At 40.9% G+C, this 72,089-nt stretch overlaps 3 protein-coding genes across 4 annotated transcripts; 2 read left to right on the top strand and 1 right to left on the bottom strand.

Moving 5' to 3' along the window:
- The first annotated feature begins 18,792 nt into the window (after positions 1-18,792).
- Positions 18,793-21,557, top strand: LOC125882257 (uncharacterized). The gene has a single exon (XM_049566045.1). The coding sequence runs from the start codon at positions 19,622-19,624 to the stop codon at positions 20,456-20,458; it is 837 nt and encodes a 278-aa protein (XP_049422002.1). The 5' UTR covers positions 18,793-19,621; the 3' UTR covers positions 20,459-21,557.
- Positions 21,558-31,061: 9,504 nt separating this feature from the next.
- Positions 31,062-43,932, top strand: dpep2 (dipeptidase 2). 2 transcript variants are annotated; one of them, XM_049566036.1, is made up of 11 exons: positions 31,062-31,217; positions 31,735-31,895; positions 32,020-32,146; positions 32,309-32,438; positions 32,840-32,990; positions 35,065-35,134; positions 35,435-35,611; positions 38,430-38,514; positions 40,708-40,783; positions 41,222-41,357; positions 41,825-43,932. In XM_049566036.1, exons 1-11 carry the CDS (start codon positions 31,077-31,079, stop codon positions 42,029-42,031), a joined length of 1,461 nt encoding a protein of 486 aa, XP_049421993.1. In that variant the 5' UTR covers positions 31,062-31,076; the 3' UTR covers positions 42,032-43,932. The 2 variants fall into 2 exon arrangements, with proteins under 2 accessions (XP_049421993.1, XP_049421999.1); XM_049566042.1 differs by having other exon boundaries at positions 31,130-31,213.
- A 137-nt stretch (positions 43,933-44,069) lies between these two features.
- slc12a4 (solute carrier family 12 member 4) lies at positions 44,070-70,536 on the bottom strand. The gene is made up of 24 exons (XM_049565961.1): positions 70,308-70,536; positions 57,603-57,700; positions 57,387-57,518; positions 56,893-57,039; positions 56,448-56,502; positions 56,013-56,143; positions 55,646-55,887; positions 55,044-55,258; positions 54,550-54,714; positions 54,260-54,358; positions 54,082-54,139; positions 53,778-53,952; positions 53,353-53,471; positions 53,071-53,169; positions 51,627-51,746; positions 51,318-51,422; positions 48,922-49,090; positions 48,097-48,292; positions 47,722-47,891; positions 47,302-47,433; positions 46,864-46,971; positions 46,522-46,709; positions 46,210-46,343; positions 44,070-46,093 (listed from the first exon to the last, which is right to left on the bottom strand). Exons 1-24 carry the CDS (start codon positions 70,441-70,443, stop codon positions 46,002-46,004), a joined length of 3,285 nt encoding a protein of 1,094 aa, XP_049421918.1. The 5' UTR covers positions 70,444-70,536; the 3' UTR covers positions 44,070-46,001.
- Positions 70,537-72,089: the final 1,553 nt, after the last annotated feature.

The raw sequence follows: 72,089 nt of genomic DNA, 5'->3' as shown, positions 1-72,089 counted from the left end.
CTGAAACATACGTGAAAATAGAGTCCAATATAATTTATGGAAAGAAAGTCCTGTCTCTAAGGTTTCTGTTTCTTTTTGCTTTTTTTGTGGTGTACAATTCAAAAACCTGTCGAAGCAATCATGTGGGTAACCAGACATGGTGTGGTATTTACACCCAACCCTGATGTTAAGTGAACAGATAGAAATAGCATGTGCAGAGGAGGTGAAGTGTGGTAATTTTTCAGTGCAGTGCACTTCTACAAATATGATGGGATTGAGCCATGGAAAGGGAAAAAAACAAACAAAGAATAGCATTTAGACAAAGAGCAATGTTGAGTGAAGAGATAGCATGAGCAGGATAGGTGGTGGTGGTGGTGGGGGGGGGGGGGGGCTTGGCGATTGTGTTGAACCATCCATGGTGAAAGAGCGAGTGTTTTTGCTGCTCTGAGAGAGGGGAAGAATAGTCGCTGGGCTAGATAGATGGAAGGAAAAAGCGTTGCTGTGGCACTGATAAAGTGACTGAGGACCACTACTGCCACACTTGGACAATTCCAGACACAATCTTCTCCCCTCTTTTCTTCTCTTTCCTCTGCTGCCAACCCCTGTTCTTGCAGGCATAATAATGGCTGTTTCTGTCCCCTCGCTTTCTCTCTCACACACATACATACACACTAAACCTTGTAGTGTCTTTCAAAGATGTGGGGAAAGGTAGGAGGGGAGCCACTTTGGGATATAGTTAAGCCCTGACAACCTTTCATTAAACAGGCCAAATTAGAGGTTTGTAAACCCCCTCCCACCCCAGCACCCCGAGCTCATCCACCTCCACCTCATCCTTTGTAGCCCCAGCCTGCAGATTCTGTATCTCAGGTCTGTCAGAGGAGGGTATCTGTTGAAGCTTGTGAGCTAGAAACAGTTTCTGATCTGCACTTGCACATTATCACTGGGGTGTAAAAATGCCTTCAGTCTGTACACCACAAGCTCAGCTAAAGGGAGGAGAAAAAAAAGACATTAGCACAAAGGTTCACAGTTGACGGCATGCAGATTTGCTGACGCCTGTAATAAAATAAGGCCAGCCGGGTGTGCAAGAGTTGACATTGCATATAGGTGTACAGCCGGGCATCTGCATAAAGAGCCTCCGCTTCTGCCAGCAGCCATCATGGCCTCGACAGATTAGAAATTGTGTGTGTAAGGATTCACCGCAAATAATGAGAAATGAGTTTTAAATTGTAGCTCAGGCACTGTGAAAAAATGGGCCCTGTCAATATGTGGTGCGTGTGATGCAGAGCGAGGGGGGGAAGGAGTGAGAGAGCGTGTTAGAGGATTTAGGGGCGAGAGAGATAGGGGGAGACAGAGACAGAGGGAGAGAGAGAATGAGGGATCAGGGGATGACTTTGTTTTGGTTTACTGCTTATTACCATCATAATCCTTTGTCCTGTTTTCCACTCTGCAGTCCGGGCACACCTCTCGCCTCGTCTCTGCGTTAGACACTGTGATTGCCTTGTATTTAAGAAGCCTTCTGTGAGCCTCTGTTCCGACAAATGCTTTTCCAATACCAATCACAGCTGAGTGCACCTCATTTGAATCTGTGAAAGGGGTTTTGATTCCATCAGCAGAATGCTCCTCCAAGCGCGGCACAGACCATTCAATACTGTGGCAACGTGTGAAAGCCTGAATATTCTCACCTAGTATATGCATACACTGTAAAGGGTTTGGGGCGAGGGCTGCCGAGCCTCTTCAAACCATGTTGTTCATTAATCCCCCTTTTATTCTCTACACAGGGCCTCATTAGCTGTTCTCCTTTGTGGCATTTGGAAATTGTAAGCTGTGCTCCATGCGACTTTCAAACGTGTGATGAAACAGAGGCGTTTCACTGGTCGTAAACTTTGATGAGGAGTGAAAAAGACTAATTGTACACTCAGTTTTAGTGTCTGATAGTGTTTATGCCACCTGGTCAACCACCAATCTGTACATATACATAAGTGTGTCTGTATTTTACAGCGTCTGACTGCGTGTGGTACAGACCAGCTGCTGGTATCTCCGCTGCAGCAGCTTGTTGACCTTCAAACTTATCAGTGCATATCTTTTGTCAGAGCAATTGCCTGCCTTTTGGTCTGTGAGGAGTTTGGATAATGCATCCAAATTAAAATCTTTTGTAAATCCCATTGCTTGATTGCTTGAGAGCCACTGAGAGTTGTTCAACATTAATGGTGAAGGACTTCCTGATTCCCAAAGTCATTTTCTCTTCATTATTCAGGCGTGTATTAGCACCTCTTGTTTTCCACACAGAGATAACACCCTCCTCCTAAACTGCCTCATACAACACAGTTAACTCAGGAGACAGGTCGTGTGCATCCTCTTATCTGCCTCACTGTGTCCCAAGTGTTGGGTTCAAATCTAACTTGAGTCCTTTATGTGTCTGGATTAAATTAAATGCAACTTCCTAGTTATTATCACGTCCTTTTAATATCACAACCAAACATCTTATTTATAAATTCCTTATGTTCCTCAGCTTCGTAGGACAACTTGACTCCGACAGTAGCTGTGGTAAGAGCCAAATCCTGTCAGATATAAGATAAAATAAAGGATAAAATCCAGCACAAACAATTATCACAACTTGAGGTGTTGTGTTAGCCACCTGCTGTGCCGAGATGTAGTGACATGTCAACGTATATCAACAATGGACACACCAGCTGCCTGTCGTCATAGCTGTGTGAGAATATTATATGCGGAAGGGAATAAAAAAGAAAAAAAAGCAAACAATGCAAAAGAAGGTACGTACATGTTACCATATGAGTAGTTACCCGGGGTCACCTCCCTCGGGGGTGGCAAACACAACAGTCAGCATCTGCTATCATGCATTCACATGAAGAAAATTGCTAAAATGGTAAAAAGCCATTTTGCAATGTACTGCACAAACCTACTGAGCAAGAATTGAGGCAGAAGTTGTTTTGTTTTTTTACAAACTGCTGAAGGCTAAAGAGAAGCAGTGTGAAGTGATACTCTCTCAAGGGCTGTGTAACCACAAACTTAACCCACGTAGTTTTCTGAATGAAACTTAATAAAATCAATTTATTTTTAGAAAACTGTCCCACAGACAACCAGAGTATTCTTTGAAGTCCTTTTGATTTTGACTAGGCAGACAAATCCTATATTAAAAATGGACAAGCGTCTACTCCCAGTTGACAGTTTATTAGGTGCACCTACTGTAGCTAAAAATACTGCAGTCTAATACAGCAGTCCTGCCATAAATCCTACCTTCATGAGAGTTCTAATGTTAAGTTTTTGTTGGAACAGTTCAGATCATTTTAAAGGCTGTAAGTGGTGCTGTTAAACTGCATTATACATAGAGATATTTCTGAAATGTAGCCTACCCATAAATGGGAAGGACACTGTTGTATTAGACTACATTAGTTTTAGCTAAGTGTACCTAATAAACTGGTGACAATTTATACGCTTTCAGGCTCTGTGCAAGTGTTCAGAAACAGACCAAAACAAAGGCATCACAAACTTATATTCTGCATAAAAACTAGGGCTGTCAAGCCAATGAAAAATTAATCAAGTTAGTTATATGCTCTGTGATTAACAAATCTGTATTAATCACACACATCAACTTTTGCAGTGGAAGTAGTAAAAAAATGTCAACTCAAATGAATTTTGGCAGTTGTGTTGTAAAGCTGCTGGATTTTGGACACAACTGTACCCCTGTCCTCTACCACCGAAACTGGTCTGCAGTCCGCAGATATCCATTTTGCAAGGGAGTTAGTCAGTCACAGGCAGACTAACTGAAGCCCTTTTTAGATAGGAATTGGGAAATTTGCAGGAAAGCCCAATCAGTCTTTCTTCAGCATTGGCAGTATAAAAACAAAATTGGGGAGTGCAGCAAATTGCCGCCTACCTCCTTTTGTTTATAGAGAATGCGCCTTTTTCAGGGCAATGGGGGGCGTGAGCAAGTAACAAAACGTCTGGCTCAGCATGTGATGTAATCAGTGACGTGGGAGGGAAGCCGCGGCTAGTCAGGCGGCGATAGTCAGGCAGCAACAGTCAGGCGGCAATTCCCTCATAAATCGTCCCGTCATTTGATGGTTAATGGCCTCTTTGTTTGCGAGGACAAAAAGGGTGCGCAATTCCTTGTCTCCCCAGTTGCTCATCTTTACAGTGTCTGTCAGGTTTGTGTTTCCCTCTTGCTACTAGCTGCTCACTAATTCCTGCTATCAGCTGTTTCCTGTTTATCCACCGCCAGTGGCATGCACGTGCGGCGTCATCAACAGCTCCTCCCACAAGTCTTCAACAGCCCCTCCCATTGCGGAGGGCCACCTTGGTCTGTTTAAACTAAAAGGGTTCTGCCAATATGACTACCCTACGAGGCGGAAAATTGGGTGCCTCGGATCAACTTGCCATTTCGCCTCTGTGTGTATAAACGCTCGCAGCTTGCTGGAAAAACAGCCCAACATTCGCGGAAAATCTGGCAGTGTAAAAGGGGCTTGAGTTTCAGTCTGACCGTCTGCTCCAGTGTGGTTTGACAAGACTAACTGCTAGCACGTAGCTTTAGAGGCTGTGCTAGCTCAGACCTCTGGGTTTGCTGCTATATGTTTTGAGTTGAGGAGATATTTCAGGCTTGAAGAACTCCGATGGTAGGAAAATGCCTTACTGCAGAAATTGCAGAGAACAGCGCTCCTATCAACAGTTCAATCTGGGCGTTTCTCAAATGCAAATGTTGTATTCATGGGGCCAAGCAGTGCCATCCCGTCATCCCGGGGGGGGGGTTGAGCCTATCCCAACTGACATTGGCGGAGAGGCGGAGTACACCCAGGACAGGTCGCCGGCCTATTGCAGGGCTAACACATAGAGGCACACAACCATTCACGCTCACATTCACACTGCAGTCACCAATAAACCTGCGTGTCTTTGGACTGTGGGAGGAAGCAGTACCCAGCAAATACCCACGCCGACGCAGGGAGAACATGCAAACTCCACACAGCAGGGCTGCCCTGTCCCTGGGCTCTAACCCCCCACCCTGGGTTCGAACCTGGGACCCTCTTGCTGTGAGGCAACAATGCTAACCACTGCACCACCATGCCACTTGACTGCAATTAATCAGCTGTAATTTTTGTAGTAATTTTTTTTCTGTGATTAATAAATCTGAATAAACAGGCTATTTTGACAGCCCTTATAAAAACATCCCCATTTCTATGCCAGAATACCCATGCTGGGCTGTATCTTATCCTTAAACCAAAAAATAAGTTTTAAAAAATAGAACTGCAAAGTGCCCACTTTACTTTAGACCTATACAGGAAGGCCAGTGTGCATACCAGATGTAGCTGACTCAGTTTGTGGCTACATTTCAGTGCTCACAGCCCACTGTACAGCATGTTACTTTTTCAAGAAACATGTTAATTATCTTCCTTGTAGTTGTATCCATTTATAACTGCTGTAGCACGTTTGCTACACCACTTGTTGGGTCAATACCCTCTTTGTCTGAGTATTGATAATTACGACAAAAAGTTGTACCAAACAGGCCTGAAAAGTCCCAAAGCAACAAACATTGTTTGTAGTATTGAATGGAATGTAAGAAACTCTCTTCAGAAAGTAATGACATTACCAGCTAAGAGCAGGGACAATTGGAAAAGAGATTATGCTGAATTACCAATTCTTTTTGCCCACCTCTTTTTGGCTGGACCGCAGAGGCGAGGCCAGCCCCATAAACGCAAAAAGTCTGAGTGAGTGAGTAAGCGAGTTACACCATTAGTTGGAGTGACTGATGACATGAGTTTTAATGTTTGTAATGTTATGACGCAACCCTTAAATTTATTTAAACGCTATGACTGGTACATATTACAAAGTCAGAGTGGGTGCCGCCACTACTATGAGGAGAAAATGGAATTAAGACACTGGTTGTAACTGAAATGAATATTACATGTTAAAATGTTGGAACGGGTGGCCACCAGAATGACAAAATTGGTACTCAGCACTGAAAGGACATTCAACAAACTGTCGTTATCAGCGAAACTAAGCTCTGATAGTGGTTGATAGGTGCACGGCCTCCAACAGTCACACACAATGACGTACATTTCTGACCGGAGCTGAAGAGGGGAAGGGTGTGTTAAATCAAGCAAAAAGCCCAGAGGACCAGCCCACATTAATTTTGGGCTGGACCACAAAACAAGGGCCTGCTCTGCAAGCAAAAGTCAGGGCAAACTAAAGTCTGGGTATATGCCACCCACTTCCTGTTTCAAATTAAAATTTCTTGTTTGAAATTAAAAGCCTAGCGTTTTATACGCAGCCCAGATATATACTAGGTTTTGACCTAGTCTTGTTATTTTGGAGACAATCTGCAGTTTGACACTTAACTAAGCATTTGAGGCCTTGTTACACATGATGTTAGCCTGTGTGTACAACCAACTTAGAAAATTCCAATTGCAACACTTGAAAAATATGATGTATATTCTACATTTTTTTGGCTGGACCGCAGTAAGGAAAGATCAGCCCTATATATGCAAAATTCTGTCACTGAGGGACTTGTGAGTGATGATGAAGCTACACCGCTGGCCAGTAAAGTGTGTGTACCCATTGGCTGTTACTGTTTCAAAATGAATGGGAGTGACACTAATTCTGCTGGTAATGTCTTCGCCACCATAGCAAAAAGAAAGAAAGTCAGTTGATTGGTCACTAGCGGATGGTCACTGTTGCTCTGAGTAGTGGCTGTTTTTGTAACCACTGTTCATACTGTTGCAAGTTTTACATTAGTAAACTATAACTATAAAAATAAAGGATGTTTAGCTGCCTCTCACAGCAGCTGTAGTCTGAGAATTAAAAAAAAAAAAAAAAAAAAAAACTCAATTCACTGGGCCGCCTTCCGGCAACCTTTAAGGTGGAACATTTACTTGTAATGTTACTAAATATAGAAGTTGACGATGTGAATCCAGTAGCACACCCTAAATTTTAATATGACAACTTTGACCATTCCATTAGTTTTTGTTGTTTCTCTTGGCTGACACAGACTTTAGTAATGAGCGGATCCTCAAGCGTTTAAATAAAAATATGTTGATTTTGTCCGGATTATGCGAACTGCGTATATTGTAATTCTCACCTGGAGGAAAAAAAAAGCATTGTTTAGCGCTGTTCCTGTGGGCTCCAGCCGGTCTGCCTAAGAAGGCCTAAATGCACAAACCCTCTATTTTTAAATATTCCATCAAGAGAGACTCTCACTGCAGCCTGTTCTATTTTGTTGTGAAAATGTTAGGGTGCAACTTTGCACCACGGACAATAATCGAGGTGCCGACTTCCATCTGTGTCACCGGTGATGAGGAAATAGAGCGAATGCTGGACGGAGCAGTGAGTGACAACAACCCCGCCCACATGAATGATTACTGTTTGCGGTGGAGACACTATCGGACCTAGGGTTTAGGTACCATTTCTGAAGGGTTACTTTTGGTTCCAAAGGTACCATATCAACAGTGTCTGGTGGAAACGGGGCTTAAAACGTCTATATCTTCACTGCAGTGAATATTTTAACCTATGATCATCTAATCATGGATCACATTTTTCACCATATCCAGGCACCATCTCACTCCCTTGTCCTCTCCTTGCAGTTCTCGTACTCACACAAATGAAGCTCTGGTGAAAGTTCAGTCAGGAGGATCATACTTCTGTGTGCTAAGACCTGTAATTTATTTCTTATACCATCTGCCATTTACTCCTCACATGCATGCTCACTCACAATTGCTTGCTGCCACTGTCTGGGGCTGTCAATTGAGACATCAGCTGTTCTATCAGCTGATTACATTTAACCAACAGCACACCACCTGTGTGAAGAATAGTAAAAACCCTGTCTAAATATACAGCAAACATATAGTACCACACATTTCATATGCAGATTGTAAATCTAATTTCAGAGATACAATGACTGGCCAGGAGATGAGTATTGCCTGCAATATATCCTTGTCATTGCCCATATGCTAAAACTGCCATGTATACTTAAAAAAAGAAAAAAAAAATAACAGGAACACATCCAACTTGGGAGGCAAAACAATGAAAATCCAGTGAAACAAAATGAAATGTCAGTGCAGTGCAAATACAATATCTGTCAACTGTATTAATTTTCCTGTTATATCAAACACAATTTCATGGTTGACATGGTGAAAGAGGATTAACACCCCATTTATATACCTTTAAAGGAAACACAGACTGCTAATGCTGAAGCTTCTAATCCCCCCCAGCACTCCAGGCATGGATGTGTTCAGTCTGCTAGTTTGACTCCGATTTTGCTACAGTAGCTGGCCTGGATAGCTGATGACTAAAGTAGTGACTGAGGGAGTGCAAAGGCTACAGGGAAATCAAGAGTTGTTGTACCCAGCAGCTAAGAGAGGGACTTGACAGTGTCAAAGGATTATGTACTGTGGGGCTAACAATACTAATGGCACTTCTTTTGCATTATGATAATTGCCAAGACAAAATTGCCACCTAATTTCTCCCTGTTTCTAATTATTGGGCTCTTCAATGCAAGCAGGCAGTGGGAGCAGAGCATTGGCAGGCAATTAAACTCCTGCAATTATGGCTCTATTGTAAAGCACAGCTTTACCAAGGATTTGTAGGGCAGAGAGTGATTGCTCTCCGATGCAATTAAATACAGGATAAATCTGGTGTGGACCTGTGAACGGATCTTTTAAAGCTCACTGCTGTGTTTTCTGACAACCAGTCACCAGCCAGGAAACCTGAACCAAGTCTGTTAAGGAGGTCACTTGCCAAAGGAGCCACACCTGCTGAGCCATAGCCAGACGTCTGTTACAGCACCCCCGCTGGATGCACATGCTTGCAACCAAACCACTCTCTCTGTGGATCCCAAAAAAATAAAAAACAACCATTTGCATAGAGAGCATTTCCAGGGAGGCATGCTGGGTAGGATTAGTGCTCCTCTTCCTCTAGCGTGTCGGAGCGAGCAGTGACCCGATGCAAATGTGTGCGCTAGGAAGTTTAGAGCTATGAACTGTGGGATACAGAGGAGCGTGGCCATCTGGAAACTCAGTGACAGGAAGGTGTTTATGAGAGACTGGGGGGAACAAAGAGCCACAACCTACTTTGTCTCATTTTGTTGTACAGAAGCCACTGATCCAGTGCAGTGTTGTTAAAAGGCTGGTTTGGGACCCAAAGGAGGAAGATATAAATTGGTCAATAAAGTGGTTTGAAAAAAGTTATATTCTACGCTGCAAATGGTATGGTGTCAAGGCTGAAATGAAGGACTAGAAAAATGGTATAAATAAGCTGTTGAACAGTTCAAAATATAATATGTTTTGCTCCAGAAAATCCATTTTCAGATGAAATACAGCAGATTGGAATAAATACTGTACGTTCAAAGCCCATTTTGGTGAGGCAGCAAAAATAACCTGATCTTAGTTTTTAGCCCATATTCTCTTACATGAAGGTCTATTCATTTATTACGTAGGGCTGTGGGCAGGTGCACAAACATTGCCCTCCACTTCTCGTCAGTTACCAATGGCAATATGATAGTTATAGACACAATTAAACTTCAACATCATTAACATGTTCATAAAGCATCTATAAAGAATTGTTCTAAGAAATAAATGCTTCTGGCTGGCTGCATATAGTGCAAGGTTTAGCTTGTTATATTTATCACCCTGTGGTCCCGCCTCCTCACTCTCTGCCGCTAGTTGACTCCTTCGCTGGTCGGAGAGGGGACGGCAGTTCAGTAGACATACCTTCAGTTAACAGCTGTAGCAACTCCAGTTCAGCCAGGGGATTTTTTTCCCCCAGAGGTACACACTGCTCAACCCATTCCTACATAGTTAAGCTATCACAGGGGTCAAAGTTTACCTTAAATATTTCTACTTTGTAGCAATTTGTTAGCTTGCTAACTAGTTTGTTAAGCTACATTTATGTAGAGACAGACAGACACATAGTTAGATGCAATGCTACTGGCACCTGATCAGATCTCATTCAGTGAGCTCCATGGTAATGGTTTTTCATACACAGGACAGAACTTTAAAAGGCACTGTTTAACTTGATGATATGTTGGAGGTGTGCTGGTTCACATAAACAGCAGTAAAAGCGTCTTTTCGGGTGATTCTCATGAACTGTATCACAGTAACATAAAAATATAATTAACCTAATTTGGCAGATTTTTTAACTCTAGTGACTAAAGTAGAATGTGAACTTTTATCTTTTGATAAAAGTTATACAGGAAAACAATTTAATTCAATTTTATTCCAATTTCATACCAGCATGATCCAGAATAATTCTCATTACCGATACGGAGAATGGAGAAAGCAGACCATTAATTAAAAAAAGATTTTTACTGAATTTTTCACATTTACATTAATGAGTACATTGAATCAACAGCACAGTGCATCAATAGTATTGCTTTATATGTTTTTAATCACATTTAAAAAGTAGTAACTCTCATTACCGATATGCTAAAGGTATTTTAGAGCCAAATTTTTGAAATTATTTCTTTGTTAACAAGAAATGATTTCCAGAAAACACATGTGGAGCACAGTCAAGGAACATAATATAATAAATGAACAAATAAATTTCTCTGAAGAATAGAAATATGAAAATATCAGTTTATTTTCATCTGTAACGGTAATGAAATGTCCATTGCGGAGGATGAGATCACATGTTGGGATAATGTGAATGATTTCATTTCATCTAATGGAAAAGGTCAACAGGACATGACATAACTGACATTAATATTTTGGCAATTGAACATGAAAAAGATAAAACTCATCAAAACTCATCAAAACACCATTTCATGCAATTCAGATGTTTTTTGAGTACTTTGCCCAAATTTGAGGCAAGACACAAAAATGACGAGCAGAAGAAGTCGCAGGCAATGGCTGTGGGATGACTTCCTTAATGTACTCCGGGAAGTACCACACTTTGTCCCCTGGTACCTTGACTGTTGGGATGAAGAACCTGTTCGGTCCTGCCCTGTACATTGTGTCCACCTCGTACTGCTCAGCAACAATCTGTATGTTAAACACAAGCATTTCACAGATTTTAATTTTTTCTGTTTTAATATTGTTATTGGAAATGAATTTGTCAGCAGTAATGGCACAATGCATGAACACTTATTAACACAGACATATGTCATTCTATTTAACTACATTTATTTATCTTCCAATCTGAATGCATTGCATGCATTACCACTGTGTGTGAGCTTTGTAATTTGACTTACCTGTGTAACAATGCCTGGAAAAAGGTCTCCGTCGTAGTTCACCAGAACCCATGTCCCAACTTCAATTGCTCTTGTATTTGTATCTCCTCCCTCCTTTTCTGCTCCACTGTTATGCGAACAGGAAAATCTTAATTCTCTTGGAGAGAAGCAGTCACACCAGCTTTTTGCAGAAGCAGGAGTCTCTAACCCTGATGCAGCCTGCTTCCTTTGCAATGAGGCAATTTCTGATCATATCAATTTCAGACTAAAATTAATAACTTCCTGTTTAAGCACCACCCACATCTGAGTTAAGTCCCGCCCATTCCGGGTACGGGTACGGATACATTTTGTTTAGATTAGATTTAGTCGGTTGAACAGATACAGATAATAGTGTACTTGCTCATCCCTATGACATCTCCCCTTACTATAACTAACATATACCTCTTTCCTTTCTCCTGTATTCTTCCAGACGTTCGGGATCCCCGTATAATTTCTCCCTGTGCTTTCTAACCCTAGCTTTCGCTGCAGTCTTCTTGCGCTGGTTGTCTGTCAGTCTTGGCAACAGTCACAAAAAACATTCAACATGATTAGTAAAAAGGGCGTGGAGTATGCTAGCTATTCACGGAGTTAAGTAATTACAATTGAGTAATCGAGTAATAACATAGTTATTACATAGTAATGTAAGAAGTTCATAAAATATGAATTAAAACAACAGTTAACTGTCCATTTATGTATGTTATTTTAAGCTCAAAGGTTAGCATTATGCTAGCATTAGCACTTAACTATGAGCGTCTCATTACCGCAACATAACTTCTCATTACTGATATGAGCCTTAAATGTACGCAGTAATGAGAAACATGAGTAATGGTAATGAGACGCTCTTTGCTAAGTTAGCGTATAGCATGAAATGCTAGCATGCTACACAACTGCTACCTTTGCCACACGTTGAAGTCATAAATTATCTTTACTATTACACAAAAATAATGCAATATATTTTTAAAAGTATAGATTATCACCCCATATCGGTAATGATAATCGACAGTGTAACAGGAGGAAGATTCTAAGACATTTACAAAAATTTCATAATGTGAGAGAACAAAAAACAACTAACCTTGTGTCCATTTTGAACCTTCTGTCTCAAGTGATGCGTCATGGGACTGCTTGTCAATTTAAACGTACAGTACTCTTTTTATAGGCAGATGAAATTGTGTTGCGGTGATGAGGAACTTTTTGTGCGGACACAATCATTTTCAATAAAATAAATATATATTTATTGTTATACACCATAAATATCCCTATTGCTCATAAATATAGACAGTTTTACATAACATTGCATAATTTTTTTTTATTTATACAAAATGGATTTTTTTAGGGAATTAAAAAACCGATACAATAATGGATCTGGACACGTTTCGGTAATGAGAATTCATCGGGATATTATGTTAAATAATTATGAAAATTATATTAAAATTGTAAAAAAAAATTTATCCCTACAGTGTACTTCACCCTCTTTATGGGAAAATCATTAACTAATAATAATTAAGTGTTGTTTTTGTAAAATATGACCTGGACATGTTCACTAAAGCTTCATGAGAATAACCGTTTCATCAGTTCATCTTCAACAGTTTACTGTAAATGTTTCCTCCTGTACCATTCCTTTTTAGTGATATTTAAAAAATATCAACAAGATATAATACAATACAATTATGAGCAGTAATACTGGAGTACATGCATGCATTGTTTACTTTGAGCCCCTTGAGGGTGTGTAGGCAATTTGAATACCAGAGAGGAAAAGCTGACTCTGCCAGAGAGAATGAAAACTACCAGATAAAAAAGATGATTACTAAATGCCCACTGAACGGCTATTGCTTGAAAAATGCCATCTGCATATAATATTAAATACAGTATGATGAAAATCTTAAAGGGATAGTGCACCCAAAAATGAAAATTCAGCCATTATCTACTCACCCATATGCCGACGGAGGCCCTGGTGAAGTTTTAGCGTCCTCACATCCCTTGCAGAGATCGGCGGGCGGAGCGGATAGCACACCTAATGGCATACGGCGCCCCAGACTAACGTCCAAGAACACAAAATTGAATCCACAAAGTATCTCCATACTTCTCATCCATAGTGATCCAAGTGTGCTGCAGCCGTGACATAAGAAGTTGTTTTGAAAAACATCATGTGAACTCTGTTTTTAGCCTCACTGTAGCCTGTAGCTCTGACTGCTTCTCTGTGCTCCGCGTTCATGTGTGTGCGCCTGCGCGAGACCAGCAAAAGCATGAGCTTTGCTCAATGCTCATCCGTGTTTACATCACGTGACACGTGCACCGCCGGGAGAGACAACGGTAGCCACAGTCGCTAAGATCATTTGCACTACGGTCTTTTAGCAAAGGACAGCCCAACATGTCTGAAGACTGTGAAATTGAGGAGGAACAGCATTTCTTTGTTGAGCCGTATTTGTTTGAGCCCGAGTATACGGACGCGGAACTCAGGCTACTGGATGAAGCAGCCGCCACAGCTCATGAACCTCAGCCAGCCGCAGAATACCGGAGTCGAGCACTGGAAACCTGGTGGTGTAGTTGTTTCAAATGCAAAGCAGTGCCAACGGATGAGGAAAGTCTTTGCTGCTCAGACTGGGAATTCGCAATGCCTGCACTTGAGAATCTGGACATCAGTACTGACGAGACTGTTGCTCTTCAGAGACCGTGCATCACCGATCACCCTGAGCGTCCACACGTGAGCGCGGAGCACAGAGAAGCAGTCAGAGCTACAGGCTACAGTGAGGCTAAAAACAGAGTTCATATGACGTTTTTCGAAACAACTTTTTATGTCACGGCTGCAGCACACTTGGATCACTATGGGTGAGCAGTACGGAGATACTTTGTGGATTCAATTTTGTGTTCTTGGACGTTAGTCTGGGGCGCCGTATGCCATTAGGTGTGCTAGCCGCTGCCCCTGCCGATCTCTGCAAGGAATGTGAGGACTCTAAAACTTCACCAGGGTCTCCATCGGCATATGGGTGAGTAGATAATGGCTGAATTTTCATTTTTGGGTGCACTATCCCTTTAAAGGGATACTTGCCAATTTTCAACTAGCTTTGCATCACAACAATGCGGGTAGTATGTGTAAATGAGCACACAGCTCATCAAGCGGAAACTTCAGATTGTACTTCCGCATTTTCGTATGCCCACCACCACAGACACAAAGAGTATACAAGAAGATCAAGAGACTCAGACTAAACTCAGATCAAAGGGTAAAACTAGTCAGTGCTGATCAAATACACGCAAACACTCTCTTACTGTATTGCTATTCCTCGCCAAAAATGTATTGTTTCCTGTGGGAAAATGGCCACAGCTCGCTAAAGTCACCCACCAGCGGGGGCGTTTATTTGTCTGGTGCGGCACAGTGCAAGTATTTGCATCTTTCCACTGAATACACAGTCCAGTTTTACGAAAATGCCATCTTCCCAGCCATGAAATATTAATTTAAAGACTAAAACATACTAATAATATTTGCAATCTAATTGTTACAGTGGCACAAAACCTTAGATTCAGGGTTTCTGAAAAAAATATACCGCAAAATGTGAAGGACCACGCATTTTAGGAAAGTTTCAAGACACAGATGAAAGACAAAGATAGAGGGAAAAAGCTGTTTGGACAGTCAGAAAAATATATTTTAAAAAAGAAGTAAGCAGTGTGTAGTTAATTGGATAATACATGCAAAATCATAGTTGTGGTACTCATATTTTTTAAAATGCACTCAATGTGAAGTAAGACCATGCCTTAAACACTCAACCACATAGCATTGCCATCAGCGGCAGCTCTGTATTTGTTGTCTTGGATATAAATTTTTACTATACAGAAATGCTGTTGTCCTTGTTGTGACACATGAATACTGGTGTGTCTACAAATATACAGTAAGTAGCATTAACTTTCAGAATTGAAAGCTACAGAATTAGCGAACACTTGCTCAGAGGCATTCATTTACTTTTTGCATACGCTTCAACACTGCAAATTAAGTCTTGATATAATTGATCAAAAATGTTCTGTAAAGTTCATTAACTTTTAGCCCGAGGCCTGACAAAACAGAGGCACCAAACACAAATGTGATTATCAACTGCTGCTGCCAATTTAAATTAGAGACAGTGCCGTTAATCAAACTGTGTGCAATAATATACCTAAAAGCATGGATCAACAGGGTCCAGCTCCGCCCACTTCAATTAAATGCTGAACCAAAAAATGCAAATGTTTTTTATATCATGGTGGGACTACACAAATATCAAAACACTTTTTAGGTGGTGTGATACATTTGTAAAACTGTTTAGGTGATGGAGCTAAAGGCATCACTTTCATTGACAGGCCTCATAAATCAAGAGTTGCCATGTCTGATTTTTTTGTCGGCCATATGCTTCCACTTTTTTTATATTCTAATGCTTGGGGTTTCTAAGCGCAGGAAACTTTTTCTTCTCCTTATCACTTCTGGTGGTATTGCATATATCCCCACCACTTCTCTTTCATGCCCTTCCCTCCTCTCTCTCATGTTCCTCTTTCACAAGCATCTTCAGAGAAAGTTTCCTTGCCACTGTGTGAGACACATCTGCATTGCAGTGCCGAGGGGAAAGCAGTGGCTGGAGGAGAGGAGATGTGTGTGAATAGCCTGAGACAGAGATGCAAAAAAGAGAGAACGAGGAAGTCTGACCTGTCATTTGCCAAAATAATGGATGCATGAGCGACAGGAAAACATCATTCACGCATCATTTGGTATATTACACTACTGTTGTTTAATATTTATTTTTTTTGCCTTTGACAGGAAAAACATGCCCATTTAAACGTCCAAAAATCTAATACAAACACAACCATTTGCACCTCAAAGTGCTGTCACAGGGAAATCACAGAGAGGGTCATCCACCCCCACCTCCCTCCGAGCCTCTGAGCCTCCCTGTTATTAATGGCGTCATCATTTTTCCTCTGCTCACTCTATTTCCCTTCTGATAGTGGGGCCTGCTTCATCGTGTTCTGCCATGTTTCTGTAATTGCTCCAACAGCCCGCCTTATGCTGAGCATATAGTTTTTCCGTGTGTGTGTGCCCATCCAGTGGGCTTGTGCGCGTGTCTGTAAGTGTGTGCATATGCACGTGTGTGTGTTGCTCTGTCCCCCCACCAGGGCCGGCTGTGAGTTTGTGGGGCAGAACCAAGCCGCGGGCGAGCTCCACACGGAGCGAAATGACAGCCTCTAGGCCACCATTGGTTGATGACCGTGAAAACACTTGCGGTTAACGTAAAGTGAGCGACCGGCTGTCACTGTGAGGCACGGCGCTTATGTGCAGCCCTGACAACAGCACAACAAGCCCCTCCACGACTAGACTCTGCAGTGCTGCAACAAACAACAAAGGGACAGCCCTACAATTCATAACAACAACCACTCCAGACATCTGAAGTACATAGCAAAGAGGGAGAGGAGCAAGACACAACCTCTACTATTTGTCACAGTCTTTGGGAATAAATGGTTTTTCTTTACTTGAATTCTGGTGGGCAGGAGTGAACGCCGAAGGTGGTTGTTGAGGAAAGACAGGGATGTGAGCGCCCGGGAGAGAATGCCAAGACTGTCACAGATGCCAGCCAAGGTCAGATAAAGTGAGGAGTAAGTGCTTAGAGAGCTACAGGAGCAGAGGCCAGCTCTGTGGAGGAGGTGTGAGGGAGTGAGTGACCAAGCGTGAGCGCCTCCACCCATCATTAAATGAAGCCACTTAAAGGGAAAAAGCTCTGCTCAAAAAGGTCAATACACGGCACTTCTGCAAAGCACTGATGGTTTTATTTAGCCATCTGGAGAATGGTTTTGTCTTTGATGGAGACACAAAAAGTTGTCTGAAGACACTTCGCTCAGAACCCTGCAGTTTTACTCAGAGGCTGAATCACGTTCCCGACAGCTAACAGGTTCCTAAAGTTAAACAGAGAAGCGATAAATGATGTCCCAACATTATGTAGAGAGAAGGGATGATTACAGAGCTGCTTTTATCATCAATTTTAACCTCTCTGTGGTTAAATCAGACTTCTTTAACCCCCTGCCCTCTTGCATTTCTTTCTCGCCTTCTCTCACTCTAACTCCGAACACGAACACACACACACACACACACACACACACACACACACGTGCACACACACAAACACAGTTTATTATGCAGTAACATTACCAGATCCCCTTAGGCAGCTGTGCATCTCTGTATGACTGATGAGGGTAATTTCTCCCAAACAACAGAATGATCACTTTGGTGGTGAGCGCTACAGACCCTCCCTCCTCCCCCCTGTCTTCCCTCTCTCCCGTTTTCTTTTTTAGCTCACAAAAAAAAGCAAGAAAAAAAAAGACAGATATTTGTCACTACGTCTCCTGCAGTGTCTGGAATGGCTCCGGAGATAAATAGCTCTCCCACCCCATACATTCGAATTAAAAAAAAGGAAAAAAAACTTAATCATTCCATGGATCCAATCAATCTATCGACTCTTCAAGGATGATTCCAATTCAGAGTGCTAATAAAAGACTTTCAAATCCAGTTTCCACTTTACCAGTTGGAGCTGAAGGTGTGGGGGCTTTTCCTTATTTTTTCCTTGATTACCATAGGGATCCAATATAATACACATGCCACTGTGAATTAGCCTCACAGTACGGACTGGGCTGAACCACAGTGAGTTTATACTGTCCGTGTACTACTGTGCACCATGGGGTATACTGAGCAGAGAGTAGTTAGGACTGTCTGCCTCTTTCTCTCTCCTGGCCTCATAGGTTCAGCCTCAGTGGGCTGTCTTTACTTATTCTCCCATCTGTCAGTCACACACAAAAACAAATCCACCTGTCGACCGGGAGACTGGGCTGAACAGGGCGATGCTACAGCTGTCTGGGCCTGACTCGGTGCAGAAGGGAGCGAGCCAGCGCCCTCCACTGGTGATGGAAAGCCCATTAAGATGCTTATTACCCCACCTGTCAGCCCCATCTCCTCACCTGCCCAGATATGCCAGGCTAATGAAGACAGTCACTATTAATACAGCACCTTGAACATGGAAGTCATGCCTCTGTGCTTTTTGTGGTCCTTGTGTCCTTGATCACAAGGGCTCTCCAGCCTTGTAACAATATAACAATTCAAGCGTTAAGAGACAGGCATTCTTACCGCGCCACTTGATTGCCTCAACAATGAAGCTATTAATGCTGCATTATGTAAATTGTAATGGTCACAAACATCTAATAGGATAAAGGCTAAGTACAGTGCAATTTAATGCTGCTGACTTTCAGTGGCTCTTTGAAGGATGTTTTCAATTATAACAGAGCTAATTTAATTCATTGTTTCGTGGCTGAAAATGCATTTTTAAAGGTTGACTGAGTCTCTATTTCAGAACTCAGGTTTAATCAGTCATGTACATTGAACACTGGAACGTCCTCTAAAGAGATTGACAAAGTTGCCGGGGATCTGCGTTCTAGGTTTTAAAGCGACACAGTAGCCCTGCCCTCCTCTTTTTCCTCAGATGGCAGGCTTCAGTTGTGGAGGGGAGGGTGTTCATCTAAAAGATGAAAAGACCTGCGCCTTTAAGAGGGCTGTCTCCCCTTTCCCTCATGCTCCCCCTCAACCACACAGACACTCCTCCTGTGAGCATTTGTGAGGCAGCTCCTGTCCCTTATGTCTCTTTGTGGGGAACAGAACAGACTTCCCAGAGCATCACTGGAGACAAGACAGAGCTCTAGGGAGGACACCCCAGGTGCAGACCTCCATGCAACCCTGGCCTCAACTACTGTGGATGCCAAGATGAGCACAGGGAGAGGAGACGCAGACCTACTCAAGCTGGAGTAAAACATCCAGAGGTCCACAACAGGAGGTGGAACTTAACAGCTGGACAACCCAAGAGGTCAATTTTGAGTTGAAGGCGACATGATCAGCAGATCAAAATCAACAGCGCTGGACTGGATCGCTAAGAAAAAGGTGGAGTCTTAATTTGAGCTTTAAGTGTCTCTTTAGAAAAGTTTTGTTAAAGACGAATCGACAAAGTACACCATATCTTTTGCAGCTATTAAGGATAAAAGCACCAAATGAAATATATACAAACGACGGAGAGAGGATAATTTATCTTAGTTTTTCTTCTTCTTTTTTTATCCATCTCCAGAGCTTTTTCCAAATAGTCATTTGTGGTATGAAATTGAGATGTTCTTTAAAGAACATCTTGAATGGTCCCGACAGTGCTCTTAATTCACCAGCCAGGCGTTTATCTTATTTCTCCAGCTCTTTCTGAGAGGAAGCATTAAAGACTTCATTGATAGTGCTCTTGGGGAGTGGGTAATATTTCTTATGTGAAGTCTTGAAACTTTACTGCTGTTGACTGGAGGGAGAGAAAGTGCCACATACATAAGAAAATGATGTTGAGCTGGTTTCCATGTGGGAAAAGTGCGTGTCTGGACTAACATTACGGCGGAGCATTAAAGACAGAAGAAATGTTCACAGGGTGTGGAGTGGTCAGTGGCCAGAACCAGTACCTGATCAGAGACGCTGTCAGGCCCCATCCCGGACTAGAGGTGAACAGAGCAATCCAAATGGAGAATGGGGTTATCCCAGGGACCTGCTCTGTCTACCAGAATCAAACTTACAGCAATGCTGGCCAGCCAGCAGTGGTCAACAGTGTTTCCAGCCCGCTGAAGCCTGCGCCACTGCCAGTCCCTCCCCCTGCACTCAAACTAGGGCAGGAAGGGTTTAAGAAAGTCTGCCGAACTGAGGAGGACAGCCCCTGTCCCTTTCCAGGACTGGCCTCTGGGGTGCTGGAGATGCGTGTGAAAGAGGGAAGTAAGATCCGCAACTTAATGGGATTTGCCATGGCACGGATGCAGGGAGAGAAGGGTGTAAGTGGGGGAGGTGTGAGTGGCGGTGGGCTCAGGCAGGTGGTCTTCACCGGGTCAGGCCGTGCGGTCACAAAGACCATCACTTGTGCTGAGATCATGAAACGAAAAGTGGGCTCTCTGCACCAGCTGACCAAACTGCGGTACAAGGTGGTGAAAGAGGTGTGGGAGAGTAGTGAAGGGGGGACCTCTGAAATGACGGTGCACAGGACGGTGCCCTCCATCAGCATCCTTCTTTCCAAAGACCAACTGGATACCCAGGAACCGGGCTATCAGCCTCCAGAGACTCTCAGTGCATTGTGGGAGGAGAGAGAGGGTGTCGAATCGGCCTCGCAGACAGCATGCAAGAGACCACTTGGACATTTGCCATACAGCAGTTTCCCCCACTGTAAGAGAGTGTGTTTGGGGGAAGGAGTCTCAGTGCACCCTCCTCACTGACTGGCTGAACCGGTGTCAAACAGTGGAGAGGATTGAATCAGAGGAGTTCATTTGGCGCTGCCCTCCACTCAAGCACAATGCTGAGACAATCAGAACACTCACTCAGACAGAACAGTGCTTTCTCAGAAGAACTGAGTACCAATTCCAGCCTCCAGAGGTCAGTTTGACTGGGACCTGAAAGCTTGCCTCTGTACATACAGCATTTAAGGGATGTGTTTCTCGGCACGTCCAACATGGTCTCTCACATCCACATGATTGTGATGTGTGTTACCGTGCTATAAAATCTTTGACAGATTCACATCCCATTTCACACCGACAAAAGAAAAAGCCATGAATTGCACAGGTTCCAGATTCCTGCTTGCAGTAAACTATCTACAGCCCGTGGATTAAATCATTTATAAGCATCATGTTACAATCATCTCTATTTCTCCATACTCTTAAGTGTAGCCTTTAAAAATACACAAGGCAGACCCAAGAATATAAAATGAAAACAGATTTAAGCCATTGATGGTATGACAAATGAAAAACATACCAGTTTTATTTGTCTGATTATTAACTCATGAAAACAAAATTAAATAAATTGGATTTTTTTCCCCAGTGGAATTTTTGTTTTGTATTTCATCTTTCTTACTCACACATCATTGAATTTGCAAAGCTCTGATTGAACAGAAAATCACAGTGTGCTGATCTTTTGATAAGAATAACGGCAGTGAAATTTGTCTGTAGAAAAAGCTGATTTAATGACAAAGCTGTTGATAAGGCGCAGCTCCTAAACCAACCCAGCCTGACAGAAATGCCTAGGGCAGAAATACAGGCACAGATTATCATTAAGATAACAACATAACATCACACAACACAGTGGAGAAAAGGATTAAAACTGGGCTTGACAGAGCTTCACACTACACTGTTCCTGTAAAATATGAAACTAAGGCAACACGCTATACTCCTTCCTCTTTCAGCCAATAGGCCTACCCACCCACCACATCTATTGTATAGTACAGTCTACCTTTTCCGCTGTGTTCTACCTTTTCTCAAGCAAAATCATATGCTGAACAATGAGGTCTTAAAAGAGCCACGTTTTCACAGTAACATTGTGCACTTGTGGTTGACTGACACAATAAATGAAATGGCTGCTGACTTTCTCCAGTTGACAATTTTTTATGCATTGCCTCTCTGCATTTTCACACCATTTAGATACAATTTTAGTTGCAAAAAAAAAAAAGGTACCGCTGAGTGATTGCTGAAGCTTAACTGGTTGCTGCAGACATGTATGGCAATTGGATCAAAATTCAACTCCGAGCAGAATGCACAGTGGTAGGAAAAAAAAAAACAGCTGGCAGCGTACGCATTGAATTTTATGGATTAAAGATTTCTACATATATTTCTTAAAAAGTTGTCCTAAACGAGGCAAACAAAATAAACGTTCCTGAGAATTATTTTATCTGAATATTTAAGAGCTTTTTCCACTTAATCAACCATGTCTTCTGGGGATAATAACTTAGACAAGTGGAACCTTGTCTGAGGCTTTTACTGTTGATCTTAATGAAAATCTGCAAACGCAGATGTCGGCCTCCTAAAGTAAATTAATCAAAGTGACTCCTAACTGGGGAGGCAATTCTGTTACAGCTTGAAAAGAGGAAAAAAGGAGAGTTCACTTCTGTGGAATTAGTGTTCAAATACTTCTTTCAAAGGAATACAAATCATAATATTTCACAGAATGATCAGCCAGCATTTTAACAGTCTATGGTCGGACATAGTGATTAACCTCCCTCTCGATCCCATTAAATGAATCAGAGCACAGCAGAGCACCCAAGGTTGAATAAGAAATGCTGTGACTGCAATACAGCACATATGTAGCAAACTGTGTGTCCTCGAGACTGCTGGAAGGTTATCACTTCAGGTCGTTGTTATCACAGAGTTAACAGCTTTCACCCAAGAGCCTGTGGGACAGTCAGTCTGCGATGCGGGTCAGAAAGATAATGCCACTATAAGTAAATTTCAAATCGACCTGCATCTGTTATCAAGCATTAAGAATTCTGGGCCAAGTGTAAAATGCAGTGGGGGTAATTAGGGATAACGGCATAGCGTACCTGAGTGAGAGAACAGATAAAACACACTGACAAAAGCATTATCCCGGAGCTAAATCCAATGTGGCTGGCACAAAATAGCATGGTGGAGGAGTCAACAAAGTGCATTAGAAGAATGTGGACAAGGTTATTCACAAGCGGAGAGTCCATTTTTGCCAATATTGTTTGTTTTCAAAGATGCAGTCAAGGTGGATTTAGAAGAGATACAGGCCTGGGCCAAAGATACACTACATTTGTGTTTGGTTTACTTTGTACTATAGATATATATATTGGTTTACTTTGTACTATAGATATATATATATATATATATCAGAATGTATATATATATATATCAGTATCTATCAGTATCTTTAAACTGAGTGCACCAACTGCTTCTGATGCCTGCTCTTTCAAGGAAACAGACTAGTTTAAAGAAAAAAGTAGAATCTTGATTAACTTTACCTTCAATCATGACGGTATCCATGACGATTATATGGGTCGGACATGGGTTTTTAAAAGGTGGGTGCAACTCTAGAGACTACTGATACCTATATTTCCCTTCTGAGAATATATGTTGGACAATTTCAGAGAAAGAATACAGTCATTTTGCTTGTGGTTACTGTTATTGATTTTAAGATACATCTAAATGTAGAATGGATGACATTGCTTAAGAACAAATCTGATTTTTTTTTAGTGTTAACTTAAATATGGTAATGCAGAGCAAACTGTATTTTTACTTTACAATATCTCAAATAGTTATTAAGTCATTTAATCCTAATGAAAAACAGCATTATGTTAAGACTGACCGATCATAGCTATCTATAATGGCGGGCACAACAGTGACGTTGTGTTTACCAAAGCCAGTAACTACATGCACTGAATGTGAATAAATTCATTTTGAAGTTAACATAATGAAAGTGTCGGCACTCTATTTTTCCCTTCTCTGCCGCTGCAGCAGATGAGAGTGAGGTCTCTGGGATGGTGTGGGAGTTCGCTATCTCCCAGCCTCCAGATGGCTCCGTCTTCTCTTATCTAGAAGAATGGGTGCTGCCTCAATTTTTCAACTCGCCTTATCTGGGAATCCTTTAAATTGAATATTTACTGGGCCTGTGTTTTCTGCCTGTGTTAGCCCTCTGAAGTCGACATTCCTCTTGCTTGTCGAGACAGGCCAAAAGGTTTTTCTCACTCATACACTCTCTTTGTCTGCCTTGTCAAGTAATGGGACAGTGATTGATTATGTGATTGTCAGGAGAGAATGGAAGGTTAAGCAGTTAAGCAGAGAGCAGTGGAGACATATTAACCGATGGCCATAGAGGGAATATGTTCAACAATAGAGAAATGTACATTACCCATACATGACATCAGGCAGACCTCCATTTTATGTCAGGAGTAAAATAGAGTGAATTAATCACTTTCCCAACAGTCTATTGTTTTCTGAATAGTATACACTAGAGGTTAAGAAAACACTTAAGCAGCCATTGAAAACATCTTATTGCTATATGACTGGCTGCGGTCTATCTGCATAAACAAGCCGTGCCACAGCTACTCCCTGGTAAGTGTCTGGAAATGTCTTTTCAAAACCATTTTGTGAAATGCCTCCATGTTGGATTAATCAGCGCAGCTGAGGATGTAATTGCTGTGCTGAAGTCAAAGCTGTAAGAGCAGATAATGAACACTGACTACAGGGCTGCCAGAATCCAGGGCAAAAGCAATGAGAAGTTCAGAGACCAACATGTCTTCAGCATTCTTTCAAAAGCCCTCATAGAAAATGGGGGCACACTGTATTTACACTAAATAAAGACTATCTTCCCAAAAAAAACACCACCTTTGACTTAGTGGTTACTAATGTGCAATTTTTATGGTTTGTGACAGTTGCATTGGTCTACTGGAATTTAGAAGGAAAGTGAGGCAAAATTACACTCTCTTTTAGGATTTTCCTGAGTCCTTTAAGTTATTTAAGCGTGTTTTTATGTATTTAGTAACATGTATGCATCGGTCAGTTTGGTGTATTATATAGGTAATTTTCTTACATGAGGGATGGGCTTTCAAAAGGTGAAGAAAATCAGCAAGGGTTTGTTCTGACTGTTGCTGCCCTCTGGTGGAAAAATAAGTTTAAAGTCAAATGCAGAAAAAGATAGACCTCTCAGCTCATGGATGCTATTATTGGTATATCTGACAGACACCTGTGGCCCTGTGCACCAGAGGGTTTGCTACATAATCAAAGAGATTAGTAACAGTAATCTTATATCATCATATAACACAGCATCTACAATAAGCTAATGGGAGCTTTGTGCAGGTTTTTTTAATTGCTAATGGCAATATCAGTGCTTGCCCATTGAAATGTTGCTTTCGTCTACTTTACATTCACCATGTGAAAAGACTACATTCTACCCTTTCATCATCATCTTTTTATCCCTCTTGAAATAAGAAGACTTCACAAGCAATTAGCTTAAAGAATTCGAAGTATAAAAGAGGTCTCCTGGATCATGAAAAGCACTCATGATAAAATATATTGCAAAGTTCTTTCTCAAAGGCGTTAATGACAAACAGGAGAAAATGGAAAGACACCGGTATATGCGGAAACACACACAGACACGCTGCTGAAATGGCAAGACAGTTCAGACTTGAGGGAAAATCGAGATGAACATTATAATGGTGAGCTGGAAAAGAGGACGCCTCCCCAGCTTGTCTAGCCTTTGCCCTCTGACCTCTTAGATAAAATGTGCACGTGTAGCCTACAGTGTGGGGAAAACGCGGCTCTGCAGTAATATGATGATTGAACTGCTCTAATTTACTGGCTGTGTTTAGAGGTGAGAACGAATCAAGCATAAGGTGCACTGCTCTTGGGTTGCATATCAACATTCTTTAGTTTTCTACTCAGTACTGATAGAGTGATGAACAGCTGCTGCCTCTCTGTGTTATCGGTGTAATTGGATTCCCCCTTTCCAGTGCGATCAATATAATCACTGAAAAGAAGGCACAGTGGTTTTCTTAAGCATCTTACCTTTGGAACAGCAAGAGACTAAAGACCTCACTACAGACTTCTCTGCAGCTGCAACTGCAAGTATTGTAGTTTTTGGTTTTATGGTTATTAAAGGTGATTGAATAGTTGTGTTTTAACAGAGGGCTTCAACATAAAATCTTGCCTCATAACTAAGATTTTTCAGGTTTCTTTTTTTACATGTAATTTTGCAATCATCCAAAATGCCCTTTACTGAATCTGCTTTTAAAAGTAGCACAATTAAAATTCCACAGTTTATATTACTGGTAAAAGAAAACACCTGTGGCCAGTGACAATTTTTTGATTGTTTTCTTCATGGTCATTCCAAGTGTACCTCTGTAATTATATCTCCGCACTGTTTCATCAGGGGTTTGAAAATGAAATGTCTATTTTCTTAAGTGGTTCACCTGACAGTGATCTAACCCATGCACTCATACTTTCCACCGCATTATTTTAAACATGAACATCAGCCAGCAACACTCATGTCAAGAATTTGGCTTTAGCTCTCATCAAACAGTGAATAGTCGCTTAAACGTGAGAGACTTTTATCTCTTGTATCGCCACTCACATTCCACACCAAGGTCGACAATATAACTAAATGATTTGGTTAATTTGAATTCAAACAGTGTCAGCTGGGGGTCCACTCCACGCAGTGGGAGGATTGGTAGAGTAATATCAACACAGTTGTGATTACTCCATTGAAGCAGTAGGGTGCTCCAATCAGAGCCGAATCACTCTCCTCATTACAGACTACAAGGCCAGATCTCAGTGGGTGGACCACAGAATCGGGCTTCGTATCTTCCTACTGAAATTAATTGAAATTCATTTGTGGCACCCTGATGCTCCCCATCAACACAAGACTCATTCACATTTGCACAATCCACCCTGGATTCATTAAGCACAAGCACATTTTCAAGTTTGAAAGCATGTAAAAGCAGAGGTTGTGTTCTGTGATCTGGACTTCAGCATGTGGGACGGATTGTAGGCTGCAGTTCACTGTATCGGATGCATCTTTCCGGAAACGATTCTTGTTAAGGCAAAGCAAAGTAATCTGACCAGGTACATGCATTGCTCCAGTGGAGTGGCGCCTGAATGTATTTACTGTGGCACAGACACTGCAGGACTTAAGGTCTCCGGCAGCAATAAGTGACAATGTACCACATATCAAAGATTCAAATGGTTCAGATTCAGATTCATGGTTTTGTAAAAGTCAACAGATATCAGATAGTAATGTAGTAAGTCAAATTAGGACATCCTGCAAACAGATTCACCCTGTCTTACTGCATTTACATCAATAACTGACTCCCCTGCAGACAAAGAATGCTAAGTATGGCGGGAATTAATGTCTGCAGACAGTTAATATTGCGTGCTATAAATACTAAAGCAACAGATGAGATGACGAGCTTCCCTTTATCCATACATGAGAAACTAATACTACATGCCAAATGGTTGTCGTCCTTGTTTCACACCACATGCAGTCCCAAAAGTCCACAAAAACAGTTTGCATTCACAGAACATGTGCTATTTACACACCACAGGCAAAAGCTTTCCTCTCTCCAAAACAAAACAAAGTACTACTCGAGCAAAAAAACAATTATCACAAACAAATTAACAGCTAATGCCTTCACTATTCCCCCCACTACCCTTAGAAACTATTAAGACCTCCTCTACCGCTGAATGCTAAGAACCAAACTCATGAAAATACTGTGCCACCATACAAATCTTAGTTGGTATTTGCAGATCTGTAGCTGTTTGCCACAGCCTAATTGGGTTATTTATAAACAGATCACACCATAGATCACATTCCAGGGATGTCAAAATAATCAATATGTGATAAATATTAAAGATAAATGTACTCTTACCTTGAGATCTTGTTTGGTCGTCTGCTTCAAATGCCAAGCTGTTCTTGAGGCAGACACATGATACTACTCCTTGCTTTCTGAGCAGGTACAGGCCACCATCTCCCTAGAAGCACAATTCTTAGTTACTTTGCTGTATACTACAAGTTAGTGGTTTGAGTTTATGACCATTAAAGAGAGTTTACTTGACTTACAAAAGTAAAAAGAATTGCAGTTCTCTTGACCTTGACAACACCTAGCTAATGTTATGCTAGACCATACTACTAAAGGAAGAAACTGGGTTGATATCGACCTTCAAACCAACTAGGGTTAAAATTTTAAAAAATGACTATGGGTTGAAGAATTGTGTTGTTTTCATTTCTAAGTATTAAAATCTGGCTCTGTGCTATATGTTGTTAGCCAGGTTCTGTAGTTAATCAGTGTTTTTTAATGTGACATTTGAGCATAGACATTTTCACCAAAGGCATTTTGACATATTACAGCAGGAAAAGCACAGGTGTAATAAAAATTTAAGGTAGCTGAATTCCATTAAATCGTTCAGTGTGAGGGTCCTATTGTGCTTGCTGGTTTACTATCGCGGCTTACTGGGACGCTTGAATAGAATGGACCCTTCATTATGAAAAATCAAAAATCCTGTGATGCTTCTCAACCTATTCATGCACATTACCCTGAAAGACATCCCTATCCTGCCCCAGCCAGATGGCCCACAGGACCACCAGGGCCCTCCCAAACATAACAAAGTTATAACCATCATATATAGTCATAGCCAGTACACTGTTTGGTGGTGCTATGAGCATACATCCCCTCCGAAAGGTATTGAACCCACCACCTGTTTTGCTTGGGGTTCAGGGTATAAAGCAGGTCATGAGGTGCTCTATCAGAACACTCACACTGTCTGTTGCTTTGGAGTGATATGAGCCTGTCCAACCCTTTTTCGTACCATACTAATCAAACGGCACTGGACTACTTCAGTCTTGAGACATTTACCCTGGTCGGAGTGCAACTGGGATGGGGCCTCATATGGCTGAATCCAATATTTTATCAGGGCCTTAGGAACTGCTACTGCCTGCTGGTCATAGGTTGGCACTTCAACTGCAATTGAGGACATACCAGTAAGAACCAAAACATTCTCACATGCGTCTGACTATAGTTCTAAGACTGTGAAGTCCATTGGGACCACTTCAAGCAAACTAAAGACCAACAAACTTCCTAATGCTTTAGAAACAACATAATAATGTCCATGAGCTGTACAAAAAGCCTCAACAACCTTCAACATTCCTGGCGACTGACTGCAACTTGAATGTGCTCCCAACACCTTGATCAACACCATCTGTACATGTGAGTACGTACCTCTCTGTGCCCTCTCCTGATCACATTGCTCAAGATAAAGCACTTCCTCAAACCCAATAATGCTTCCAAATCCCTACTGCCTCAAAGTTCAGCCTGTGCACTTGTGCCATTCCTCCAACCTGATTTTCCTACGAGGCATTACATCCTTCAGCCAGTAAGTTCGGAAAGATTTTAGCAGGTCTACTCACTTCAGACTTGTCCAAGCAGCCATGTAAAGGAGGGAAAGGTAGACGTGGAAGCATGCTGCAGGCTAGCACTGGTCTCCTGGCATAAATTATCTAGTGCAGCTTCAACACACTGCATGTGTACTGAGAAGTTCATGCCACAACCCCTTTCTCTGACTGCATCTGCTCTGAATAGTGCCTTGAAAGAGCATCTGCTCCTGAATTTTTGCAACCAGGGTGATAAACATTCTGAAAATTGTCTGGCCTCGTCATTCAAATAGTCATAAAGGTTAGGCTATTATATGACTCATCATAAAGTACAGCTATACAGCATACTGTGCGGATATAAATGAACGCACAGAACTGCAGTGCACCATGACACTAGAAGCGATAGTAACAATAATAGGAATTTGTAAGTTTATGTGTGATTACATTTGCTTATCACTATTTTATTACCTTTTTATTTACTTACATGAATTAGAATTTATTTTGGTCTGCAAATAGAATTAAGAACATCATGTATTAATCTACAAATTCATGTAAATAAAGTCACAGCATCTCACAGAAAATGGCAGATACATAAATAGTACAGTGCAAAACATAACACTAAAGTAATTTAACATAACTTAGACACTTGTGCAGCCTACGGTGTAGGTTGAAGCTACAACTTATAACACCTAATAACAGCACATCATCTGACCAACAAACAAGACAAAAAACAACTTACAAAAGGCAACTTTCACACTTTAAGTTCCTGTACCCTGTTCTTCTGCACTGGCATTACATTCTCATCATCCATTTTCACATTTGATCAATACATTCTTTTTAAACTTGCTTACACTTACTTGATGTTTTACATGTTTTCAGTTCTGTTTCATAAACTCCTTCCTTTAACAAAGATACAATGTAGTTTGACACTGGTCCTCACCAATGTTAAAAATACCTCTCAAAGCATGTTGACTTTCTCTCTTTTGAAACAACTTCTGGAAACTTTCAGGTTATAACTATTTTGATATTGTATTAGGGGGACATTTGGGGGGGGTGTCCTCCACAATATATATATATTTTTTTTTTTATAAAAACAGCTTTAAGCAGACAAAAGTTGGCTGGCACTGAGCAGCACATTAAGAGTCACATACACACACATTTACAGAGTAACAGACCAACCTTGGGCAGGAAGAGCTCACAATGTACCAGTCATAGACATATGTCTATGGTACCAGTCCCCAAGCTAAGTTAGCATCTCACTAAACCAGTAAAAGCCCAAAAGTTTTTCAGAATTTTAAAACCAAAGTAACACTCACCTTTGGTTAGACTTTCAAATTCCTCGAACTTTCTTCAGCTGTAACAAAAATATTCTGCAAAAAGAAACGTTGAAGAGTTTATAAACTTGCTAGCTTAAACCAAACAAGCCCGGTGACCGGAAGTTGTGGGTTGAGTTTACTGATCATTTTCATAAAGGTAGTTCTAATTATCTTTTGACTTACATTTTACACTTTCCAAGGCCGCGCTTTAACAATTAGTTGTAACTGCCATTTTTGTGAATTAAAAACATTTTCTCATGCGGTACCATAGGGAGTGGATTTGAGGAGTGGATTTTAAAAGCTTATAGTGTATAGTTTTTTAACAAATAATCTTTCAAAAGATAAACATGGCAGCTCAGTGACTCGGTGTCAGATGAAAAAAAAATCTGAAGGCACTGCAGGTGTAGGCAGCTGTCTGGGCCTGCAGTCTATGAGCCTTTTCTTGTAGCTGTCATGTGGCCAGCAGATGGCAGCAGCAAATACACAGCTCTCTATGGTGCTTTCAATGACCCTCGTAACTTCCTCACTTTCAGAAAGACGACCCGGGTAAATAAAGAAGTTAAATTGCGGATTACAAGTATGAAACTGAAATATTTAATTGTTTTCCACGGTGTCATTATATTACTCGAGTGTTTATCCAATCTGTAGCCATCGTTAATCACACTCACTGCAACACTAACATATTTGCAGGCTTTGGAAGTGAAGACGAGGCGCTAATGAAGACGTGGCACAAGTTGAAGTCCGTCTCGGGATACAGTAAAAGCCAAAGCCATTGTCATGACAACATTATGTAATATGCGTCTATTGTCTAAACACGTCGGAATTCTGAAACCACATGTGGTCATTTAATGTCATTTTCTCCGCTAGCACATGAATGCAGCACTCCGCACGGCTGCCAGTTTTGTATAGGTTTGTTCTACTGTTTTCTGGGGCGAGAGGAGCTGGAAAGTTCGTACTGTCTGTGTGCAGTTGTCCAACAAGGTGGTCAACACGTTACTTTTTAACGACCAGGCAGGTAAGCCTATTGTTATTAAAATTTAATTATTTGCCAGTGTTATATAGATATAGATAAAATGTTATTGAAAATGAGATGCAACATTAATTCTCTGTCCAGTGAGCATTTGCATACATTTGTTACCAGAGGAGCCAACACGTCAGGATTATTTTCATAGTGTGGAGTTGCTGTGCTTCTGTGCTCTCAATCCCATCATACCATGGGGGACTTAAATCATCAGCTATAGTGTAATGTATTCCAACTAGGACTGAGAAAAAGAGATATCAAGGAGTAAGTTTACAATGATGCTATGATGTTTTTATTTATGGCTGTCACTGTAATATTCTCTAATTCTTCCAAAAGGAGGTTATCTGTACAGTGATCTCTTTCTAAAATTAATTCTAAATCCAAATGTTATCTAAATGGCTTATGTTGTGTGTGTGTGTGTGTGTGTGTGTGTGTGTGTGTGTTGACCATGCAGCCATGATTGTTTTGTTATTCGATAACTGTAATGCATTGGTGTGTTTTCTCCCCTCAGAATATGGATTCTGGAAAGATTATGGTCAGAGCATCAGGCAGCTTTCTGATGAAGTCCCTACGGCCTCTGGTGATTTACTCCTCTCTGTGTTATTTGATATCTGGATACACTGACAGAGACAGAGTAAATGACTTGATGTCCAGATATCCTCTTATTGATGGGTAAAGTATGTTTATTGTCTCACCTGCTGGAGTTACATTCCTAGGAAATGAATTCATGGGATCAAAATTAAAACGCCTCTCTGTCAGTTTTGTTTTCCTTACACCCTCCGTCTCCCTCTGTCAGTCATAACGACTTAGCTCTCCAGCTGAGGATACTTCACAGCAATCGCCTGAGCCAGATCGACCTTCATAATGTGAGCAAAGTGGCTACCGACATCACCCGCCTCCAAGCAGGCAATGTGCAGACGCAGGTATGGCAGTGTAATCAGTCTTTCACTCTTGACAGCGATCTGTTGTGGATTGCTTTAGAGAGAAGTCTTTGAATAACAGCATCTGAACCTAGAATGACGGTCACCTCAGTAACTTAAATGTCTCTCTCATTCTCTTGTGTCACGTCCCCGTCCCTTTGTCAGATGTTTGCAGTCTATGTGATGTGTGGGGCCCAGGAGAAGGATGCTGTGAGGCTGACTCTGGAACAAATAGATGTGGTCAGACGCATGTGTACTGAGTACCAGGACTTTGAGCTGGTTACATCTGCCCAGGGTATGGTACACTTCAACACGGCAGTGCAGGCAATTTACTGACAAAATCATTATGGAGATGAAAGAGGGGACCAATTTAGTTGATTACCTACAATCAGAATTCAGTATGTTTTGTTGCTGTTGCTCTAGTATGAAGGTTTATAAAACACAGCCATATGAATCCACACTCTTAAGTATATCTTATTTACAGTCCATTTTTGGGAAGAGAGCTATGAAAGTTATAATTGTCTTTGCTTCATATCAAAAGGTTCATCAATTAAAGTGAAGATGGAATGTTACACACTTACTAACAAGTAATTAAAACACAAAATAATTTTTTTCCCCACATTTTTTTAAAAATTTGGTGGGAGGCATTCATTTTGGTCGTAGCGTAGTGTCATACAGGTGTGTGTTTCATTGCAGAGCTGAAGAATTCTGCGATGAGGCATAAGATTGCCTGTCTAATGAGCATTGAGGGGGGCCACTCTATTGACAGCAGCCTGCCAGCCCTGCGGATGTTTTACCAGCTCGGAGTCCGCTCCATGGCCCTCACACATACCTGCAATACACCCTGGTAATTCAGAGATTACTTTTGAGCACATTATTTTACTTGTAATATTTCATATGATTTATACAGTGGTGGAAAAAAGTTTTCGGACACCCCATGCATTTGTGAAATATTGCATTAAGAATCACTCTTAGGTCTTCAAGTGCAATTTCTTTTAGTACAGTCACAGCCAAAATACTAAATAAATCCTAAAAAAAGCCATTAAAAACTAAAAATTGATTGGTTCCATAAAAATACATAAGAAATTTTGAGTATTGGGTCATTTTGGTACCAGTGATGAAGGTCGTTCTTTTTTGTTGCCAAGCCTCGTGTCTACATAAAGCCACCACATTTGAAAGTTCTTCAGACACAAAAATGGCTAAAACAAGGAACCTAACGCAGGAAACACGCCTGAAGATAAAGATTCTCAGCCAGGAAGGGTACAGCTGCCGCCAGATAGCCAGGAAGTGCAGATGCAGTCCTTCAGCAGTTGGATACACTCTGCAGAAATACAGACGAACCAACAGCTTGGAAGACAAACCAAGATCTGGGCATCCAAGGGTTTCTTCAGCAAGAAATGACCGCATCCTGATCCGCATGTGCAGGCAAAACCGCCGAATGACATCACAGGAGCTTCAGCAGCAGTGGTCAAACCAAACTGGTGTCCAGTGTTCCACCTGCACTGTACGTGGCCAACTTTTAGATTATGGCTTAAGGTCCTACAAGGCTATCAAGAAGCCCCTGATCAATGAGAGACAGAGGTTAGCCTGGCGTCGTTGGGCCCAGGCACACAAGAACTGGACAGCCAGGAATTGGAAGAAGATTTTGTGGTCAGATGAGTCCAGTTTCCAGCTTTATCTTCCTCCTACTAATGTGAGGGTACGCAGAAGGCCAGGCGAAGCATTATCTCCAGCACGTACAGTACCTACTGTCAAGCATGGTGGAGGCAGTATCATGGTTTGGGGATGCATGAGTGCTGCTGGTGTTGGTCATCTCACTGTCTGTGATGGCACATTGAACTCTACCAAGTATTGTACCATTCTGCGCGTGCACTGTTCCGTCGAGGTAAAAACTGGATGTTTCAACAAGATAATGCACCTTGCCACACATCCAAGGCCAGTAGAACTTGGCTGCAGGAGCACAGTATCCAGGTGTTAGAGTGGCCAGCTCAATCCCCGGACATGAGCCCCATTGAAAATCTGTGGTGGATTATCAAAAGGTCTGTTTCAAAGCATAAACCAAAGAATTTAGAAGAATTAAAAGCAGTAATTCAAGAAGAATGGGACAAGATTACCCCTCAACAGTGTCAAAGGCTCGTGGGGAACATGCCAGCCAGGATTAGAGCTCGACTATGTGCCAATGGCAGGACTACTAAATATTAATTTGATGATGTGATGGTTTATTTATTTTTTGTTCAGTTTTGAACACATTCTCTGTTATTTGTTGACTTTGATACCGACAATGTTGAGAACTGACATATTGAAACTGTCAAGAATTTAGTTTTGTTAGTTTTTCTTGTAAACAATAAACAAAACAATATAATTTGTATTTGTTTGTATCTGTCTAATGCAGCCACGCCTTTTGAAACACAAAAAAGATTTTTTCCACAAATATTTCATGATAATATTTGAGATTGTGTAAAATTTTAAGGGTGTCCGAAAACTTTTTTCCACCACTGTATATTACAAAAAGTCAATGATGGCTACATGACTCAACAGAGTATCAATAGTAAGGATACAGCAGAGCAGGATCTTGGATCAGCTACAAATATTTTGGTTTTTAACTAGGAAGCTACAGCAGCTATACTTTATTTTGTTGTATAAGATTCAATGATTTTCCCCGACATGAGCTTCTGTTGCTACATTTGGGATGACGGGTTTATTTGCAGAGTTGGCTGAATGGAAAGGTCAAATGTGTTTACATATTATTCCATCTATGCAAATGAACCTATATGTGTCCTCTCTTTGAAATCTAACATTGCATGTAGCCTAATGTGCCTCAGCCTGATGCCCTACATGGAGCAATACATGGATATATTTTATGGCAGTGAGTACACAAGACTCATTATTTTTGGTTTTGACAGTATTCATTTTTAATGCAGGGCTGAGTCATCCTCAAAATTGTATAATGTCTATCAAAGACAGAACAACAGCCTGACAAAATTTGGGAAGGTAAGCCTCATCTTCAGTATTATTGATGACTGTTTACTGTTGTTATCACATTCAACAAAGCATGTTTGCTGGTTTCAACTGGCCATTCTCAAGCCTTGAGACACTCCAATAATGGGTTGTTGTTATATGCTTTGGTTAATGCACTTCAGTCGGCCCTCTCAACAGCAGCACGAAGGACTTCCTCGATTGCTCTCTGCACGAGTGTGTTTATGTGTGTTGACATGTTATGTCTCCTGTTATCGGCTGAACTGATTTCCTTCCTTCCTTTGATACTGTAAATGGCTTTTGACTGTTTTCAAGGCTGTGGTGGAGGAGATGAACAGACTTGGAATGATAGTGGACCTCTCCCACACTTCTTGGGACACTGCCTCAGCCGCACTTAAGCATTCCAAGGCCCCTGTTATTTTTAGCCACTCATCTTCCTTCTCCATCTGTAACCATGGCCGCAATGTACCTGACTGGCTGCTGCGTGATCTGGTGAGGAAAGCAGTTAACTGAGTTAATCGTTTGTTTAGTCGCTTGATTAAATCTTATCAGTCAAGTCACTGACTCATTTAATGTAATAGACTTCTGAAACAGAACATGTATTTTTCTCCATTGTTAGCTTTTTTGTGTATCACCAGGATTAAACAATTCTGAACAGATTTTCCACCATTAAACAATTATATTTCAGTCCACTTACAGTCAGTATAATTGATTCTAAATCTTTATTTGCATGACCAGGAAATCAAGTTAAAGGGATAGTTTGGATTTTTTGAGGTGGAATTTTATAGGGTGCTTATCCAAAGTAAGTGTATTACATACAGTAGATAGCGGTTGGCACACCCCCAGTTTGGAGATGCAGGCTGGAGTCTGACATGGAAGCTAAGCAAAACATATTCAGATTAAGTGTATGCTATATTGAGAGTATTTTCACTGCTTTATCTAAACATTAGACAGCCTGTTTTGAGAGGGAGAATGTAAACAGCCTCAGTTCCCCGCCTATGCTCTCGTCAAAGTCACCAGACTCCATTGACAAAAATGGTAATTTAAGCTTGCTGAACACAGGAGCCGCTGATCTACCACTGCTTTGATTAATTTGTTAGTTTGTGTTATTGTGTGACTTTGGTGAATCTGAACTAACCATTTTCAACACCAGAGTCACACAATAAAAGAAAACATACTAAACAATCGAGGCAGCGGTAGACCACCAGCTCCTGTGTTCAGCAATGTTAAATCACTGTTTCAATGGAGTCTGGCTCCAAAGAGAGCGATATAACAGCGGTGAAAATACTCTCAATATAGCATACACTTAACCTGATACTGATGTTTTTTAGGCAGCTAAAATTGAGCAAAGCGTTAGTTCAGGCAGGACACGATGTCAAGCTCAGCTCACACCACAGCTACATCAGCTAATCTCAAGCAGCCCAATTAACTGATGGAGCAGCTGATCGTTGGAAGGGAGTCAGCTGATAGATCACATGATTCCTTTCTATGCAATTGGCGAATTCTTTCAGGGCGCCCTATTTAAACTGCTCTGGCCTGCCTACTGTTACTGCTTCCTCTGCAAGTGGCTTTGCAACTGGCCTCCACCCCAGCTCCTCCTTTTCATGCTTTGTCTGACTTAGCAGTGTCATTTCTGTTTGTCATAGAGGTGTGCTCTCCATGCCTCAAGGCTTTCCATGCAGGTACATAGAAGGGCAGAGAGGAGTGCTCTCTCCACTTTAGGCTGTCAGTGTAGACCTAGGACAGGTAGAGAGGCCCCAGAACAGAGCCATACCACCAAATACTGTATAATACTGCTAATGGAGATAAGGTTTTCTTAACTAAAGTGATCCTGACTGAAATACATCTAGTTGCTGACCCCCACACAGCAGTAGATTGCTAAGATACCATGTCAGACCCCAGCCTGCTTCTCCAAACTAGGGGCATGTCAACCAACAATTACTGTTTTAACATACTGTTTACAGATAAGTACCCCATACAACCCCACTTCAAAATCTGAATTATCCCCTCAACATGTCATCGCTGACTTTTTATAGTTCCATATCCTCCATAATTTCCATGACCATGTTTTCTTCCCAACAGTTTCCCCTCTGATCTCTTATACTCATGCACATGGTTGAGCAAACATAAAATAATTGACATTGAGTGAAATTTAACATCTATAATAGATCAATTGCATTTACAGCTGTTATGGTAGGCAGTCATTTGACTTGGTGGGACAGAGTTTCCAACATAAGACTATGATTCATAGTCTGAAAAAAAACCAAAAACATACCAACTGGTAAAAGCCATTAATCATTAGTGTTTTTCTCCAGTGTAGTGTAAGCAGTTAGGTAATAAGTCATTACATGAATCTTACGAGTCAAAGTTTCTAAATCTTGGTGCTTTGGGTGTAAACTGCTTTAGTATCAGATAACTGCCAGTAGTCTTGACGTAATTTTTGCACTTGTGTCCTCTCCCCCAACACTTCTCTGAATTTCTCTTGAAATTTTCTTTATTCAGCGTCAGTTGTTCATACAAGCTCATTACTAACTCCTTTATTTCTCCCACTTGAGTCAAGAACATCTGTTTATATAGACTGCACTTTTAGCAATATGTGTGAAAAGATTTAATCACATCTTGCCTTATTTTGTAAATATTAATATCAGATGTGTAGGAGTAGTTAGTATGCTCGATGCAATGGAAACTGTCAAGTTCGGTGTACTGCACAGTATTATAAATGTTTATTTCAGTATGAAATTAGAAACATCCAATGGGTATGGACAAGGAGTTGAAGCACAGTTTCATTGAAAGCCTCCCTTGAAACATCATGAAATCCACTGAGTTTTTGATTTGTTTCTGAAAGTAAATTCAGCACGTTGTCACAGTAGATGAAGCCTGACTATCAATTAACTCTAGTAGCATGAGGCCTGAATATCAGTAAACTGTAGTACCATGGGTATATTTCTCTCACTTAACCTCAGTTCAACTCCAGCCCCTCTGGGATCCCTCATGAGCAGGCATATTTCTTATTATGCCACAGATGTGTGTGTGTGTGTGTGTGTGTGTGTGTGTGTGTGTGTGTGTGTGTGTGTGTGTGTGTGTGTGTGAGCTGTGTGAGCTGTAGAAACTATACTGCAGCAAAGACTTACGGGGTGTTAGAGATAGCACAGGTACAAACCTGATGTTTACCACGTCTACCACTCCAACCAGTGATGGGAGTAAAGGCGTCTTGTGTCTGAAAATGTATCTATTCATTGCTTATTTTAGTCAACGCTGCTCTATGTATGTCTTCTTATTTACTAGATTTCTCTTATGTGTTGTGTTTCAGAAAAAGAAACACGGGTTGATCATGGTGAATTTGCACAGCAAATTCATATCCTGCAGGGATGAAGCCAACGTCTCTCATGTGGCTGGTGAGGCGTCCATGTCTTTTTTTCATCATGAAGTAAATCTGGAGCCACATTCACAAATATTCTGAGGATAGTCTTAGAGAGCTCCTATCTTAGTCTATGATAGTTTAATAAGGAGTTTTTGCATAGGATTAATTTAGAAAAGCTCTCAATGCAACTCTGAGCAAGAAAGGGACAGAAATTTTTACCTCAGTGGAGTGTGGTTGACCCCGTTGCTATGTGTAACGCATTCTTTTAAAAAAGGTGTGATTGGTTGTCACAGACACACCCTTTTGTGAGCCTGCAAGGTGTGGACACCCAGTGGAAATGAAATGAACCGCATAACAATAGGAGTCCTGTGAAAGTGTTGTAATTGTTAGTGTGATCACTCTGCTAGTGGAACTGCTGCACTGTTGCATTTTTCCAGTTTTACTAGTGATGGGCAAAGCAATTCTTTAGATGTTACTGAATCACTAGAATCAGTTCATTAAAAAGATTCGTTCAGAAGATTCGTTGACCAAATCGTTCAGTGCTTGACGGGAAGAGCCCTGACTGTGCACTGTGTAGTCCGACTTAGTCTCTCTCCATTGCTGCTGCTGCGTCTGCCCTGCACTGGTGAGTCTCATTACTGGCCAGCCTAATGTTTTAAGTTTGTTTATCTTGAAACTAAGTCTGTTAAAACAATAGGGAGGTGTGTGATTGTGTTCATGTGGCTTGACTCCTGGCTACATTAGTCATTAGCTTGGAGAAAACGGTCCCTATGAAAGTGTATCGCTGAGAAGAAATGATTTGAATCACTCAGGGATCGGGATTATGTCGTTCACATAGTGATTCGTTCACTGAGTGATTTGTTACACGGTAGGCAGCAGAGGTTGCACTAGACTTTTTCGTCGCCGGTCATTTTGACCAACAGGGTCGTAAAAATCCGGTCATAATCTATTTTTACCGGTCATTTTAATTTTCGTTTTTAAATGATAATAAAGATATTCAAAGACATTTAGTTTTCATTAGTTCGTTTTTAATAAATCCAATAAGCAAGTTATAAAGTGTGCATTAATAAGGACATGAACAAAAAGAACAGACATCCACACACCCGTGCCGCGAGCGCTTCTGTCAAGCTGGATAGAGCAGATCGTACCAAACAGGAAGTCGTACCAAACAGGAAGTCGGACGCAGGAAAGACGAGAGAATCTGGCCAATTTCAAAATAAAATAACAGCTCACACTGAGTGAGGAACGTGAAAATACCGTGTTTATAATTTAAAATAACACAACAGTGCATAACCGAACACATTTTTCAATACCATAATCACTTCACTGCAATTTTAATTTTGTGTCACCGAGCCTACAGACATAACTACATAAATGAGAAATGCGCTGCCTGTGGTGTGGACAGTCAAGCGCCTGCGAGTACACTTGAAGGACTTCCGCGGCACTAACGCATCCGGTGTGTCCAGGCCGTTATGTCAACAACGCTACATGAAGCAGATGAATGACTTTTTCTCTGCAATGTGAAAACGGCAGCCACTTAAACCACTGACTGTGCACTCCACCGCCAAGTGGGCAGGGGTGGTAATTGCAACCGGTCAAAATGACGGACGGCCTTCAGATTTTCCGGTCATTGTAAAAAAACAGTCAATGACCGAGAATATCCGGTTAACACGACCCCTGGTAGGCAGTCCCTCCCTGCACCCTGGCTGCCTCGCAACTTGCGAGTGATTTGTCGTTCGCACGGACCAAATCGGCAGTTCCACTCCCGGCCTGCACGCTCGCTGCTGAGCTCAGCTGAACTGAGAAATGAACAAATCAGTTCCGGAAGTGATTCAGTTCAGTACGTTCACTCAACAGATTTGTTCTTTAGAATGATTTGATCGCGACACAACACTATAACCTACCTCTTTGTGCTTCCACCATTTTCTCTTCTCCTTAAGAAACTCTTAAACCTCTTTAAAGCCGTCCTCTCTACTCCTGACAGTTTTCACCTTAGGAGTTCTTTTAAGGGCTAACATGCTTTGTGAATGACTTTTATCTTTACCAGGACTTAGTCTTAGCCCTAACTTTAGGGGGAATTTCTAAGGGAACATCAAAATTCTAAGAATTTTCTTAGAATTTTGTCATTAGGAGCAACTCTTTGTACCAGGAAGCTTTGTTAATATGATCCCTGTAGTTTGTGTTTGTTATACCTCAGCTGATTTATGATTTCCTCTTGGTTTTACAGACCATTTTGATCACATTAAGAAAGTGATTGGAGCTGAGTCAATAGGAATTGGAGGGGACTTTGATGGTGCTTCCAGGTAATATTCACATGCAAACACAACATATAGATACAAGCACTTTGATAAAGGACACTAAATCTACATGTCTTCTATCCTTTGATAAGTGGGGATCTTCAGAGACACAACTTGCACACATAGAAAACAAAATAAAACAAAGCTCATGCCAGAAGGCTACATACCTGTCTGGCACTCCACAGATCAATTTTGTGCTTTTGTCAGCCTGTCATGATATCAGCAATTTGGCTGTCTCGGCTGTCAACAGGCTGAAAAATGGTAAAAAAAAATCAATAACTGTGCTGCAGAATGGTTGGCACTGAATCAGTTCCCCCCCTGCATACCCACACAATTTACCTTAAGCAGGGACAACACGAAATAAATGATATTGAAGGACTGGATTGAAGGACTTTCTTTTGCAAAACAAATATCCATGAACTGAAATGTGTTTTTCTTCCACAGCTTTCCTCAGGGGTTAGAGGATGTGTCAAAGTATCCCGCCCTAATCCAGGAACTCCTCCGAAGGAACTGGACGGAGAATGAGTTGGCCAGTGTCCTTCGAAATAACTTCCTGCGAGTGTTTGAGGAGGTGGAAAGGGTGAGCTAGAAGATTAATATATTTTATGTCTAAAGAACAGCCTTTTCTGAGAAATTAAGGGTGGGTAAGTAATTGAAAGGCACCTTTTCACTCCATACCTTGGCCAAATGAGTGATTTAGCTATACTGAAGGATAAAGGCTGTGTGTTTGGTAGAAAATGTCCTCAGTATGTCTTATGTCATTAGTGACTTCATATACTTTTTTTTTTCCTAAAACGAAAGGCCCCTCCTGACACAAATGGACACTAACCTCCTTATCTCATTGTTTTGTTCCCATTTTTTAAACTCTTTTATCAAAAATAACATTTTCAGATTGAGTAAGTTGTAAGACTTACTTTAAATATATTATCTATAAAATGCTTTCTTTGCATTGCAAGTTTATAAATATTCCCAAGTAAATCCAAGGCACAGATTAGTTCAAAAGTTGAAGCTGAACCTCTCTCCCTTCTCTCACTGTATTTCCACCAGGTCCGGGATCGGTTGAGTTTGAACCGGCCCAGTGAGGTCCAGATCCCCCTGGAGGAGGCACAGAACTCCTGCAGGCTGATCCTTAAACGCCCTGACCCAAAAGGGCCCACTGACAGGAGCTCCTCCTCCAGTGCCCAACATGGACCAAAAGGTCTGTTAATCCTGGCCTTAGTTCTGCTGCTTTCCAGCCTATTTATGAATGAATGAATATTTTGAAACTTTAGCTACACCTTTTTAAAGTGCATATTTTCTTAAATAAATAAGAAGGGCTTCATGAGATTGCTTGTGGGTCATCCCAGCACCCCACAGGTCAGTAAAGATAAGGGGAGAATCACTTTCTTACCACCAAAAATTAAACTATATAATTAAAAGAATATTCAATGTGTAGCCCCATTTGGGAGGTCATTTAAATGTCAGCCTCTGTATACACATTATGCTTTACATATACATTAAAACACACACATCAGTCCTCTGAAAGGCACTTTACCATTTATTTTGGGGAATTTATTTATTAAATATTAAACTTGCTGCTGAATTTGTTGTACATGTGCTGACATCATCTCTACCAAAACTTATGGCATGAAGAAGAATCATGACAAAGATCAATAAAACTGCAGAGACGGCACTTTAAGTTGTTTGAAATCTGTATTTTTTGTTTTTGTTCATAAGGGATTTCTTTTTAATCTTTTGTTTGACAAGTGAGCTGGAGGTGAGGTCACAAGGACGAGGATGGCTCAGGTAAACAGTTCAGTCACAGTGCAGTTAAATGTTCAGTGCTGCATTATCATCATATTAATACCACACTGTTCATTCATTACAAAATATTACTTTCAGAAATCCTATAAAGCACTTCAACAAAATAGTACAGTTGGAGCAGTTTATAAACAGATGTTCTTTTTATTTGATCTTACAGCATAATAAGATATCATGGAGGTTTACAAAACAATAGTGTGTATTTTATTGTGAGCTATTCTGCCCTTTGGCCAAACAGAAAACTGTTTCACATGAAAATAACCAAAACAAAATCTTAAACTTAGAACAGCAGTTTTTCAAAGCAACAGTGTGGAAACTTCATATTCATGTATTGCTAACATAATTGATAGTTTAATTAACTTCTACACCACGTGCATGATTTTCACACAGCCACATTGACATCGTAGCCTCATCGCTCTTTAAAAAAATACTCATGGCTTTATGAAAATACTGCCAGTATAAAGTTTCCATTTAAAGAGTGTATTGTGCCCAACATTTTAAATTTAAAAAATCTATTTGGATTGCTGGCAAGTGACAATGGTTTAAGGGGGATAATCCACTCCAACTTGTGCTGTTCTGCTTTAACTTAAGTGAAGGGAAGACCTGAGGGCTGTACCATGAAGCATGTTCAACAGAGCTGTCACAAAGTTGGTTATCAACTATCAACTCTACCAGGTTCAGGCTCTGTGCATTTTCCTATAAAACAAGTCAAATGACACATTCACCACGTCATTTGAAACTTAATAACAATCAATCCCATACAGCCTACTTCCGTCTTTAAATATTAAAAATTGTTACAGTAAAAAGCAACACTGTTGCTACAGTTAAGATGAGAAAGGCAGGCTTCAAGTTTATATAGCTTATTTATTGGGCCATTCTTTATTTCTAACGTGACACCTGCATATCTGCAGCTCTGAAAGTTTGAACTTGATGCAGCCGATTAAAATGTTGTGCTCAAGAACTACATTTAGGGCTGACACTGTCCCATATTGAAGGACACGTGTAAACTATTTTAGTTTTTGGACAAATTAATGTGAAATTAATTTTACTGATTGAATATTATCTGGTGGTTAGCACTGTCGCCTCACAGCAAGAGGGTTCCTGATTCAATCCCAGTTTGCATGTTCTCCCCATGTCAGTATGGGTTTTCTCTGGGTACTCCGGCTTCCTCCCATAATCCAAAGACATGGGGGTTGGGGATAGGTTAATTGGTGACTCTAAATTGTCCCTAGGTGTGATTGTGTGTGAATGGTTGTCTGTCTCTATGTGTCAGCCCTGTGATAGTCTGGCGACCTGTCCAGGGAGTACCCCGCCTCTTGTCCAATGTCAGCTGGGATAGCCCCCCCCCCCCCCCCGCGACCCTCAAGAGGATAAGCGGTTATGAAAATGGATGGATGGAATATTATCTGTGATAAATACCAATAGACTGATCAATTTAATCTGAATTTAACTGGAGTTCTATTAGCTGTAATGTACCAGCAGTGTAAAAAGCAAATCAGAACTAAGCATATAAATATAATCCAAAATGGTAACATAATGGTATGATTTTAGGGAATTATACCGCATTTCATACGCAGGTAAACATCAACCTTATTAAATATACTTTATAGAAGGCTTCTATTAGAGTCAGCTTGGTCAAATAGACCAGTGAACACTATAAAAACATTCAGTAGTTCAGTAAGAGCAACCACATGAAAAAAAATAAATAAATAACATTCTTGCTCATATTTTCTGCCTCACTGGTATACTGTAGGTTCTCCTGTAAAAAAAAACAAAAAAAAAACAAAAACGTGACACTATGCACACAGTAAGTGCTACTGTAATTGCACAGCTTTGTTAGGTGGCACTTATGTAATATTACGGCTCAACAAGTTGGATAAAGTGCATTATAACAAAGTCCCTCAGCTGACAGTCTGTGTTGCTCACATTGATTATAGATTGACCCCAATCAAGGAAGCTGTGAAAGGCGCTAAACTGATTTTAAGCCGAAACTGGTTCCGACCAGGTTAGTTCTGTAGTTACCATGGTGATCTAGCCAGGTTAAAAGAGAGCCACCTCCAAGAATGGAAAACTCTGGCTCCGGCTCATGGTACAGCCCCCAGGAGCATTCTTAGCGTTGTGTGATTAGTTTTTAATAACTGCACACCTTGTCATGGTTTATCCCTAACACATAAACCTCTCTTGGCTTGAACAGCTTGTTTAGGCTACAGAAAAATAAACATTTGTTCTCTGAACTATTTGCTGGCCTGATCATACTGATCATACTCATCTTCTTAGAAAAAGAAAGACACAAAACAGGATCTGAAAGTTGCATGTGGCTGAGATCAGAATTGCTTAAAGTTGAAATCCTTAACATTTCAGTCTGGGCTGACTTGGCAACACCTGTGGTTACCATGGTAACAGCAAGTGCTGTTTAATACTATAGCAAACATTTCATGAGCAGCTACTTCTTCAGAAAAACGACAACATACAAGCTGGCGCATTTGTTTCCAGCACAACCAAACAAACTCATGTTGTCAGTGTGTGAAGTAAGCAAATTTTGATCCAGTGCGGGAATGGCGGACTCCGCCACAAACATATAGAAAGGTATTAACAATAGCCATTCAGTGTGCATATATTGAATGGTTTTTGCAGAAAATACGTAGACCATATAAAGTATTAAAAGATGGTTTTGATTTCATTGAAATCTTAAGGATTATACATTTAAATTAAGCCTCCTTTTTTGCGTGCAGCTAAGCTTTTAAGGTCTGTAGAAAAAGTACAAATGTAACACTGTAATGACAAAAGTCATTCATATACATTGTTCAGTAACACAAATATCTCTCCAAAAAAATCATAAATTAAAACTCTCTTTAAAAACTTGCTTTATGATCTCTGGCATGCCACCTTTACAGCACAACCAACGTCGAGCACTGTGTTTAAGATCCACAATAACATTTTCTTTGCCTCAGTGGGGAAATGTTGAAAAAATAAATAAATAAATAGAGATGTGCTTCCAAAATCATCAAAGAGCTGTTTCAGTATAAAAATCTGGCATACTATAAAAGTGTTCTACCAACATGTGTAGTACTCAGGATAGTCTGCCAAATTGTCAAATACAGGTTTATAATCACACATGAAGAGGTATTTGTGACCTATAAATAAGAAAATGCTGTCTAGAGTTTGTGTTTGACACACAAATATTGATTTCTGAGGGAGAAAAATAACAGCTTTCATTTGTAAAGAACGGGAGAGTCGTGAACATACAGGCAGATATGTACATTAGTGTGTCCCAATATTCTACAAGAATAGAATAAACCTCCTTTGTACTGAAAAATCCATACTTCACAATACAAGTGTCAAATTCATGCGTCTACCCAGACCTGGCAGCGGAGCAGGTGCTGCCTTCTGTCCAGAGGTGGAATGTATTCTGATGAAATTCTGATCATGAGTAGATGGTGATAACCTCCCGACCTCCGCCTCGGACCAGCAGGACTCTTTCCAAGCCTTCAGTCAGCACTTCCAGAAACTCCATATCTGAGGAAGATGTTAAAGAAATAAAACCACCCACACCTTGTTTGTGTACTGCAGCCTAAAATCTTCTACACAGTTATGCAAGAGCCATTTTGTTTGACCACACTGGAAAAGGATACAATTCTCATCTCCGTCTGTGTTTCGAGGTGGTCCGGGCATGTTGAGCAGAACTAATCGAGCATCATGGGACCTGTTGACTATTACCTCGTTTAGCTTCACAGCTGTATGCATCCGCCGCACATTGGACTGGTCCCTGGAGTGCAGAGAGGGGGAGGGACGGAGAGTGAAATAGATTTTACGATTTCAAAGCACGTTCTCACTTTGTTAAACAAACAACAACAAGAAAAGGGGAAATAAGGTGACAGGCTCTGCATTAAAAGGTTAAATGAAAGGTGGCAAAGAAAATGCTAAGATCACTGAACGCCACTCACGGTTTGAGGCTCATGAGCTCTCTGAAGTTCTCAGGTGCATTGTTTCGGTTCCTCCTCTCAGCCTCACACTTCTCCTTTGTCCATGTCATCTGAACCTTCTCCAGAGGAGCTTCCACCACCTCCTCCTCTTCATCTGAGTATAGACTTCCCATACGCACCAAAGAGTGTCTGTCCTTCACCAGCTGGGCCTGCAAGTGCCGTGGGATTATCATGAGGCTGGGTTGTCGATATACTGTATGTAACTAACACAATAACTCATAGCAGCCATCAGAGTTAAGATTGAGCAGGTTGAATTCCCAAATTGCATCCCTACATACAAAACATGACAAACAAAAAGCTTACCTCTCTTTGTCTTTCTGCACTGGAAAGCCTCATTTGCCTCAACATCTGGGACCTCTGCTCCATCATTAAGGTTCGCTCATAAGTGTATGCTGAGATGTCACTGTCATGCTAAAGTACCATTTGAAAAACACTGTTTTAGTGGTTAATCCTTCTGACACATTTGTCTGTTGAAAATGACCATGAAAGTTCAATGATTCATGTTCAAGTCAAGCAATGTTTTTGTTTTCTTTAACACTACAATTTTCTTTGAAACAAACATGTTTGTGGCATCTTGTATGGGCATCTGGTTGCAGTTGTAATTTTTATGACTGTGTGAAATTTGCTCTGAGGTGGTCCTAGACATAAAGAGTCTTATGTAAGTCTTTACTTTTGCTCTAGTGGTTGTGCAACCAGTTGCCCTTTCAGGACTAACAAAGTTGAAAGTTGCGGGATCCTCACCATCTCCACCACCTCCACCTCAGCCTCTATTCTCAGCTGGTAAAGGAACGTGGCCAGATCTTTCTTCATCTGGATACTGTTGTCGTCCATCTGGGCTACAGTGAAGATGCGCATCTGGCATTTCCTCCAAACCTATAATGTAAATATAACCATGTGCTATTTCCACGGTGTAATACAGTGTGCGTTACTGAATGAGACTGTAATTGCTTACAGAAAACATACTTCAAAATAAAAGGGCTTCTAAGGGGAAAGCCTAAAATAACATCAAACTTAAACCAACAAAGACGATTCGGGGCGAGCATATTGGTTTGGAATGATAACAATTTCAGTTTGTTTTTATGAAATTATCCATATATTCCCTATTTTGAACACAATGGTAAAACTGCATTATTTACAACTAAAAGGTATGTGTCATCTCACTTTATGCAGTTTGAGCAGGAAAGGCAGCAGCATTAGCATCCCCCCATCATGGACGATCCACCAAACATCAATGTTGCCATCTGTGAAGCGCTCATGGTTGCTCGGATAGAAGGACACATTTTTGGGCACCATCAGGGCCAGGTGGGCAGCTGTGGTGCAGCGGACTGTGTCTGAGTGGAGATGAAAACATGGAGACATGGTTATTAACTGTACTGTATAAATTAATTTAGTAACAGTTTACATAATTTACAAGCCAGATGGAAACTAACAGAATGTATTTGAACATCCAAATAGTGTATTCATATGAACTTTTCAGTGCTGAAATGGCCTTTTAAGTGTCAAGTTATATGAACAGTGTTTCAGTGAGACTCTTACTGATAAAAGTCTTCCAGGCACGAGGGTCCTCACTCTGTCTCCAGCCGTAAGGCCAGCCCATCACCACAGTGTTGTGCTTCATGCCCCCCAGGCCACAAGACTGAATCAGATGGACAATACCCTCCCGCACCTTAGATGCCACCACGACCTGGCAGAAACCCTTGACTCGCTCAATCTCCATCATATTCTTAATGGCCTGGCAGAAAAAAAAGTGGGCAAACAGAACTTTAGTCCATGATCACTATAAGGAGTGAGAAGATAAGCCACATTTAAACAGTTATAATCCATAAATGCATAATGCCTTAAAAGCAAATGAAAAAGAAAAAAAATTAAAAAGTTTGTATGTCTGCAAGGATTATAATGCATGCCTTCAACTGACATAAAAATGGATGAATATAAGCTTAGCACTGAGTGACTCAAGGATGTGTGATTAATTTCTCCAGTTGTTGTCACACCAAAAATGAACAAACTTTGTTTCACTTGTTTAATTTTTTACCAAACACATCACATTATGAAAAATGTTCCTGCACCAGCCCCTTATTTTATCTGAAATGGCTCATTGGCACCATATTGTAGTGACAACAACAAGCTGTTTCCAGCCATGCCCCTTAATTAAAGTGACAAATGCTTCAAAAACAGTTGCTGAGGAAGAAATGTCACAAAAATTGAAAATTCATATCGGAGCATGTTTTTGCTTCACTGTGCTTTTCAAATTACAAAAGGTGGACATTTGTAACAATTAGTTGCAACGCAGTCAGCAGCAGAGTACAATGGAGAATTGTATGGAGCATGTGCAGCATACATACACCCCTTTCTAGTATTTACCTGCTCAGCTGCCTGCATTTCCCCATAGCTGTCAAGGAAGTTGCCCTGGATGATGGAGCCCACGATGGTCAGACCCTTTCCTGCCTTCAGCTGTGAAGCAAAGGTGAGCAGTCGGGGATATTTTACATGGAGGTCCTCGTCCAGTTTCAACAGTACAAGCAGCTGAGGTCTGTAGTGCACAGAGTTAAAGACAGTCAATATCAGACAAAGGCCTGGGTCAAAGCTGGTCTTTACACTCGCTATTGTCACAGAGGGGTTTAAAAAATGTTATTTACACTGGATGCAGTTGAATAGAAAACACAGACATAAGCTAATGCTATCTGTTAAAACAAGATCATCAGGAAAAGGATGGTAGAGATTGCTAATTGGATTTTGACAAAATTGGACATTTTAAGTACCAGTGTCAAGCTGGTATTTTGCGATTTGCATGTCGAAACCATAGACTGTATAAATATTGGACGTAGCTTCCATGACGTCACCCATTGGTTTGTGGACTGCCGTTTTCAAGCCTCAAGTTCATCATACCCATCTTGTGTTTTTTGGAGCCAGAAGTGACCATATTTGGACGAAAGGTTGGAGGATCGAGAGGTGGATTTGACTGATAGGCTGTAGTGACACCTCACAGGTAGCCTGTCACTCAGCGGTCCTGCCCTTAATTATGCGTAACTTTGAGCCTTAATAAAATGTGAACGGGTAAGTTATATAAAAAAAATCACCGACTGTATAGCTGTCATAAATGTTGATATTAGATATAGAGACCAAAACTGTTTTTTTTTTTTTTTTGTTCCAGTAAACACATTTATTTCTGCTATAAAGCATTTTAACATGGGGGTTCTGTGGGGATTTACTCTGTTTTGGAGCTAGCCTTAAGCGGCCTTTTAATAAACTGCAGTTTTTGGCACTTCCACATAGGCTTCCTTTTTTGCCACTTGGTCAAAAGACATCAAGATGTCTAGCTTAAAACAGGAATAAATTTGGTTGAAATTTTAAAGTTTGCTTAGACATCTAGGATAAATATAACTGTTGCATCTTTAGCATTTAAAGTTGTGCTCATTTTCAGTTTCGTACCTGTGTTGTGGGTCTCTTCTAGGACATGTTTACATGCTTTTATGGTCAAAAAACACTTAATTGTCCTCATACTGTCTGTGCTGGAAAACCTGTACTCACCCTCTGTCTGAGACGCTCTATTTTACTGCCTGTCTTCCACATCTGTGCTCTCAGCATTTGTGCACCATCATCGCGGCTGGGGGAATGACTGTTGCAGAACTGTAGCAGCATTTTCTATATCTGTAGACTGTTTAACTGGAATTGTATCACTCCAACAGGAAATACAGAGGAACTCATTTGAATTTTTATGGTTAAGTCTGAAACAGTCTGTATGGTTGTGACATCACAATTTCACACAAGTCCTGACGGCTTGTTTAGAGGCACAGTTTCTTGAAAAAGGACGGTGTGCATTGCACATTCTCATACTTTCACAATATTTATATCGAGATTACACCTGCTTCATAATTCAATAAAATAACATGGAAATTTGACTTTTTCAATATTATACTGTTACATTACAGTGAATCAGGTCCTAACTACATGTTGAAATAAAGTTGAGACAGCATTTTTATATGTGACCTAAACATATGAAATATCTCTCACTTGTCTACCAAATTTATCCCAGTTTTAACCTAAATGTCTAAACATTTTTCAACCTCTGAATAATGTAGTCTGTGCTTATCGGACTTGGTATTTGCCAAGATTCCATTTTTCAGAACTGAAACTATCTAACTAAAAACCAGCCATTGTGTCACTGTCACTGTATTCAGAGTGGGTGGCGAAGGAGGAAGTGCAGCATCAGAGTGATTACAGCACAAAGTGATGCATTAACTCACTGGAAATGTGTAGCAAGCATGCTACAAACTAAAGAAATGAAACTCTTCCTCAGGCCACAACTTCTCAAAACTTTTTAAAATACATTCTTGACAGATGGCGCCTTCTCACTGTGTGTCAGTATGGATAACAGCTGGTAGTAAATCTCTCATATGTTGCTTATTTTGTGTGGCATTATCATCATTCTGGAGGGCCATTTTTATAGAAAGTACAGAATCTACTATTTATTACATTTGTCCATCTGGGTGTCACGTGTTTCTGAAATGCCTTTGACAGGATTTTGAAAAAAACCTGCAGCTTCTCTCTGATCCAATTTTTTTTTAAATAAAAATAAAATGTGTTCAGAAGAGTGTCAGTGTGGCATGTTTAATATTGCTTCATTCATAGTAAATGAAAACAGATGTGAAAACTTTTACATCCCAACATGCAATGAGGCTCCTTAAAGATGCATTCACAATGAGTTTCTGTGGAAGTTTTTGGGAGATTCAAGGTATCCCCTGTAGGGGTAGCCGTACCTCCAGTTCTTGGTGTGCGGGGGTCCGACCTCTAGTCTCAACAGGGCGTATCGTGCTGCACTAAGGGACAGTCCTCTTATGCCGTCTCCCCACTCCTTCTCTGCGCTGTTGTTGTTTATGTGTGGAAGAGACAAGACCCAACATGAGGCACACAATTCAAGTGAAGTACTGTTCACCAGTATCCACTACAGATATGCCAAGATCAGATGGAAACACAGAGACACAACCAGCCCCCGCATACCATAAAAGAATGCACTCTACTAGGACTGCAAAACAAAAGTGCACAGGCTAATTAGACTCCAGACATACCCCTGGTACTCAATGTACTTGTAGATCATCCCAGCGATGCCCATGGCCACTATTGCGTAGTACCAGGAGGAGATGAACATTAGAGCCAGACACATACTCATGCCAAGGAAGGACAGAGCCCTGTGGTTGTGACACATAATATGAAGTTATGTTTTTGCATACCAAGAACAGCAACATCATTGTAGTGTCCAGGAGGGTAACTGTAGTGTAAACTACAAGGTGGTCTTGTAAATAAAAATTTGGTGATTTGAACGACTGAGACAGCCACGAATGTCGGGAAGGGAAAAATAAAGTGTAAGAAATATGGTGGATGGGGACAGGGGGAGACCAAGGATCAACAGAAGGAAAATGTGGTCACCAAGGGACACAGGAGGTTTAGGCCTCCCCAGTGCATCACTGTACAATCTACCAATTACAATGTCTATTGTGTGTCTATGACTGAATATGCACTGGAAGAGAATGGATTCAGAACTGAGCTGGATCAAAATTGAACCTGAGTTAACCAGTCCCTTCAAACCTTTGGATGTCCTTATACATGGTTTAAAGACTGTCAGACATGCTGACTCTTTAACTCCAGTGCTGGCTCATTCTAAAGCAGTCAGGCGAGAAGTACACAGGATGTGCAGTGTGTCTCACTTAAGACAGTCACATGCCTCTTTGTGACATAGCCCAGCCATACTTAATAGGAAACAATGTGCTTACTGGAATCAGTGGCTTATAAAAGGGATTCACAAGATAAGTGAACTGTATTTAGATGCAGCTAAAAAAATACAATCTGGAGTATAAAAGGTAATTTTTGAAAGTATTTTCAAATCAGTGGTTGTATCACAAATTCATTCAGGATAAGAACCCAGTATTACTTTTTTTTTTAACTACCTGGTGTAACACACAGGGCAGCTATGTTCTAGAAAATATTTAGTGGGTTACCAAAAGATATTTGTAAAAATCTGGGGATCATTTGGCAGAAGAACCTAGGGTGTGAATTAAGCAATGAGGAATGGGTGACAATACTGTCAAATCAAATTCTGGGAAATATATAAAGGAGGCAAGAGGGAAATTTACTCACTGTTAATTAATAATAGGTTTTACTTCACTTCTTCCAAGCTTTACAGCCCATTTTGGGAAAAAGTTGTGGATCACATAGAGGAGTGCTTGGGTACAATGGTATCTAAATCACCAAAATTATGCCTTATGAGGGACCACACAGAATTGCCAAATGTGACCTTGCTGTGATAAATGTAGGGGTCATGTCAGCTGTTCAAATGATCCTCAAATTCTGAAAGAGTACATCACCTCCAGATTTTTAAAAATGGAAGGAACCTATGTTAGAAATTGTGTCATTAGAACACATGTTAGCTAGGGTCAGCAATGAAGTTGAAAGCTTTAAGAGGTCATGGGCATGCTTAAATGGGCATGCTAAAATGGTGGATCTACCTGTACTCACCAGTGGTAATATTTGAACCTTGGCCTCCAGTTGGGTGTGCGTAAAAGAGTCTGAACTGCACAGGCTAAGTTCACGAAAAGATAGCACATCAAGAAGAACCTGTTGAATAAAGACAGTATCATTTTCAGTTCATTTGAAGTGGATAATATATCATCAGTGGCGTAGTGCAGTTGGCCTTAACCAAACAGGGAAATCAAGAAATTCATGTATAGCATGTATGACAGAAATTAATGTGTGATGTGTGTGCAATATGTATTTGGCTTAAGTCATATTTATGCTCACATGGAAAGGATAGGAGCCACCATATCCAGTGAGGCAATAAGGATGCCCAGCTCAGCTATGAGACCAGTCAGTAGTAGGGCCCATGTTGGCTCTCCGTTGGTCTTTCCATGACCAAACACCTAAAACAAAAAATTCAAAACCTTTACACATAACAGTGCAAATCACTTCTTGTCTGGTACTGCGACATATTCAAATAAGCTTGCAAGTCAAATGTTAGCAAACATTTCCAGCTCAACATACTGAATGTGATTTAGAGGTTACTTCTGAATATTCAAATGATCAAGCTTATAAATAATGACAAACAGACAATGACTGTATGTCAGCTAGGTCTGTAGCATCCATTTCTGTTGCTTGCAGTGATGGCATTTTGTCAGAGAATGTTAACTGATTACACAATGTGTCATTAACAGTGTGTACTGTCCCACCCTGAGGAAAGGAATGATGTTGTCCTTGGCAATAGCCTGCAGAAGTCGGGGAGCCCCAGTGAGGGACTGCAGGCCCGCCCCGACTGTAGAGAAGAAGGAACCAATGACAATAACCCATGGAGACGGCCAGGAGAGCGTTCCCACCACCAAGTTTTTTCGAACAGCGTCCCCAAACCTGTGAGCACATGCCAACTGAACATGACTTGACTTTTATGTTAAAGTTATCTTTTTTCCCTGTTGTCAAATTTAACTTAACAAACAGTGTTTTAACATACTAACTTAAATAGGACAAAAATGAACTCACTTGTCCCTCAGGACTACTCCTTCGATACATGACCCAAACAGTACCACAGAACTTAAATCTGAATACAACAGGTCAAGGAGCTTGAGATGACACAGACATGAATATAAAATCTTTTAAATCCTGTTTGACGGAGTAGGATTGTTAGTTTTGTTGTGTGTAATCTCCAAAATAAGGATACAAACAAGTGAAGTAGTGGTTATGGCTAAGATAGTTCCCACAGGAATGGACTTCTGAGCATCACGAAGATCACCAGATCTGTTGGAGCCTGCCATGATACCTTCAAGAAAGAACAGACAGCTGATAGACACAGGGGACATGTAAAAGCTGTTTAATAATGCCCCCTACTGGCTGGATTGGAGGGAGGTTTAAAACTTTTCTATTTTGTTGCATCTGCAAAGCATGGTGTACTTGTTCTGTAAGACAACATAACAGAGAGCTTAAGCTTTCTGGTTTATAACATTGTTATACCTGTGGCAGATGGGAAGAAGATCCCCACCAAAAGTGTGAATGATGTAGCGATATCTGCTGACACATACATGCCAAAGTTCTCCATGGCACTGTGGGCATCCCCAGATGGTAGCCCCGCTTTCTCTAAGATCTCCCCTTTCTGTTGGTAGTCGCCCCACATGTTTTCTGTAACAACAGATAGCAGACATTCAAATCATTGATAACAAACTAAGACTGTGTCTTTCTATCAGACCTGTGTGCAATTCATGATGACGCAGGACATTCAAAATATAGTGTTATAATATTCTGATTGAAAACCTACTGATTCTAAAATGTCTGTAAAATTATGGCATAGTGTTTAGAATGCAAACTGTCCTTGAATGGGTACACTTACACTGTATTCTACCTCCTAATCAGTATGTCTATGTTAATGATCTATATACTTGGAACAGTAACTTAATCACAAATTTTCATGGTGTACCCTTTAATCCCCGGTCAACTAATGATAAATTTACCCCGAATAATCCCACTGCCCAGTCCAGGGATGCCCTGTATCTCCGTCACATTGTTTTGGAGGAAGTAGTCATCACACTGAGCGCTGCTCATGTTCCCCGGCAGACAAAATCTTTCCCACAGCTGACTGGGCACTGTGACGTTGCCCTTTGTCACAGTCTTAGCACACACATCGAAGCGATCTCTCACCAAAGTCCTGTTTCCCAGCATGCAGATCCTACAGCGATAACATGGACACAAATAAAATAATCATTATGTTAGTCGTCATTATTTCCACCATCATCATCATAGTCCTGGTCCTCATCATATACACCTCATTTACCATAATAACCAGAAGTTAATTCAACTATTAGTAGGTGAATTACAAACTATTCAACTGAAAAATCACACTGCGAGTAATAAGTGGCAGATGGAAGCCAGTATCATAACAATATAATAAAAGTAAAAGATAAACATGTATAATTTTCGATGTGGAATGAACACCACACTAAATTAGGACTCGCTCTCCCATAAAAAAAAAAAACTACTGTATCTATATTAAGGTCCCCATAATTCACACTACTTTCAGTTCAGACACATGTTTATTCTAGCCCTGCACACTTACGGGAATTCTGGGGGATGAGTCATGGATTTGAGTGCCCCAGCATAGATGGATACAATTGAGATAATGACGCAGGCCAGGAAAAGAGAGGCCAGCTTGTTGACATATTTGACTCCGACAAAGACCACCACAGCCATCAGGCTGAGGCAGATAGAGCCGTAGACTCGCATATTGTTCAGCATGGCACTGTCACTCCCCAGGGGGTCTGTGGCATGAAAGATGGCCGCCTGGGGCACCAGATATTTCTGAGGAAGAAAAAAATGACAGCAGGAGCATGTAATGGCGGATAGTGTTTAGGAATCATACAGTGTCTCAGCATACAAATGCAAGTTGGGATATAACCATAGAATAATGTTTTTTGCAAACCTACCAAGAAGATTTCGATGGCCCCCAGTATGTACATGGCAGAAGCAAAGGTGGTGCCCAAGTAGAAGCACAGACCCACAGCTCCTCCAAACTCAGGGCCAAGGGAGCGGGAGATCATGAAGTATGCCCCTCCAGCTACAACAGGAAAACAAAGTGTTACACACAGAAAATTACAGGAAAGCTCACAGTCTGTACGCAGTGAACGTGACAGTAAATTTCTGCTGCCCCCAAGTGGAAGAATATGTAATGGGAATTTTTACTTCTATCTATTCAGGGTAGTAATTATTTGAAAATTGGTTTATGTCCTAAAAATGCCAATTCAGTTCTAACTATTTTTTAAAAGAAATGCTACATAAGTATTCATAGTACTGGTGAAGTATATGTGCTGGATAAATGTACAGTATGAAGAGGGACTTGAAAACAAGGTTTTCAGTATTACCTGGGACAACCCCATTAGTAGCAATGGCACTCATTGATATGGCTGTGAGCATTGTCTGCGGAGGAAATGAGAAAATAAAATTAATATGGAAAAGGACACACACAGCTATCATGGCAATTTGTGGGTGTTATGTTAATATCCAATGATCAAATACATAGGTAAAGGTGAACAAAGCTTCCATCTGAGAGAATATATTCCTTTACATTTAGCATATGTAGCCTGGCTGGAAGTTTATGATGACAGTATTTGTTGTTTAAGAAAGGTAGCGGAAGCATACTTAATAAGAAACACAAGTGAGAGTGATTCTTTGCCTTAAATAATTCCTGCTTCTTATGTAACCACAAGGATTTTATTGACTGGCTTAGCAATAGAAGCTGGCCCACATCGTTAGGTAATAGCGTGTGTGTCTGTGTACAGTACAGTCTGTGTGTGTGCTCATACTAACACACGAGCAGCACATAAGGACAATCAGGAGGGACTGCATGATGCCAGCCATCCCAACGATCCATGTCAGTCGTAGGAAAAGAATGACACCAAAGATGTTCTGCAGGCACGGCAAGTAGACTCCCATCAGAGTGCCCATGTTGGGAGACTAATAGAGAGAAAGAAGAGAATATTGACTGTGACATTTCAGGAAACAAGTGTATTGATCATTTGTATTGATTGATGTACTTTTTAAAGGTCATTCAATCATGTTATCAGCTCTTTGCATGTATCCGGGTCTAACACAGCCCCACAGTCTGACTGCAGAGCGTGCAAAGGCATAAGCAATCAATCAGCAACTCTTAATACAAAACTAAAACTTGGATAGCGAGGCAGGGAGAGAGACAAAGGTGGAGGATAATGTTTCTAGACCTCCAAAGACTGAGTGTATGCATGAGTAAGAAAAAAAAAAACAGTGAGGCATAGTGTTCTTCAGCTGTGCCCACAATGACTGACCTTGGGGGTCTTCCTACGTGAGGCTTCAGCACTCTCCTCCTCCTCATGCTCCTTGGCTCCCTGGCTGATGTTGGTGTAGCTGACCAAGCGGCTGAGCAGAGAGGAAACCTTCGGCCGGATGTCCAGCTCTTCCTGGAGCGATATGGGGTAAAAGTTAAATGACTGAGTTTGGTATAAGGTTATCATCTGAAATATTGGAACGTGGAAATGACGGACCTCAAACAATGCCAAGTTCCTGTCATAGAAGTCATTTTTCTTGCTGGCAGCATCAGCACTGTTGAGAAATGGACTGTCTTCTTTATGATTCCCATGTCCTGTTTGAGAAAGAGATAAAAAAAAAAAGGCTTAAGGTAAACAATGACAACAAAGTTGCTTTTTTGGCAAGCCAACAAATTGAGCTATGGGGCTGAACAAATATTTGTTTCCCTAAGATATTGGGAGCATCCTGGTAACAAATAAACTGCAACATTAAGTCAGTGTGCTTTTCTGATTTCTCTCAAAGTTTGTAATACCTTCAATAATATCTACATCACCCTATCAGTCCAGTGTGCAGGATTTAAGGGCATCTATTGGCAGAAATGATATATAAAAATGTTTTTATTAGTCTATAATCACCTGAAAATAAGAATAGTTGTGTCTTCATCACCTTAGAATGAGCCGTTTATATCTACATATGGAGTGGGTCTCGAATTTGCGAATCATTGGATAGCACTCTGCCTTATTTTGCATCTTATTGGCTAACCCTGACATTCTTACCCTAACCCTAACCAATCCAACCATCAAGGGCAAGGAGTACTAGCCAATCAGAGGCAGAATAGGGTGGGTCATTCCCTCCCTATCCTAGGATTTACAAATTTGCAAGCAGGTCTTCTCCCATAAAGTCCAGTAGCCCAGAATGGACAAACCACATACTGAGTCTTGATAGGGCCATTCACATTTTTGGGTTTTCATGTTTCCACATTGGCCACCTTAGTTCTTGTATGCCTGGTATGCAAATTTGTGAATCCTAGGCTAGCAAAGCAAAGGAATGGCTCACCTTACTCTGCCTCTGATTGGCTTGCCCTGACATTCATAACCTAACCCTAACCCTAGCCCTAATAAATCAAACCAACAAAAGAAACAAGTACTAACTAATCATAGGGAGCGAAGGGCGGGTTATTCCTTTGCTATCCTAGGATTCACAAATTTGGACACATGTATAACTGCAGATACATTCTGTTTGTAGCAATATGAGACCAAACATAGCAATAATCCACTTTACCATTTAGAATGCATGAAGACACAATTCACTTTATAAGTAACTAGATGTAACCCTTTGTCACACTAACCTTAACCACCTCTCTTTTGACCAAATACTTCATAGCTAGCTAGTTGCTAAGTTAGCATTTCTGTTCGAGGTGAAGGGGGCTGATCGTAAGCTAACATGTAGGTAGGGTGGACAAGTCATGTAACTATTGGGCAGGTCACAAAGCTGCTCCCGCTGCAGCTATAGCCACTCATAGGTTGGCACAGAGAAGAAGTTTCAGTCCGGCAACCTCACAGCTAGATTCCACTGAATCGACACACTGGGACTTTTTAAGACAATGCTTATTTACTGTCACAGCCTTAAACATTTTAGAATTACTAAAATGTATAATTTACAGTTTAAAATGCTGTGTCATTTTTAATTTACATTACAGATGACTTAGCTGGACTATGGACAATGGATCTACGATCAAAAAGATTCATATTTGCAGCCATAATGGTTCTTTCATATGTGGTGGTTGGTAAAATAGTGTCATAGGTGGCATTAATTTGTATACTGTTCATATGCAAGATGTCTTTAGAGATGAATAGTCTGATGGATAAAAAACTATAATCAGTCATACAATAAACAGCATCACCAATTCCCATTAAAAATAAAATAAAGTAGTTTGTTAGAAACAAACTATTTGTAATCATTGTAGCTAATAAAAAGTTTCAAAGACTGTGTAATGTGTGGCATAACTGAAATAAAAATAACAGCCCAGCACCATTGCCTTTGCAGTAATTCATGAAAGCAGTAAATAATTTTCTGTTCCACTTTTTTTCCACGGCAGTCCTTTTTCAATTTTCAGTTGGCTTTGAACTGTCACTATTAATTATAATTGAAACATCTTAATAATCTCCACGTCGCAGTAAACTTCAGAAACACAACTCATGCAGTGAAGCTGCAGTGAAAGGCCAAATGCAGGACAGACCGACAAAGCAAAGTCAAGGTGATAAACAGGCTTATAATTAGATTTTACTCTCATTAACTTCTGCTTTTGAAGGAGAGAATCAAGCAGAGATGAGCGCAGTGCCTGGGGCAATTATTGCACGCAAAGTAGCACTGCAAATGTTATCACACACACATTCACTCTCACATGCATGCACACACCTCATTACCTAGAAATTACCTTACTTTGGGTTATTAGAGCATGTAAACTTTAACAGCCGCATTTCAGAACCCAAATTAAACCTGCAACAAAAAGTCTGCCAACTTACCAAGTGGGCATGAAATAGAAAAGTAATACTCTCAACAGTGATGAAAGTATATCAGCTTTGCTGTAAGTGGGCTGGTTGAGCGCCGGTGCTGGTCTTCACTCACCTGTGCTCTGTGTCCCACTGCTGCTGGTATCACTGTGGCTAAGCATAGTTATGAGCTGTATGCAGGCTGCCACTGAGTACTCTGTGCTCTAGCTTGGGGAACAGTCGATTACTATCCAGGACACCCGGTCACCCAGGATGAATACTCATTCAGGGGCCTAATCTCATACATGGTGCACAGTGAGGGGGGTGAGAGGTGGGGAGAGGAGGGTGCTGTGGTAACTCACTGACTAACAAAAACTCACATGCATCACACATGTTACCTCACAGGGATACAGGAGCCTTGAGTTGGGTTGAAGGTATCTCCAAGAAGTCATTTTTACAAGACTGTAGCAAAAAGCAAAACAATAAGCCTCATGCTGGAGGTGATGCATGAATAAGTTTTCTCTTATTTTTGTTTATATCCCCCATTTGCCCTTATTTTGTAAATATCCATTCATTTCTGCGGTTCATTAATATTTTCTTATTTTTGCTCCTCCCTTAGGTAAAAGACAATCTTACAAGTGGTCAAAAGCACTCTTGGCCAAGATAAAAGAAAAACATCTCTTTCACTGTCCACAAATGGTTTGTCCAACCCAAGGAAACACAAGTTTAAATTTCATGAACATAAAAAAATGCATGAACTACAAATTAATGTTTTTTTACTGCACAAACAATGTGAAAATATATAAATGCAGCTAAAATGATAAGTTGCTTGACTACTAAATTATTTGGCAACTCTTTGATAAGACATTTTTCATACAAAAACATTTGATGGTTCCAGCATCAATAGGATTTGCTGCCTTTCCTTTTCATTTTTTTAATCATGTTTGGTTTATTAAAATATTTAAATTTTAATTTGCATTTTGTACTTTTACTTTTAATACTTAAATATATTTTCCTGATTGTACTTACATACTTTTCATCAGGACTTTAACTAGTACTAGAGTGTTTTTACATTATGGTATTAGTACTTCAGTGAAGGATACTTCCTTCACCTTTGCTGCTGATTCTGCATTTACATCATCACATATGTTTTGCCATTGCTGGGCTTTTGGTTTTCCTGTAATGCCAATACTGACATTCACAAATAACATGGATAAGTTGTTTAGGTTTATTTAACAGTACTTTGATTTCACTGCTGCAGAAGTTTGCCTTCTTACAGCCTTTTTGGTGGCATCTCTCCAATTCTGGGGCATGTGCCAGAGTATTTGCACAACACTGGCCCATTATATTGTGCTGAGGGTCGTTACTTAAGCTAATAGGTTACTTATGATCAAGTTGGATTCATCTTTTAGCACACCTGGTTAAGAGCAGATTTTGGTGGTTAAGAACATTTTTGTGCATCTTGACGTCTCTTACTTTTTCTTTTAACAGAAATTTAGGTCCAATAACTTGTATGTGATGGTGAAAGACATGGCATGATATTTCATTTGTTTGTTAAAACAAGGTATGTTTCGAAACGTCTCAAAGATTCAAAAACCAAAAAAGAAAAAGAAAAGACCAAATTTCATTCAGTCTACCATTCCATGGCTCACTGAACAGGCCTACAGGGCACAGAGTACAGGTCAGGGGCCCAACGTGTAAGGGACCCATCCCTCCCTGACCTTCACCTGCAAAATGTCAATTGAAGAGACACATACCAACCATGAAGAGACTCACAGTGACTACAAAGAGATGCTAAGCAGCTACAAAGATATACAAAATGGCCACAAAGAGACACAAAATGACTACAAAGAGATGCAAAGCAACTACAAAGAGACTCAAAATGACCACAGAACAACCACAGACACAAAGCAACTAGAAAGAGACACAATTACCACAAAGAGAAACAAAACCAGAGAGAGATGCACAAGAGATGCAAAATAACAACAAGAAAACAACTAGGAAGTCTGTGTGTCCTGCTCCTATGTAAAAGAGGTGTTGGGGCCTTCTGAATGTCTGTGCCCAGGGGCCCATTGTCTCATAATCCGTCCCTGTTCCAATCCCTAACAATTACAGAGCTGTTTTTGAGACACCAGGGAAGAGTTAAGAGAAAAAAAAAACAAAGCAACACTGTCCTCTAGTGTCATCTTGCTGTAAGTGGCATGGGATAAAACAGTGTTTAAAACAGCAATTAGGGCAGACTACTGCAGTTAAGATACAGGCAAGAATTAACTTAAAAGACCTCTGGCATTTTTTGAGCAACGCAGATGGATGTTGCTCCACATATAGCTACAGAGTGAGATATGTTTGAATGTTTTCCCAACTGTTACTCAATCAGTGCTCCAAACACAGTGTTCTACGTGACCTTCCTAATGCTGTATGAAGCCTAAAATAGTTCAGCTTCTGACTCATTCCTTTTGTTGGATCAGCAAACTAAAAGTATTTTTAACAACAGGGCTGAGGGTTCAGTGGGGGTCTCTCGTTAATAACTTCACATTAAATGCCAAATTAAAAAGATTAAAGATTAACTGGTTTGTTATGAAGGCACACAAGAGTCATGCTGTGCACACAGAACAGCGCAGAGGTTTTACAGCAACATGCACTGACATGTCACCTGTGCCCCCACCATAACAGCTAACCACCACTGCCAGGAGATCAAAGCGTGTCTGTGATGTAGGACTGACGCATTAGCAGAAAGGTGGATCAAAGTAGAGAAGTTAAACAAGGGTGTACATGACTTTTACTTTCCACTGACTAACTATCTGCAGACAAGCTACTGAAGCCTCTTTCTACTCTTTGTTCATTGAAAGGCCTCTCAGCAAAAAGTTGTTGGGGTGCATTGGATATTATACCTATGTCAGGACCAAATTAAAGACAACTATATATTAAAAAGAAAAAACACACATTGTATTCATTAGCCAAGATAAGAAGTACTGTTTGAGCCTTATAACTGCCACATGACTGGCAGCAGCTCTTATGTGTAGGCTTCAAAGACAACAAATAAGCTGCCATGTTTTTGGCGACCGCCTTTCAATTTTAGTTTCAGTCCAACAACAGATGCTTTGACAGACTGCCTTTGTGTCAGGTGTGTCTGCGTATAATTTGCTGTGTGTTTACAACTGCAGCAATTCCCACAGAAGATGCTACGTTGTCAGGTCCTTTCAAAGTGCAAAGCATGTGACATTTAAACAGAAACGTCTCGGGGGCAAATCTACCAAGACAAAATCAATATGATTTATGATTTGTTCTAAGTCCAACAAACAACTTACAGAGAGGGGCTCCTTAAAAAGGGCTTTTCTCCAAACAGGACATTAGTTGACTTTATCTAGACTACACAGTGCACTTAGGTGGGATACATGTAGCAGTGGAGTTTCTACAGTAATCTTTAAAATGGACATTTCCAAAACCACTAATGTTGGAAACAGAAAGAAACTGCACTTTTTTAAAGCCGCTTAGTCATGGAAAACAATATCCCTGTCCATTAGCTTCTTAGGGTTTGAAAAAGCCTCTTTGCTAAACTTCCTCTTTAATAAACACTTAAGACTTAGCACTGAAAGGCAGAGAAGTAATGCAGCTTAGCTAACTCTACTCTGTGCAGTTAGTTGGCAAGAGAGTTGATTGTGTGTTTGGAGGGTGTATATGTTTATGTAAGAGTGTGTATATAAGAGAGAGTGAAACAGACTATACTGTTTGTGCATATCCTTTGCTCTTCCCTCTTCATGTTTTACTCCTCCTGCTATTTTACAATGTGCGCCCTTACTGTATAGCTAGACGTGATTATGACACTGGGCTGGGCAAACATGATACAACTGCTGCATGGCAGTAGCTCAAATGGTTAAAGGGTAAACTTGTTTTCCAATGTATTCAGTTCATTCTTTATGTTTCTCGGCCTGTATGATCCTCCAAACACGCCCTTACAGCTGTCTGCACTGTACCAGCTTTACTTTTTCCAACAGACTACGTGAGGCAAAAATAGTGAATGAGCAACCAATCTTAAGACTGACTTAAAACTTATTTTGAGTATTGCTATATGTGGAAACTAGTCCAGCAACCTAATCTGGAACCTCATTTCCAATACTCATAAACAGGAGATGTGGCGGTCCAAAAATCCAACAAAGGCAAAGTCCAGTTTGGGTCATTGTGTGTACAGTACAGAGCTAACCCTGCTAGCTAACACTGTGTAAGTTATAGTATAGTGCAGTGATTCCAAACTGGTGGGTCACAGTCCAAAAGTGGGTCACAGGCCCATTCTGAATAGACTGCAAGTGACTTGCAAATGTGTCAAGTTTGTAAAAAAAAAACAAACAAACACACACTATATTTTTAAGTACAGTGAATTTTTGAAGTGCAGTTTTCTGTTGTAGAGTGAGTGACTAACCGACAGCTACTTGACAGAGACAGCAAACTAGCTCAACGACATGGCCAAACGCAAGTATGACGCTGCATGTATTAATCTGTGGGACCTCGAACTAATGACCAAGGAGAAATGTGGACCCGTGGCTGCACCAGTGGGGAACCGCTGGTATAGCGCGCCCCTGTGGTGGCAGGATATGGCATTGTTCGGAATGGTTTTGTCACAATAACTGGGGCATGCCAAGTGCACCTTTTCTAACACTTTGGGGCAAGTGGAGGGCAAGCCAGTGCAATACAATATTCGAATATGTTCATGAAAATGTCCCAGCTTAATAATGACGTAAAATAATTCCAGTAACATCTGTATGTTATTATGCAGCAGATATGTTGAAAGTTTTTACATTTTAACGCTGTGGTTAATGTAAGGTTATTTTTAGGTACGAAAGCCACTTGGTTATCGTTAAGAAATGTTATAACTTAAAATACACGACTTTGGAACTGCAATTGCTGCTGGAAATACAGCAATTTCTCACCAAAAAAACAACTGGTTTTGTTTTCTCCTGATCGTAAACAGTGGTCTGCAGCTTGGCACCCGTCTCAACCAGGTGTCATGCCATCCACCATCTCCTCTATCTCCCAATGAATTTCAGCCCATATACATGTAATCAGAACTACATCACTTTGGAAACGTTAGAAACGCAGCACATGTACAATACAATGTGTATGAAACGTATAAATGTAACATATCTGGCAACATTTTCTTCTGGCAACTGAGCTGACTGGCAGCTTCCATAACTTCCCACAGAGCACTGTAAAATCCAATACAAGTAAAATGATCCAAGTCTTTTCTAAATGTAGTTATATAATGTATTGTCAGGTATGCATATAGTTGCCCTAATCCCCCTTAAAATCTTATAGACCTAAAGCATGAATTTCAGCATGTACTGTGATGTTGGTCATGAAAATATGGTGGGACGGCATATTTCCAAATATGTATTGCCAGGCAATCCGGTTTAAAAAAATGTCAATTATTGTCCTTTGCAAAATTGCTTTTAGCTTAATAAAAAGTAATTTTTTGCAATGTACCTTTTTTCTCCCCAGTCGCCTGCGGCAAGAAACAATGTAATTCTGCTGTGGCAGTAGGCCAATGTTAGCTGTAATGGCTGTGTTTCATGCAGAGCAGCATCTGAACAGAGCGTTGGAATGCTAACCTGCTGAGCCATACGGCAAAACACATTAGCTTTGATGTGTGCTAATGATGAGAAAAGGACGGCAGCTCAGCCTGATTACCTCAGGGGGTAAAGGTGGGCGGGAAGATGTGCATTGTACACCAGAATTTCAAAAAGACACAAATTAACTAAATGGGGAAGTCAATGGGTGTAGTTCTAATGACTAAGCAAATACAAAGTGTGGTCTGTACAAGAGAATTGTTCACTGCAGTGTTGTCACAAAATGGTTTCATACCCTTAATGAAGTTGCACCTGTACTTTTGCTGAAATTGTCACTATATCCTAGTAGTACATTAAACTAATCTGTGAAAAATCAGGTTCCCCTGGCTCCTGATTGTGCTCATAATGGCATCTGCAAGAATTCACTGTGCCTGAATAACAAAAAATAAATGAATAAAAAAAAATCACAGCCTGGAGAAGTCTCTTATGTATGTCAATCACTGCTTTTGCACACGCTGTGCTGCCAACAACAGTGTACACAGCAAAGACAAGTAAGCAGAAAAAGACCAGTGATGAAAAGCAAGCTAAAAAGTAAGAGTTAAACCAAGCTCCAGATAAAAGAGTAAACACTGGAGTGGTGGATTCTTGCAAATGCCGTAAGGAGCACTTGAAGGAGCCAGAGGAACCTGTTTTTTTTCCACAGGTTATTTGTCTCCTGGACTCACACCATACACACAAACCGGCCAAATTTGAAATTCCAGAATTTGCGTGCAATTACAAGAGCAACATTTTCACACTTAATGCTCTTATCTTATGGATGTAAAGTGTAAGAGAAACTTGACTGGTGCACGGAGGCATACAACTGCGGGGTGGTAATTCCAGTTTTTCTCTATTTTGAATAAAACTGTTCACGTCTGCAAGAATATGGAGGTTTAACACACATTCTCCCCCCACAGAAGATCTAAACAGCATGGTTTCAAGGTGGGCACCCAAGATCAGTGTCACCATTTCAATATCTGACCAAATGTCTCCCCTTCTGTTCCTGAAATATGACATTAAGTAAGGGCCAGAGAAGCATTTTGTGCATAATATTATGATGTCACAGTGAAGTTGACCTTTGACCTTTTGGATATACAATGTCATTCATTTATCATTATATCCTATGAGACATTTGTGTTAAGTTTTGTTATTAACAGTGTAAGAACTCTTGAGTTATGGCCAAAAACATGTTTAGTGAGGTCACAGTGACCTTGACCTTTAACCTTTGACCACCAAATACTAATCAGTTTATCAACTTAGTCCAAGTGGATGTCTGTGTCAAATTTGAAGAAATCCCCTTCAGGCATTTGTGAGATACCGCGTTGACGAGAATGAGACAGATGCAAGGTCACAGTGACCATGACCTTTGACCACAAAAATCAGATCAATACAGTCGCTGACTCCAAGGGGAGATTTGTGCCAAATTTGAAAAAACTTCCCTCAAGGCGTTCTTGAGATATCACGTTCATGAGAACATTCACATTCATCATACACCCAAGAAAACCACAGTAAAAAAATCATTAATGCGTGGACGGTTTAACTATGTATCTCTTCATGGGTGGTTCTATATTTGTTTCTTTCTGTTCTCTGTTTAGTGTCAAATGTGAGGCAGTGAAGCAGGGCAGACTCAAGACACACTGAATGCTTTCAATTGCTAGGAGGTCCTCGGAAAGAACTGGAGGTATACTCTGGAAAGAACAACATGCGAGCTGCTCTGTTTGCCCTGTTGTCACTTTGATGTGAATGAGCAGATGGAACAAAGATGGCAGATGATCGGATGGCAAGATAGTTGCATCATAGGAAATGATGCGTGACAAATTTTTAATTAAAGCACGATCGTCTTTATCATCTGTGATGATCTAGACGTATTAAAGAGACAAACTTAGAGAGAGTTGTTAAGGGCTGTGCACAATGTGTGTGTGTGTGTGTGTGTGTGTGTGTGTGTGTGTGTGTGTGTGTGTGTGTGTGTGTGTGTGTGTGTGTGTGTGTGTGTGTGTGTGAATATGTCCTAACTCTGTCATCAGCTTCGCATTTCTGCTCCACCACAGTCTACTTATCTCTCAAGGGCTATCTAAAGCAGCATGCCAGACAGCGTGACAGGAATGGCCATCCCGGTGTCCTGAATTAGAGAGGTAACCAACAAACAGCATTATCCAAATCATCAACTCATTACACTTTCTCAGCACCTGTTTAGTTTTAGGCCAATACAAACAAAAGACATATTTGCACTACATGCTTTTATTATTTACCCAGACAAACCAGATTTTTTTCCTAATCTCATTATCTTAATCTCTACGTGCTATGCCAAAGGATACTTAGACAGTAGTTAAGGAGAGACTGTGGTGTCTCTTGCTCATTTTTCCTCCTAGATTTCAGATGGTATTATTCATTTTAAACTATGGCACACGTTGTGTTGTTATAATGAACAGATCATGTATCAGACAAAACAGACAGCAGATGAAAAAGCAAACACTACAATGTTGCTACTCGCCACACATTTCTGCAAATGCCCCGTCCTTTCAGTTGTTTCCATCTAAAGCGAAACTAAAAAGCCCTCATCGCAGCAGGATTTGATCGTTAGTTACTTAATGACTTTTACAAACAAGAAAATTAACAAGATTTTATCCAGCTAGTACAATATGGTGTCAAGTTTCCTGTGGACAAGTCCTTTTAAAAACTGACAACAAGCAGTAATTGCAGCAATAAGAAACTAAGATGAGTGACTCTCTGCAACAAACTTTGCCCCCTGAAACTGGAAGACTCACTCAGGAGTACAGCAGTTTTACAATGACGGCAGTGTTGGTCCTGCCCAGGACTGAACAGTGCTGAGTTCACAGGCTGGAACAGACTCTGCACTGTGTCACTTCCTCCATGCTGCACACGTCACACTGTAGCTGAGACACACAACATGTACCATACCCGAGCCCACCACTCCCATGATGAAATCAGCCAGTCACTTCTGGGTGGCAAATTCTGTCCCACCCAACTGTTTACTACATTAACACAGTATGTCATAACTTAAAAAACATAAAACTCAAGTTGGAAAAATATTAAGTGCATGTCTAAAATTAGTAAGTATGCCAAACATGATCCAAACTAAAAACATAATTCTTTCTGAATATATGCTCAAAAATAAGTGTGTTATAATGCTTAAAAAACTCTTCTAAAAACCCCTGTAGACATGCTACAAAATGCAGTCAACTGCATTGACTTGAGGAGCTGTTACAGTTTAGTTCCCACATGTTTTGAAACTTAAGGCCAACATACTGCGTGCCCTTTGCTCCCTCTCTTCATATATCACAGCCTCACTTCCTTCTTCTTCTCCTCCTTCTCAACATGTCTACAATATAGTCATCCCTACAGCTACCCACTAAGTTAAATAGTTGTCGCTGTTGTTCTCAGGCTTCAGGAAGCTCCACATGGGTGAGCTGGAGAGAATTATGACAGCTGGAAGGCAAGGGAGGCAGCGACGAGCTTGTGCGAAACTCTGAGGGGTTATTTCAGGACATCTGCTTTTCCCTCTATCATCAAAACCCTTTGCTGGGCATAGTACAGAATTCTCCTTTGAGAGCAATCAAACCACTACTTTTTAACACTTTAATCACTGTTGTCTTAGGAGTTTGTTGACTTGCATTTCTGCTGTTCAAGAATGCCATTTGGCTCTCAAGGGCAACTTCCATGCATTCCAGAAATACACGAGCAACATGTGCTTTGATTCCTTCGTTATGCTTCAGTTATCAGTCTGCTTGAGATCATCTCATCTGCATGGCTAGTTTTCTTGCAAATTCACACAAATGCACTCACACATTTCATCATACACACACACTAGCTGTTCAGTCACTGGAGGCTCATTACCACATAGATGAGTCTTCAGCCTTGAGCTCTGATTCTCTCCAGTGTTATTGGGAGTTCACAGTTAAGCATGACGTAATTATATAGAGGCAATGTAAATAGGAGGCCGGCCAGTTTGTGGGTTTGTGCCCAGTCCGGCTTTCTGGGTGCTTGGTAACGCGTGGGTGCTCCACTGGAGGGCCGCACCCATGTGTGTCTTTTATTAAAAAACACTGCTCCCCTAGTTGATTCACTCTCTCAGCCCACACAAATCAGCGCTGCTCTCACATAATCCTACCCAGCGGCTACAAACTCCTTACTCCTCTCCTTCCCTGTGTCCTCCCTTTCTCTTCTGTCTGGCACTGCCCCCCCCCCCTCACCCACCCTCCTTTCCATGTTGATACAGTGGAGAAACAAGTGAGTGACAGTGAGAGACAAGCTGCGACACAGAAGTGAGGAGGGAGAAATCTGCTCCTGTGTTGTTGAGCAGCCAGTCTCTGTGAAAGGAAATCCTCCCCTGGCACAAAGAGAGCTCCATCTTTTGTGCAAGGAAGCACTTGAGGCCTTTTTTTCTTGTTGCGGCAGTACCAGCCCCTCCTCACACAATCCCACCCCCGTTGTGTCTGTCCCGCACGGTTCTCACCCCTTTCATTGTTTTCCCTTTGTTACTCATATGTCCCTGAATTTATTTAAAAGAAGCTTCCACAGGCAGGAAGAAAATACTCTGAAATGTTAAAAGTAGTGTTTCTACAACTTAACCCAAAGTGAGCTGTCAAAAACAGACCTGTCTGCTGTAGGAAAACTGCTTTCTGGCCCTGGAGAATTGCCATGGTAACCATACAACCAGCTGTTAACAGGGCTCTCAGGACAAAGCAAAGCCTTTCCATGCTGTGCTGGGTCCTACTCACAAGTTATCACTTTTAAGACATATCTAACAACTTCAAAACTTCCAAACAAGTCATGTTGTTTCAAGCTGAGGAACAAAGAGCTGAGGAAAAGTTAGTTTGTTGAGACTTACCATCAGAGCTGACAGTATCTTGATGATCAGGGTAGTCCTGTCCAGTGTCCCTGTAATCCACCCAGTTAATCCCCTCTAAACTGTCATAGCTGGACTGAGCTTGATCCTTCACTGGTACGACTGTGAAGTGAGGCATGTTTTCATCACTATCCTCTGCGTCTCAAGCTCAGCAACTCAACATAGCAGGCTAGCTGTTAGCCAGCCTCAGCTCAACTCCCACTAATGGCAACTACATTCCACTACACTGCGCTCACTTCCTCTAGAGGCTATTATCATACACCCCGCCCACAGGCCAGCCTCTCCTGGGCTTTTAATGTGAACAGAAAGGGTATGGGGGTTTCAGTGACGTATTTGGAAAGACAATGACAACCCCCCCCCCCCCCCCCTCCCCTCCAGGGAGAAGGAGTGACCCATTAGCCACAGCTCTGATTGAAGAGTTTGCGTAGTCATCCCTGAGTCATGTAGAGTGAGAGGGTGAGAGTGTAGGGTGACCCCTCTCTGCAGTCTGTGTCATAATGACAGCCAACAGAGTGAACCTTGTCCATTCAAGGTTCAGACAGACAGTCCTCTGTGTACGCAGGCCTTTCCCAAAACACACAGACAGCAACGTGGCAGTTTGGAAAATAATCAAACTGAATCAGTGAAGTGGAAGCTCAGGCTGGAAAAGAGGGGGAAGGTGGAGGATAGACAAAGAGATAGTCTGTCAAAACGAGAGGAAACAGTGAATGATCCTAGCCTGTCAACTGTTCAAACAGCTGAACAGCTGAATGTCATTTTAACCTTTGACCCTATGGTCAATCTGAGTGTGAAATGTAGCTCTTTGACCAGTATTTATTCAATCATCCATTATATGACAATATGCAAATGTCTGATGTGTTAAAAATTGAGACAGTCTGATGCTGTTGAAGCTATGAGGAAAGCCTCAGCAGTGAATTACAGTGATGTCACTAACAGACGGTAAAGTTTGCCCTCCTCTTTCCAAGAATAGTAGCTCCTCAAACCATAAAAGCAGCAGATCAAAGACTAGTAAGGCTGTTATTAGAGGTCCTGTTTAAAGGCAGTTTTAGATCTTGCTACTGCTCCATTTGGATTTCAGAGGCTTTGTAAACTGTTAGTGAGTCATGGGTGTTTCTCAGTTTGATTCAGAAACAACCATCTTCCATTTGAAGAAAACAATCTAAAAAAGAGTTAAAGTGCATTTCACTCAATTGACTGTGGTGCTGGACGGACAATCACATGTAATTATGGATGAGAATTCAAAGCTGTTGCTGACTCGAAGACCTTTTTCAGGCATACAAGGCAAACTGAGACCCTGTGGTCAAGGGAGATGTAGTCTTATAGGATGTATGGACTACAAAAATAGAAGATAAACAAAACAATAATATAATAATAATAATAACAATAATATTTTACTGAAATACAGGCTCGATCACCTGTTTCAGCATGTTAGCTCATAAGAGATGATTGTCCATGCTTTATAAAACATTGTCAAAGTCTAATATGCAGATGATGACCTGCATTTTGTGTCATCACATGTTGGAACCTGTTTTTCAATAGAAATCTTGTTTGTGTGGGCACATATATTGTTTTATTTCACATAGTAACGATCGCAGTAACTGATCTCACAGGAAATTGTAGTCTTAAGACCCTTTTGAATGATACATACATTTTTTTAGAATGCAACATTTGTAAATTTGTTAACTGTCCAATGTTGATATACAAATGTAGAAATAGCCATTATGGACGAAAGTGGTCTTGGGCAGACCATTTGTAAATATCAAG

Source organism: Epinephelus fuscoguttatus, linkage group LG2, assembly GCF_011397635.1.
Source record: "Epinephelus fuscoguttatus linkage group LG2, E.fuscoguttatus.final_Chr_v1".
NCBI lineage: Eukaryota > Metazoa > Chordata > Actinopteri > Perciformes > Serranidae > Epinephelus > Epinephelus fuscoguttatus.
This window is presented reverse-complemented; position numbering and strand designations above follow the sequence as displayed.

Excerpts from the sequence above, each read along its gene's own strand:
- LOC125882257 (XM_049566045.1), top strand. The coding sequence starts at position 19,622 with ATGTTCACAGGGTGTGGAGTGGTCAGTGGCCAGAACCAGTACCTGATC.
- dpep2 (XM_049566036.1), top strand. The coding sequence starts at position 31,077 with ATGCAGCACTCCGCACGGCTGCCAGTTTTGTATAGGTTTGTTCTACTG. Across the intron at positions 35,612-38,429 it reads ACTGGCTGCTGCGTGATCTG|AAAAAGAAACACGGGTTGAT; the intron begins GTGAGGAAAGCA and ends GTTGTGTTTCAG. Across the intron at positions 40,784-41,221 it reads GACTTTGATGGTGCTTCCAG|CTTTCCTCAGGGGTTAGAGG; the intron begins GTAATATTCACA and ends TTTCTTCCACAG.
- slc12a4 (XM_049565961.1), bottom strand. The coding sequence starts at position 70,443 with ATGCCTCACTTCACAGTCGTACCAGTGAAGGATCAAGCTCAGTCCAGC. Across the intron at positions 57,519-57,602 it reads GGAACTTGGCATTGTTTGAG|GAAGAGCTGGACATCCGGCC; the intron begins GTCCGTCATTTC and ends ATATCGCTCCAG. Across the intron at positions 51,747-53,070 it reads AGGTTCAAATATTACCACTG|GGCTCTGTCCTTCCTTGGCA; the intron begins GTGAGTACAGGT and ends TCACAACCACAG.